This window comes from Tamandua tetradactyla, chromosome 12 (genome assembly GCF_023851605.1).
Source record: "Tamandua tetradactyla isolate mTamTet1 chromosome 12, mTamTet1.pri, whole genome shotgun sequence".
Taxonomy (NCBI): domain Eukaryota; kingdom Metazoa; phylum Chordata; class Mammalia; order Pilosa; family Myrmecophagidae; genus Tamandua; species Tamandua tetradactyla.
The window spans coordinates 69591756-69652703 of NC_135338.1; the positions used below are offsets into that span (position 1 = coordinate 69591756).

The following is a 60948-nucleotide window of genomic DNA, read 5'->3' on the forward strand; positions in this document are numbered from 1 at the left end:
GGCATTGGCAGAAACAAGCTCATTTGAGGGCTTGTCTGGAGCCTGTGCCTTCCCCAGGAGAGGGGTGAAGCCCAACTCAGGTGGAATCCCTCCCTCAAGGAATTCAGACACCAGGCCTTGGAAATTTGAAGCTATTAAAACCAGCCTACAACCTCTCCTCTGTCTCCACCATGTATCCAGCAGGGAGAGCCAGCCAAAGTTAAAGGTACCACATCATCTTATGCTGGTGGGACCTGCAGGCAGACAAGCACCACATACTGGGCAGGATAAGAAAGACGGAGTCCAGACACTTCACAGGAAAGTCTTTCTTTCTTTTTTTTTTTAATATATATTTTTAAATTTATTTATTAATTAAAAAATAAGAAACAAAATAAAACATACATAATCAGTAATTCACAATATCATCACCTAGTTGCATATTCATCATTTCTTAGAACATTTGCATTAATTCAGAGAAAGAAACAAAAAGACAATAGAAAAAGAAATGAAACGAACACAGGAAAGAAAAAAAAAAGATTATACCTATCATACCCCTTACCCCTTGCCTTCATTTATCACTAGCATTTCAAACTAAATTTATTTTAACATTTCTTCCCCCTATTATTTATTTTTATTCCATATGTTCTACTCGTCTGTTGACAAGGTAGATAAAAGGAGCATCAGACACAAGGTTTTCACAATCACACAGTCACATTGTTACAGCTGTATCAGTATTCAATCATCCTCAAGAAACATGGCTACTGGAACACAGCTCTACATTTTCAGGCAGTTCCCTTCAGCCCCTCTATTACATCTTGAATAACAAGATGATATCTACTTGATGCATAAGAATAACCTCCAGGATAACCTCTCGACTCTGTTTGGAATCTCTCAGCCATGGACACTTTGTCTCATTTCCCTCTTCCCTCTTTTGGTCGAGAAGGTTTTCTCACTCCCTTGATGCTAAGTCTCAGCTCATTCTAGGGTTTTTCTCAATCCCTTGATGCTGAGTCTCCGCTCATTCCAAGATCTCTGTCCCACGTTGCCAGGAAGGTCCACATCCCTGGGAGTCATGTCCCATGTAGAGAGGGGTAGGGTGGTGAGACTAATTTTAAGTAGGCTTGACCTATCCTTTGTGGGGTTAAGTTTCATATGAACAAACCCCAAGACTGGGGGCTCTGCCTATAGCTTTGGTTGTCCACACTGTTTGTGAGAATATCAAGAATTCAACTTGGGGAAGTTGAATTTCTCCCCATTCTCACCACTCCCCAAAGGGGGCTTTGCAGATACTTTTCCACTCACTGATCGAATCACTCTGGGATTCATCGGGGCATCACTCTGGACAAACCAACAAAATCTCATGTCCTACCTGAGATTCCAAGTACTTATGGCATTCAATCAAACTATCTACATAAGTTATATTAGGAAATGCACTGGTCAAAATATGAATTTTGTACCAAATAAACATTTTTTGCTTTAGTCTCACACAGAAGGTGACATTTTAAAATATTAATTACCATCTATTTTCAGTACCCTGCAATAATGACATTCCTTTGTTCTTCCTCATGCAAAAACATTTTTAAAATTGTACCTTGTACACTTCACTATTATTATATACTCTAGGCATTCCTAGATTATACCATCTCAATCTTTAACATCTATCTTTCTTTCCAATTTCAATATGTCCCCAGCCCTCCTCCCTCTATCATTCTCACGTGCAGCTTCATTCAGTGTTTTAACATAATTATATTACAATTAGGTACTACTGTGCTGTCCATTTCTGAGTTTTTGTATCCAGTCCTGTTGCACAGTCTGTATCTCTTCAGCTCCAGTTACCCAATATCTTACCCTATCTCTATCTCCTGATGGTCTCTGCTATGAACAAAATATTCCAAGTTTATTCACTAATGTCAGTTCATATCAATGAAACCATACAGTATTTGTCCTTTAGTTTTTGGCTAGTCTCACTCAGTATAATGTTCTCAAGGGCCATCCATGTTGTTACATACTTCATAAGTTTATTCCGTCTTAAAGCTGCATAATATTCCATCGTATGTATATACCATAGTTTGTTTAGCCACTCGTCTGTTGATGGACATTTTGGCTGTTTCCATCTCCTTGCAATTGTAAATAATGCTGCTATAAACATTGGTGTGCAAATGTCCATTTCTGTCTTTGCCCTTATGTCCTCTGAGTAGATACCTAGCAATGGTATTGCTGGGTCATATGGCAATTCTATATTCAGCTTTTTGAGGAACTGCCAAACTGCCTTCCACAGTGGTTGCACAATTTGACATTCCCACCAACAGTGGATAAGTGTACCGTTTTCTCCACATCCTCTCCAGCACTTGTCATTTTCTGTTTTGTTGATAATGGCCATTCTGGTGGGTGTGAGATGATATCTCATTGTAGTTTTGAGTTGCATTTCTCTAATGGCCAGGGACATTGAGCATCTCTTCATGTGCCTTTTGGCCATTTGTATTTCCTCTTCTGAGAAGTGTCTGTTCAAGTCTTTTTCCCATTTTGTAATTGGATTGGCTATCTTTTTGTTGTTGAGTTGAACAATCTCTTCATAAATTCTGGATACTAGACCTTTATCTGATGTCGTTTCCAAATATTGTGTCCCATTGTGTAGGCTGTCTTTTTACTTTCTTGATGAAGTTCTTTGATGCACAAAAGTGTTTAATTTTGAGAAGTTCCCATTTATTTATTTATTTATTCAGTGCTCTTGCTTTAGGTGTAAGGTCTATAAAACCGCCTCCAATTATAAGATTTATAAGATATTTCCCTACATTTTCCTCTAACTGTTTTATGGTCTTAGACCTGATGTTTAGATCTTTGATCCATTTTGAGTTAAGTTTCGTGTAGGGTGTGAGATACGGGTTCTCTTTCATTCTTTTGCATATGGATATCCAGTTCTCTAGTCACCATTTATTGAAGAGACTGTTCTGTCCCAGGTGAGTTGGCTTGACTGCCTTACCAAAGATCAAATGTCCATAGATGAGAGAGTCTATATCTGAACACTCTATTAGATTCCATTGGTCAATATATCTCTCTTTATGCCAGTACCATGCTGTTTTAACCACTGTGGCTTCATAATATGCAATAAAGCCAGCTCATGAGACCAGCATGAGACCTCCAGCTTTGTTTTATTTCCTCGAGATACTTTTAGCAATTCGGGGCACACTGCCCTTCATATAAATTTGCTTATTGGTTTTTCTATTTCTGAAAAGTAAGTTGTTGGGATTTTGATTGGTATTGCGTTGAATCTGTAAATCAATTTAGGTAAAGTTGACATCTTAACTATATTTAGTCTTCCAATCCATGAACACAGTATGCCCTTCCATCTATTTAGGTCTTCTGTGATTTCTTTTAACAGTTTCTGGTAGTTTTCTTTGCATAGGTCTTTTGTCTCTTTAGCTAAATTTATTCCTAAGTATTTTATTCTTTTAGTTGCAATTGTAAATGGAATTCGTTTCTTGATTTCCCCCTCAGATTGTTCATTACTAGTGTATAGAAATGCTACAGATTTTTGAATGTTGATCTTGTAACCTGTCACTTTGCTGTACTCATTTATTAGCTCTAGTAGTTTTGCTGTGGATTTTTGGGGGTTTTCGACATATAGTATCATATCATCTGCAAACAGTGATAGTTTTACTTCCTCCTTTCCAATTTTGATGCCTTGTATTTCTTTTTCTTGTCTAATTGCTCTGGCTAGAACTTCCAACACAATGTTGAATAACAGTGGTGATAGTGGACATCCTTGTCTTGTTCCTGATCTTAGGGGGAATGTTTTCAGTTTTTCCCCATTGAGGATGATATTAGCTGTGAGTTTTTCATATATTCCCTTTATAATTTTAAGGCAATTCCCTTGTATTCCTATCCTTTGAAGTGTTTTCAACAGGAAAGGATGTTGAATCTTGTCAAATGCCTTCTCTGCATCAATTGAGATGATCATGTGATTTTTCTGCTTTGATTTGTTGATATTGTGTATTACACTAATTGATTTTCTTATGTTGAACCATCCTTGCATACCTGGGATGAATCCTACTTGGTCATGATGTATAATTCTTTTAATGTGTTGCTGGATTCAATTTGCTAGAATTTTGTTGAGGATTTTTGCATCTATATTCATTAGAGAGATTGGTCTGTAGTTTTCTTTTTTTGTAATATCTTTGCCTGGTTTTGGTATGAGGGTGATGTTGGCTTCATAGAATGAATTAGGTAGCTTTCCCTCCACTTCAATTTTTTTTTTTTGAAGAGTTTGAGCAGGATTGGTACTAATTCTTTCTGGAATGTTTGGTAGAATTCACATGTGAAGCCGTCTGGTCCTGGACTTTTCTTTTGGGGAAGCTTTTTAATGACTGATTCAATTTCTTTACTTGTGATTGGTTTGTTGAGGTCGTCTATTTCTTTTGAGTCAAAGTTGGTTGTTCATGCCTTTCTAGGAACTTGTCCATTTCATCTACATTGTTGTATTTATTTGCATAAAGTTGTTCATAGTATCCTGTTATTACCTCCTTTATTTCTATGGGGTCAGTGGTTATGTCTCCTCTTCCATTTCTGATCTTATTTATTTGCATCCTCTCTCTTCTTCTTTTTGTCAATCTTGCTAAGGGCCCAATAATCTTATTGATTTCTCATAGAACCAACTTCTGGTCTTATTGATTTTCTCAATTGTTTTCATGTTCTCAATTTCATTTATTTCTGCTCTAATCTTTATTATTTCTTTCCTTTTGCTTGCTTTGGGGTTAGTTTGCTGTTCTTACTCCAGTTCTTCCAAGTGGCCAGTTAATTCCTGTATTTTTGCCCTTTCTTCTTTTTTGATATAGGCATTTAGGGCAATAAATTTCCCTCTTAGCACTGCCTTTGCTGCATCCCTTAAGTTTTGACATGTTGTGTTTTCATTTTCATTTGCCTCGAGATATTTACTGATTTCTCTTGTAATTTCTCCCTGGACCCACTGGTTATTTAAGAGTGTGTTGTTGAGCCTCCACGTATTTGTGAATTTTCTGGCACTCTGCCTATTATTGATTTCCAACTTCATTCCCTTATGATCTGAGAAAGTGTTTTGTATGATTTCAATCTTTTTTAATTTGTTGAGACTTGCTTTGTGACCCAGCATATTGTCTATCTTTGAGAATGATCCATGAGCACTTGAGAAAAAGGTGTATCCTGCTGTTGTGGGGTGTAATGTCCTATAAATGTCTGTTAAGTCTAGCTCATTTATTGTAATATTCAAATTCTCTGATTCTTTATTGATCCTCTGTCTAGATGTTCTGTCCATTGATGAGAGTGGGGAATTGAAGTCTCCAACTATTATGGTAGATGTGTCTATTTCCCTTTTCAGTGTTTGCCTCATGTATTTTGGGGCATTCTGGTTCAGTCCATAAATATTTATGATTGTTATGTCTTCGTGTTGAATTGTTCCTTTTATTAGTACATAGTATCCTTCTTTGTCTCTTTTAACTGTTTTACATTTGAAGTCTAATTTGTTGGATATTAGTATAGCTACTCCTGCTGTTTTCTGGTTGTTATTTGCATGAAACATCTTTTTCCAAGCTTTCACTTTCAACCTATGTTTATCTTTGGGTCTAATATGTGTTTCTTGTAGACAGCATATAGAAGGATTCTGTTTTTTAATCCATTCTGCAAGTCTATGTCTTTTGATTGGGGAGTTCAATCCATTAACATTTAGTGTTATTACTGTTTGGGGTAGTACTTTCCTCTACCATTTTGCCTTTTGTATTTTATATGTCATATCTAATTTTCCTTCTTTCTACACTCTTCTCCACACCTCTCTCTTCTGTCTTTTCATATCAGTCTCTAGTGCTCCCTTTAGTATTTCTTGCAGAGCTGGTCTCTTGGTCACAAATTCTGTCAGTGATATTTTTGTCTGAAAATGTTTTAATTTCCCCTTCATTTTTGAAGGACAATTCTGCTGCATATAGAATTCCTGGTTGGCAGTTTTTCTCTTTTAATAATTTAAATATATCATCCCACTGTCTTGCCTCCATTGTTTCTGCTGAGAAATCTACAAATAGTCTTATTGGGCTTCCCTTGTATGTGATGGATTGCTTTTCTCTTGCTGCTTTAAAGATCCTGTCTTTCTCTTTGACCTCTGACATTCTGACTAGTAAGTGTCTTGGAGAATGTCTATTTGGATCTATTCTCTTTGGGGTATGCTGTACTTCTTGGATCTGTAATTTTAGGTCTTTCATAAGAGTTGGGAAATTTTCAGTGATAATTTCTTCCATTAGTTTTTCTCCTCCTTTTCCCTTCTCTTCTCCTTCTGGGTCACCCACAACATGTATATTTGTGTGCTTCATATTATCATTCAGTTCCCTGGGTCCCTGCCCATATTTTTCCATTTTTTCCCCTATAGTTTCTGTATCTTGTCGGATTTCAGATGTTCCCTCCTCCAGTTCACTAATCCTATGCTCTGCCTCTCGAAATCTACTATAGCAGATTTCCATTGTTTTTTTCATGTCTTCTACCATGCCTTTCATTCCCATAAGTTCTGTGATTTGTTTTTTCACTTTCCATTTCTTCTTTTTGTTCACTCCTTGCCTTCTTTATATCCTCCCTCAATTCATTGATTTGGTTTTTGATGAGGTTTTCCATGTCTGTTCATATATTCTGAATTGTTTCAGCTCCTGTATCTCATTTGAATTGTTGGTTTGTTCCTTTGACTGGGCCATGTCTTCAATTTTCCTAGTGTAATTTGTTATTTTTGCTGGTGTCTAGGCATTTAATTACCTTAATTAGTTTATTCTGAAGATTGCTTTCACTTCTTTTACCTAGGGTTTTCTTGCTGGATGAATTTGTTGTCTGTCTGTTCTTTGACATTCAGTTCAGCTTTTTCTGGACTTCTAGCTTAGGTTCTGTTTAACAGAGGAGAATTTTTTGGTTCTTGTTTTCTTGTTCCTTGCCCTCCTTGTATGATGCCTCTTCCCCCCCACCCTTAGGAGGGTCTACTTAGGTATTATAGACCCTAACCAGATTTTCCCAGCCTGAACTGTTCTCCTATCAGGAGGTAAGAGTCACCTGCGTCAGTTTTCTCTGAGGGTGAGACCCAGCAGGTTGAAAAACTTTCCTGTGATGTCTCTGGGCTCTGTTTTTCTTATCCTGCCCAATATGTGGTGCTTGTCTGCCTGCAGGTCCCACCAGCATAAGATGATGTGGTACCTTTAACTTTGGCTAACTCTCCCTGCTGTGGACGTGGTGGAGACAGAGAAGAGGTTGTAGGCTGGTTTTAATGGCTTCAAATTACCAAGTCCTGATGTCTGAATTCCTTGTGGAAGGGATTCCACCTGAGTTGGGCTTCACCCCTCCCCTGGGGAAGGCACAGGTGGAAGACAGCCCTGAAAGCAGCCCATTTCTGCAGTTGCAGCCCGAGAAGTCCCACCGCTGAAATACAGAGGCTGCCAAGTCCCCGTAGAAACAGCCACTAAAACCTCCGTTTCCTCCCCCTTTCCTCTTTTTCTATGAGCCCAATGAGCAAACTCTGCCTTGATCAGGTTTAGAGTCTCTTTCCTTTCCCTCTGTGAAGCTGCCTGTGGGGGAGGGGCACTGGGCACCAGCCGTTGTGGCTTGGGGAACTCATGGTTTTGGGGAGGCTCGCAGCCAGTCCAGCTGGTCCAGACTAGGGTACGCTGTGTGTTCGGTCACTGACGTGGCTCCGGGAGCTGTTCTGTACTGTTTGTGGTTATTTAGTAGTTGTTCTGGAGGACGAACTAAAACACGCACATTGCTAAGCTGCCATCTTGGCCCCTCCTCAGGGCATGAGATTTTGTAGGTTTGTTCAGGTTAGTGTGATGCCCCAATAAATCCCAGAGTGATGTGAATAGTGAATAAATAAGTATTTTCAAAGTCTCCTTGGGGAATGTGGAGAAGGGGAAAAAATTCAATTTCCCCATTTGGGGAATTTCTGATATTCTCACAAGCAGTGGGGACAACCAAATCAATAGGCTGAGCCCTCAATCTAGGGGGTTGTCCCTAGGAAACTTATTCCCACAGAGGATAGCCTAAGGCTACCTAAAATTATGCCTAAGAGTCACCCCAGAGAACCTGTTTTGTTGCTCATTTGTGGCCTATCTCTCTCTGCCAACATGGCAAGCAAACTCACTGCCCCCCCCCCACCTGCCCCATGGGACATGACTCCCAGGGGTGTTAACCTCCCTGGCAATGTGGGACAGAAATCCTAAAATGAGTGCGACTCAGCATAAGGGATTGAAAAAACCTTCTCAACTGAAAGGAGGAAGAGAGAAATGAGAAAAAATAAAGTGTCAGTGGCTGAGAGATTTCAAAAGAGTGGAGAGGCTATCCTGGAGGTTATTCTTACACATTATATAAAAAGTGAGGAACCTTTTTAGTTTATGGTGTATTAGAGTGGCTAGAGGGAAGTACCTGAAACTGTAGAGCTGTGTTCCAGTAGCCATGTTTCTTGAAGATGATCGTATAATGATATAGCTTTCACAATGTGACTGCGTGATTGTGAAAACCTTGTGTTAGATGCTCCTTTATGTACGATATGGACAGATGACTATAACCTATGGATTAAAAATAAATAATAGGGGGAACAAATGTTAAAATAAATTGAGTAGATTGAAATCCTAGTGATAAACAAAAGGGAGTGGTAAGGGGTATAGGAAAAAAATAGGAGGAAATGTTAAAATATATTGGGTAAATGGAAATACTAGCTGTCAATGAGAGGGAGGGGCAAGGGGTATGGTATGTATGAGTTTTTTCTTTTTTCTTTTTATTTCTTTTTCTGGAGTGATACAAATGTTCTAAGAAATGATCATGGTGATGAATATACAACTAAGTGATGATATCATGAGTCATTGATTATATACCAAGAATGGAATGTTCATATGTTAAGAATGTTTGTGTTTGTATGTTGCTATGTTTTGTCAATAAAAATATTTTTAAAAATACACTGTTATAAGTAAAAAAAAAAAAAAAAAAAAAGGAAAAAGAACCACTAGTGGTTATTGAAAGGGAGCGGTAAAGGGTATGCCATGTATGAGTTTTTCTTTGTTTTTTCTTTCTTTTGCTGAAGAGATGCAAATGTTCAAAAGTTCAAAACAATGATCATGGTGATGAATATACAACTATGTGATGATATTGTGCGCCATTGATTGTAACCATGTTAAGAATGTTTGTACATCAAGAATGTTTGTATGTTTGTTCATAATTTTAAAAAACATCCCTGTCAGCTGGGTAGCCATGTGGCTGGCATCTTTGGTCCCTTGCTCAAGGCTCCCTTGCTTTCAGTTTTTGTCCATGTAGGGGTTCCTCACTTTGCTTCTCTGGGGCTGGCTTTCATCTCTGGGCTTGCCTTGGCTCTCTTCAGGTTCTGGCTTGCTTAACATCTCAAGGGAAGGCACATGGCAATGTCTGCTGGGCTCCAAGCATCTCCATTCTTGTCTCTGCTCTTTTTGTCAGCCCTGAAGTTTCTGTTGGCTCACTCTGTCAGTGCTGTCATTTCCAGCTTTCTCTCAAATGTTTCCCCTTTTAAAGGATTCTAGTAAACTAATTAAAACCCACCTGGAACAGGATTTACATCTCCATCTAATACAAAGGTCACACCCACAATTGGGCACATCTTATTTCTGTGGAGATAATAAAATCAAAGTTTCTGCCCTACAATATTGAATTAGGATGAAAAGAGACAACTGCTCCACTGGATTGGACCAGGATTAAAACATGGCTTTTCTGGGGTATATAATACTTTCAAACTGGCAAATTCTACTGTCTAGACCCCCAAAAAGAGACATGTTTTGCCACATACAAAATATATTCACTCAAACACAGTATCACAAAAGCCTTAAACAATTTCAGTAACAAAACAAAGTCAGACACAACCCAAAATCTCATTAAAGTCAGCTACAAGTCTGATCTGACCTAAGGTAAAATTTTTCTTCTGGCTCTGGACCTGTAAAACTCAGAACAAATATACAAAGGAGGGACAGTCATAGGATACATGTTTCCATTGACATAGGAAGAAATTAAAGGGAAAACGGGTCACTGGACCCAAACAGTTCCAAAAACCTGCAGGGCAAACTCCATTAGATTTCAAAGGATGACAGTCATTTATCCTCAGGGCTTTAGAAAGCAGCAGTCCCATCCTTTCCAAGGGCCTATGTAGCCACCTTGCTCTCTCCAAACGCTGGTGTGGAGTTTGCAACCTTGGGGGACAAGGGGGAAACCACCTTTATCTCGGCTCCACCCTCTCCAATTGTTGGGGCTACACCAGGGTTCTCTGCCAACTCCAGGGCACACTCTCAACCCCTCCAGAACAATGGTGTGACGGCCAGGCTCTCCCCAAACCCCAAGGAATGTGCTCCACCCTCTCCGAGGCCTGAAGTGACACAATTCTTCCTGAGCAAGGAATCAGAAGCCCACACTCTGCTTCTGGGGCAAACTCACGCTCAACATGTGTATGGGTTAGTCTGTACTCCTGGCCCGAGGTTTCCAGGCTCCAGACCTTAGCTGCTATGGTTCTGCCTCTGAAGACATTTTTCCTTCACTTTGTCCCTTTTCTGCCTCTTTTAGTCCAGACTAGCAGTGGTTCCTTTATACAAATCCCACAACACTCTTTGGTTTTCTATGTAATATGCTGGGATCATGCCCATCACACAAAAGGACTTTCTAAAAATCCTTTCTGGATAACTCCATCTGCAATCTGGCTTTTTCTGAAATGGCTTATTTCTATGTTTGGTTAAATCTTCACAGGGGCACTATTTTCTGGACTCTCCCTTTCTGGGAGCCCAGAATTTTCCAGACCATCAATTTCTGTTTTCCTTGCATCCAAAAGTTCAGTTCATCTCTTTTCTCTTGATTTTACAAAAAGCTTCTAAGAACAGCCAGAGACTGCATTTTTCACATTTAGTTTGGAAATTTCTTCTGCTAAATATCCATGTTCATCACTCTCAGATTCTGCCTTCCATTTACAAGGAATGCCTTCCTTCCAGTTTGGACAGACACATTCATCATTTCTGTCTAAAGCCTCATTCAGAGTTATCTTTAGAATCCACATTTCCACCAACAGTCTCTTCAAAGCATTCTGTGCCTTCTCTATTAAGTGCCTCACAACTCTTCCAGAATCTTCCCCTTATCCATTTAAAAAGCTGCTCCAATATGTTTAGTATTTGCAAACTTCAGCACCCCCACTTCTCTGGTACCAAAATCTGTGTTAGTTTGCAAGCTGTGATATACCAGGAATGGAATGGTTTTTAAGAAAGGGGAATTTAATAAGTTGCAAGTTTACAGTTATAAGGCAGTGAAAGTATCCAAATTGAGGCACCAGTAAGAGAGTACCTTAATTCAAGGAAGGCTGATGGGTCAGAGACACCTCTGTTAGCTCAGTAGTCATGTGGCTGGCATCTCTGGTCCCTTCCTTCTGGGCACCATTGCTTTCAGTCTCTGTGTGGGGATTCCTCACTTTGCTTCTCTGGGGCTGGCTTTCATCTCTTGGCTTCTGTTGGCTCTCTCCAGGTTCTGGCTTGCTTAACATCTCATGGGAAGGCACACAGCAACATCTGCTAGGCTCCAACCATCTCCAAATGTTTAATCAAAATGTTTGCCCTACAATATTAAATCTGCAAACTTCAGCAGTACCCCCACAAGATTGGATCAGGATTAAAACATGGGTTTTCTGAAATTCATAATACTTTCAAACTGGCACAGGGAGTTTAGTCCATTAGCATTTAATGTTATCACTGTAAAGGCCGTACTTTCTTCTACCATTTTGTCTTTTGGATTTTATAAGCCATATCTAATTTATTTTTCTCTTTTTACCTTTACTGATAGTCTTCATTTTTACACTCTTCTTCAGACCTCTGTCTCCTGCCTTTTACTATCTGCCTGTACTGCTCCCTTTAGTATCTTGTAGACCCGGTCTCTTAGTCATAAATTCTCCGTGATTTGTTTGTCTGAAAATATTTTAATCCACACATAGTCTTACTGAGCTTCCCTTGTATGTGATGGATTGCTTTTCTCTTGCTGCTTCCAAAATTCTCTTTGACATTTGACAATCTAATTGGTAAGTTTCTTGGAGCATGTCTATTTGGATCTATTCTGTTTGAGGTATGCTGCACTTCTTGTGTGCCCTTTTCTTGAGGTCCAGTCCTTTTCCAGTATTTTGTTCTCTCCAACTCAAAAAGCCTCTGGGTCTTTTTGGTTTTTGTCCTGTCATCTTTGCCCCCTCAGCTGCAGAGGCAAAAACTCCTAGTTCCTTTAGTGTTTACTCCAGGTTTATCTCTGCTGGGAGCCTGTTTTCAATAGTCAGAATCTGCTAATCAATTCCGCAATTGGAGCTTGGTTGAGCTAAGCCCTTGTTACTAGTAAAATCTGTTTCCTTCCCTCTCCAGGAGCCAGCCTGCCACACTCAGGGTAGAGGGGTAAGGGGCAGCTTAGGGAACTTATAGTTCTATGTGGGATCTCAGCTGTTTCACCTGGTCCAGACTGGTGCACACTGTAAGTCTGGTCACTGATGTTCCCCAGCAGTTGTTCTGTACTGTTCCTATTTACTAGTTGCTCTGTTGAACTAATTTCCACACCTCACTATGTCACTATCTTTCCCCCTCACCCCAATGTTCTTTTACTTATTCATATTACCCTCCACAGTCATCTAAGCCCAGAAACAGGCACTGTCCTTACATTCTAATCTCATCTGCCATATCCAATCAATTCCCAATTCCTGTTGATTTTAGTTATGTTTCTCATATTTCCCTCTTCCTCTCCATTTCTGTCATAGTTTACTCCCTCATTATATTTCATCCAGACATGTTCAGTAATAGGCAAACCAGCTTCCACACTTATGTGTAAGTGATCTTTGTCAATTTCTCAGAATACAAATCCCAGTTCTGTCACATACTAGCTGCAGGGGTACAGGTATGGCTTCTAATACCTTGCTGTTTATTTCTGACATGAGAACAGAAGAGGATTCTGCTCAGTTAGCTGCTTCTTCAATTGCAATGTGAAAACAGACTCAGTCATATTATAAAGAACTCCAAACAGTTTGGTTTGGCTAACAGGTCAGAGCTCCACCTTCAAGTTAAAATGATTAAAGACCACTGTAAATTCAAAATGGATGCTGTTACTCAGAAAGTAAGTTGCTGCCCTACTTCTATCAGGGCTGCAAAGATAGGGCTGGCACCATGGAGGAAACTGGCCTTCAGGGTTTTTTTTCTTTAAGAGCATCTTACTATGGATAATCAAGTGTACCAAGGAAGGGAGAAAAAGGAGATGCTTGAAAGGGATTTTATTATATTCACAGGTCATAGAGACAAGAGTCACAACATGCCTTGCAGGGCCATACTGGGAAAAGGAGCGTGAGGCTTACCTAAACCAGTGGGAGCCAAAGAAGAACATGTATGTGGGCTGGGGGACTGTATCTTTTATAGCATCAGAGGGGTGGGGCTTTGGCAGTTAGTCAAGCACACAATTGGGGAGCATTTATTTGAATTTAGGGCCCCGTGAAACTATACAGGGCACTAGGCTAGTGGGGAGTGGCGTTGTGAGGTGTATTATCTGACAGGGCAGCTTGGGGATTCATTATGGGGAAGGACTTTAATAGCCCATGGGTGTATATGAAAGAGACCTGGGATGCTGAGGCATCACTAAGTGAAGGTTCTTAGTTTTATTTATTTTATTATAGTTGACTCTGTCATGCCTCATCATCACAGGCCTGGAGATGCATATCATGCTGTCCACCTGTGTGGTGGTTATGGTAAAGGCTTGGGGCATGGTTTGGCTTAAATCAGAGTAAACATTTTGATAAGGGTAATTGTCCAGATGTTGGAATCCCAAAGGGGCTGGCTCTGAATGAGAAAATCTTGTTCCCACTGGCCTGAACCGTACTACAATATCTCCAAATTGGTATATACACAGAAGTTAAGGTGAAGGCTTCCAGTTCTGCCAAGTGTACAGACCCCAAAGAACCATCTCTGGTAAGGGGAATGTTGAAGGACAGGTGGAAGGTCACAGCTCTCCATTTAAGCTCACTGGGGAGTTTATTTGAACTTGATATCTCTGCAAAATCAGACAGGACTCTAGGCTAGTGGGTAGGGGAATCTTGGGGTGCATTATCTGATAGAGACAGCTTGGGGACTCACTATTGGGAAAGGACATTAGTAACCTGGGGCATATTTGAAAAAGACATGTTATGGATGAGGCATCGATGACCCAGCATGGGCTGTTACTTTTTAATTACAAGGTTCCTCCTCTAACTTCAAAAAGGTTTTATTATAATTAATTTTTATATCTGAAGAACTTTTCCCAAAGGGAATAGTAATACATAATCTTTATTCTAAAAAGGGCACATGGGTAATGTATTGGTAGTATCTGGTCAGTAGTTACACTGATTGTATTAGATAAAAATTCCTCAGTTATTTTTCATTGTTTAATTCCCGGTGCTGATACCAGACCAGTCCTTGATTTCTACTTCTAACATATTGATATGATCTGGCTCTAGACTCTGATACCCCTCAAGAACAAAATATAGGGACTTGTTCTGGACTCCCTATAGGAGGCTGGGGTATTCAACAGGCTTGCCTCAATTTACAGGGCTTTTGTTTGATCATCCAGACTCTTAGAGCAGATAATTAATCCAAGATTTGTGTTTGTACTGGGGACCAATATAGCCCCAAAGCCTCACTTCAGCTTAGCCAAGGCTTCATCATCACAGGGCTATTACCAAGCAGAAGTCCATTTCAACCTTTCATGGCACAAAAGGAGATAAAAGTCCTTTTGAAAACAAACAGCTCCATGTACCTTGCTGGCTCTTAGAATGGCATATAGAGAGCCACAAGCCTTGCTCGCAATTCTTTAAGGATCTGCCTGAGCTATCTTCTCTCTATTCCTTGGCAGAGAGCACCAGTGAGCAGCTGCCATAGGCTTAGGTTCCTCAGTAAGCTACTCTTGATCATCACAACACACCCTGTGTTTTGATTCTGTGGTGTCAGAGAATTGTGCTGGCCTCTACTCTGCCTCTGCTATATGACTTTTCCTAATCCAGTATATCCTCAACAAAGAAACCCTTAATCTGGAGTCATCCTACTCCTATTATTCTCTTATTTGTTCTGATGCTTCAGGTGAAAAAACAGTTCCAGCTGGGTTTTCTCCCACTGTGGGCTCTGGCTCCAGAGGAAGAGATGGTGGCTTTGTGAGCTGGGATGGTCCTCCTGCACCTAGTAACAAAACAAATAGCATGAATTCTGTTACACAATTCCAGAAGAAATAATTATTTTTACTGTTAAATTTCAAGAAGAAGCCCAGTATTTTCTGGGACTAGTGGGACTGTGGTATATTTTCATATCCATGAGGAAAGACCAACACAGAAGAAACAAAGCAACAGTCAGGTTTGCCCTCAATGAATCAGTGAAAAGAAATCTTTAATTACCTATACCTTACCTATTTATAATGAGGCAATAAAAATAAAATTCTGACTGAATTAGAGAATGTACTATGACAACTTATTTCTAAACTTGAAAATTTTAATAAACCAGTATACTGATCACCCAAGTAAATAAACTTAACAGTACTTGTTACCTACTTCCCAGCTTGCCTTAAAGAATCAAGTGTCAATTAGGCCACCCCCTGGCTTTTTTTTTTCATCTGGGCAACATTGCATTGGAGATTTTCTGAGTCTTAAAGCTATAAGCTGCATGCAAAGCTAGATCCTCATGGGGCTTTGTGTAGCCTCCTACCTGAGGGGAGTTTCTTGTATGCAGCTGCTGAAGACATTGCCTGACCTAGAGCTTGATTAGAACCCAGAGGCTGCTGGAAACTGGCAGGCTTGCTGGTTGAAGTGTTCCGGTGTTTGGATTTGGGATCTTTAACTGGCTTAGTCCAGACCAGTGCCTCCCCAACCTGGAGAGCAGCTCCCAATTTCTGGGCCATCTCCACCATCTTGTGCCCATATGTGAAGGGAAAAAAAGAAAGAAAGAAAAAAAAAAGAGTCACAGGCATGATTGCCAGAGGCAAACCTACCTAACTGTTCTTAGGTCGTCCATCAGAGAATTTTAGCTGAAATAGTGCCTGCTGGTATTGGCACTTAAGGAAAGAAATGCTTTTTGCAAGGAAATCATTCTCAACAGCCAAGAACATAGATTACCCTTGATAGGTGGCTAGGGAGTTCATACAGGATCTCAAAACCGAATAATTCACGTTTGTTGTATTACTGGACCAAAACTCCTGCCTGTCCTTCATGAGGAAAAGTGAGAGGAAACTACAAGGAGAAGCTGAGCTCAAGTCAGATAAGTTGTATTAACAACAACAGATAATTCAGTAAGCCTCAATTTCCTTTTATCATTTTTTTCTAGGAAAATTTTTTCAGGCTCTTACTCATTAAAGAACTCATGTTTCCAGAAACATCAAAGCCAAAACAGCCATGAGCCTATAATACTTAGATGTGGATTATTTGGAAGTGATTCAAGACTCCTATCAGCCTGATTATGACTCTTCAGGGCTAATAAAAGACATACCTCAGAGTCAAAATCCAGAGAGCTACGGTCCTTGAGTAGGGTGACTTTCTTCTCCATCTCCTGATACTGGGCCAGGGCACCTCTCTTGTCTCCCTGGTTGTACAGCAGCACAGCATAGTTGAGGTTTACTAACGGGTTACACCTGTGGCAGACAAACATTTCTATGGAGCTGGGGCTCTGCAACAAATGGTCATTTACAAATTCTTCTCAGTACACTAAAACAAAACACAACTGATTAAGTAAAAATGTCTCTATTATGCAGCAAAGTGGGGACACACATGCTGTGTGGACCTGTGGAGAAGAATCAAGAAGTAGTGGCCCAACCAAACATGTTTGGAGCAGGTACTGGGGCCAAGTCTGACATATCAGCCCTCAACAGAGGCCACTCAGAGTAAGGTTGAAAAAGTGATTCCCACCCTGCTGTCTAGCAGATATTAGTGAAATATATCCTGGAAAAGTTAAGCCTGAAGTCACCTGATATCCAGCTAGCCCAGCTAACCCAAGCCCACTGCCAGCCCTGTCTCTCTGGCCTCCTGAGTACTAAACTTGGGGCTGGAAACATTTTCTCAGAGACAGCCAGTGTCCATTCCTGCTGAGTCACTGCATGCTCAGGAACCATAGCCTTCAATACTCAGGCCTGCTGTGTACAAAGGCCAGAGTGGCAGCTGGGATCACTTAGCCAGCGGTGGTGCTATGGCGCCACCTTGTGGCGTTAGAAGGTCTAACCCTTCCCAATACCATTCCCACCAGAGCAGCTTACTTATCCAGGCGGACTGCTTCTGCGTAGGCTCTCTTGGCATTCTCCATATCGTCAAGATTAGTCAGGGCCACTGCAACAAAGAAAGTGAACACTGTGGCTGGAAAACCCAGCTTAGAAAACAAAAGGAATATTTCAAGATCATAGCTGATACAGCTCCCAAATGGAACTAACTCCTACACCCTCTTAGCTCACAGCACCACTCAGTGATTCACCTAAGATACCTGGTGTCATCTTCAAAAATCCCCTCTCCACAGTTCATCAGCTGTCAAGTTCCATGTATCTTTTCTTTGCCATTTCTTTTCTCCATTGTCGTTCTTCAGGCTCAAGTTGTTCCAGGCTTTCCACCTCTTCTCCCTGGTTGACAGTGTCCCCACCTGACTCTATTCCACCTTCCAAAGTGCTATCAGGTATCTCACTGATAAACAAATCTAACCATGTCACTCTCCTATTTAATGATCCTCATTGGTCCTCATCATCTAGAACCATAAGTTTTAAACTTTTATTTAGCAACAGAACCCTTTTTTTTTAAAAGTCAGTATTTCCAGTCCTGATATATAAAACAAAAGCAGAGCTGCTCTGGAAGCCCTGCTCCCCCCAACTTCCACCGACCATGCACTCATTTCCATTTGAAAAACACAGCCTCTAAGATGACATCTAAAGAAAGCCCTTGCACTATACTCAGGGCCCTCCATAATCTGAGTCCAAACTATTTTGGGGGACTTATCTCCCATCACAATCTTTTACACTAAGGCCCACTAACTGCAAGGTACACCATGCAATTTCATGGCCACATACATGCCTCTGTTTACAGCGGCCCCTCAGCCTGGAATATCCCTCACTGCATTCAGCTTATCCTTCAAAATTCAGTTGAAAGTCCTTGCTACTTTGTAAAGTTAGAATTGCTGTCCATGCCTTACAATATGTTGATTTGTTTACATTTCTTTATCTCCAAATAACCACCACTCAGTTTGCTTTTGCAATCTTTCTCTTACAAGTAAAACAAACAAAAGCAAAGCTGCTCTTGACGCCCTGAGCAGTTAATGACCAAACAAAGAAACAAACAAAAATACCTGAAACTTTAACCAATGGGGACATGGAAGCTGCTTTGGGGTTTATAAGCCGAGTAAATTCAGTATATGAGAAATACCCCTTACGCATTTTTAAAGTATGTGTTTGATTAATTTTATTTTTCTGATCAGTTTTTGTATTATATGGCATCAAATGGATCTTCAAGAAATGAACCACATCCTGTAACATTAAGCCCAAAGAAAATAGTTTTCAATAGAAGATAGTCTGACTTGGAACTACTAGCCAGGGACCAATTATATAAGAACAACAACAATTATAACAATATCAATAATAATGGACCAATTATATATCCACAACAAAAACAACAGTTAATATTCATTGACTGCTTAATCTTGTAATCCTCACATCAACCGAGGTATATATAATAAGCGGTTGATGCAGGACTCCCACCAAAGCCCAAGTTCTTAACACTCTATATCTGGGACTTAGTTAGGCTCAACATACATAAATATGAATTGTCAAGCCAAGAGAAAAAATTGGTAAAAAGAGGTGGATGGGGATTATCTTGATTTTACCCTGTCAGTCTCTGAGTGAAATTCCCCCACATTAGAAGAAACCAGATGCTTTGCCATGACTGCCCTTTTTCTTCTATCTTTCTTTAAGCTCTATGACAGTGATCCAGATCCTATGGGATCTGCAAGGGAACTGCTTCTCTCGGACAGTAAGCAACTGACCTCCTGCGATTCTAATTCCTTTTTCCCTCTTTAGAGACTGGGGAGTGGGTTCTCCCAATCAGTGTCTCCTACCAGCCAAGAGCATGTAGAGCTCCCCCATCTTTGGCTGGAAGTTGATGGCCGCACTGAGGAAATGGAAAGCTGACGCATACTGCTGCATGGTCAAGTGGACAAGCCCCAGATTATAGAGAATCTTCCAATTGAAGGGTGCCAAGTAGTTGGCTCGTTTCAGGCAGCTGATAGCCTGGAGGAGAGAGGGGACACTCAATGAGAGGGTGGGCAAACCTGGCAAACCCAAAAACTACATGCATGAACACAACAAGGAACATGAGGACTCACTGCCACATATTTTTTCTTGCCGAAGAAACACATTCCAATGTTATTCCAGAGTGGTGGACTTTCTGGCACAGCACAGGCTACGACTCTGTATTTGGTCAGGGCAACATCAAAGTCCCCGTGGGTCTGCATCATGCTGCCTGCTGCCAAGATGGCCTGAAAACATGGCATATGTGAAAGTTAGTAATTCTGTCATTCTCAAAAGGCTGTAGCAGTGAAGTTGCCTTCCTTAGCATAGATACTCAGCAGGCCCATCAACATAGATGGAACTGAAAAGCTTCTGGGAACATACATAATGCTATTGGGACAAGTGCTGATGAAAAAGCCCCCATCATAGACACTGTAGCTCTCTTTGGGGCAGTAAAGAAAAACATAAACTGTCACTGACTTTACCCAGCTCATTTGTTTCCTACATCTAGCCAGGGTAGTCCTTCTGGGATATTTCAGATTATGAGGGTACAACTGAACAAAAATTACCTTAAATCTATTCTCTGCAACCCCTGCTTGGTACACCAAGTGCTCTAGACACCTACCAAACTTGTGTTTTGCTACTTAAGCTATAACTCCTTCTGCCACATAAAAAAGGGTGAGTCAGCTTTAGGCATTATCAGTCCAGTCCCTTTCATTTCTCTAAGGAAAGGTATCAAGGTGGGGAGTTTTCCAAACAAGTAACTAGCAGAGTTAAGCTAATACAAAGACTTCCTAGCTCAGAACTGAGTTTGCAACTTGCAAGAACAACCAGATGGTGTCCCTGTGTCTCTATCAATGATACACATCCACCCACTTGATATACTTTCTTGTCCCCAAAGTCTAAAGACAAGATGGACGAGAGATTCTAAAATTCTTTAGAAATCTGGAAGCCATTTCACTATAATTACTTTTGGAAGCAGTTGTGGAGCTTTGCTAATATCCTTAGTAACACGTAAACTTTACCAGCACCACAATTTCACTTTCTGTTCAGATTATAGGCCTGTTATAACAAATGTGCTCGTTTAGAAGCTAAGTAACAGAGCACCAATGCTTTACAAGATCTTTAAATAAGAAGGCCTGCCTTTTATTTTTATTTTTCCAATAATGAAGGTAGTTTTTCAGTTATTGAAAATGAAGAAGATATCTCCTTGCTTTCTGGGAGCAGTGGGAGCATCTATTTCTGGGGTTTGATGGCCTGCAATACCTTGTAGTTGGTTGGGTCATAAGTCAGTGCATTTCCAAGATGTTCAAATGCCTTCTGGTAAATGCCGAGCTTAGAAAAAAAAAGCACACCAGAGAATTTACATCAGAGGGAGAGATGGCAATTAAGGAATCTGGCCAATCATACCCTGAACAAAAGCATCTGACTTTTGTGAACTCTCTTGGGAAAACAAAGAACAACCAACCAAACAAAAAAGCTATAAACACAAAATAAAGAAAGGAAAACCAAAAATCCCCATATTCCTGCTTACCCTTTTTTTTTTTTCCAATCCCCTGGTAGATCAAAATATCTATATGCCAGGAACCATCTATAACTCTGACACATTGATGCTGTTCTACATTAATGTCTTTTGTTGGGAAAAGGTTAGGCGCATCTCCCTCAGTTCAACCTCCCAAACCTCCTCCTAGGCATGATTACTGGGTTAAGGTCTTGCTTCCTCTTAAAGAAAAATGAAATGACATCAAGGCCATCATATAGGCAGTACTTAAAGGCAAGATCAGCTGAGCAGGGAACTTGGCTGCTTAGGGATCTCTGGGCCCTGGGTCCTCAGGTGGCTACAGAGACATGATGGAGTTAAAAGAATCATATTCACACCTAGGAATCAGAGGGGAGAGAAGAAGTTCTTTATTTTGATGTCAGACAAAGTATGCTTTGTCTTCTCTTTCCTGTAGGACCCTGGTTGGGGAGAAGGAGCAACAGAAATGGCCTTTGCTCCAAAGCCCTAGGTAGTGGTGACCTGTATCACAATTTTGCCCCCTCACCATAATAAAAGAACAGCCACACACACGTCAGACAATTATTACTGGTATATTCTCTTTCCCTGGTTGGATAAGGATTATGGTAGCACTGGGCCCAAACAGAATTGCTTCTGACTTGAATGTAGAACATTAAGTTAATTCCTTTAGGAAACAAAGAATATCAAATACAGAGAGCAAGATTCATGTGCTTTATATGACCCTCGTAAATGTGTCAAAATAGTATCAAAATGCAGGGAAACCTCCAGACACAAATCCAAAGGCATTTCTAACTTCAGCGCATGAATGAGTGAAGGGTTTTCATTACCTGTAGGTAGAGTAATCCTAAAGTTGTAAGAAGTTCTGTATTTTCTGGTGAGAATCTGCAACAGAGAAAGCAATTCTGCTTGGAGGGAAACAAGATGTTTATGGGAGACATTGAGACACGTACATAGTAATCTTACAGCATTTGAGAGACTCTTTCAAGCCTCCCACTTCCCAAGGAATTTAAGACAATTTGGGAATTTCCTTCAAAATAGGTCATCTCAACAATAGCTAGACTTCTTTTTTGGGGCCGTTACTCAACGCCAAAAGCCCTAAAAGAGGAAAGAACCTAAGGAATTTTTTGTGTGTCTATCTTGATTACATGTATGGAATTAAGGAACAATGCTCATAAACCAAGTTAGTCTCAAATACACACAGTTTTAGCCAGGTTTTTTCTTGTGGAATTCTTTTCTGTGCTCACAATGTCAGCCAGCCAATTTTCTATGTAATTTAGGGTCCCAAAGCCCTAATATTCTGCTCTCCAAATTAAACAAAAAGCTATATCAAATAGCCAAAAGAAACAAAAGAAAAGAGATGCAGTAACCAGCCCTACGAAAGAATTAGCTATTGACCTTTGGGAGTAAACACTGGTTGAAGTAAAATGTTATCTGACTTCCCAGTCCCTCACTGATATTTATCTTTGTCACAAAACCAAAGCAACACACACCTGAGATATCTGACTACAGGATCTCAGGCAGTTTCAACAGTGAAAAAAACAAAGGGCAAAGAACAATGAATCCTGCTTCTAAGAATGTGGGAGGGAGCTGACTACATGTGGGAAGACCAGACCAGAAGAGAAAAGCTCTAGCCAGGGGAAGCCTGAGCTGGTCAAACAAAGCTCACTGTTTAAGTATCTGCCTTACAAATTCTGCATAATAAATATCCATTTGATCACCTCCCTCCTAACAATCAAGTATGTAGCTTTTATAATTCTGGTGGCATTCATCTGCCCACAAAACATGACTACCTCTCCAAAGCTGTGGGTCATGAGCAAAGGTCTTTACATTCTTGGTGAGGCGCCACATGTTCCATGTTCCTTGTTTACTCTTGAGAATTACTATAAATTAAGTCCTTGACCAGTTCACTACAACAATATCTACCTTGGGACTTATGTGCACTAATCTCAAAAAGCCAATTTCTAAAAGGCAGGGATCAGGGATCAGAGCTACCACCCTGCACCACAGGCCGAGAGGCACTTACATATGCTACGGCTTCTTCCTACTTATCCACATGAACTTAATTAAGCCTCTTGATGATGAAAGTTACTATTTTGTAATTTAACATACCAAGGTATTTTTTTAGATCCAAACTGTGATCAAAAAAATATTCAGAAAGTTGTAATGTGACTGGTATAACAAGAACATTTACTATCATGGAAGAAAGCAAAAGTAATGAACAAATTAACAGACGCTGAAGTGTAATCAGAGACAAATTACCAGGAATTAGAAGCCTTGAACCCTTCTGTTAAGTGATCTAACAAATGAGACACTAAAGCATTTTGCTATAGCTATCCTACTTAAAACAAACAAAATAAGACCCTCTGCAAAAAAAGATATGCTTCTTTTAAGCCTGTAGCCCTGGAGAGGAAACATGGAACACCATTACGGTAAAGTCAGTTGGTTCCATTATCAACAGGAATTTGGTGAAATTAACAACAAACAAAACTAAAGGATCAGTTTCATTTCAACAAGGTCAGATATTATTGTTGAATCAGGAGAATTATCCCCAAATCTGTTCTTCCCTTCCTCATGGGCACATGTCTACCCATTTCTCTTGCATCTAACTGTAATCATCTGACAAACTACAAGTCATATATGCGAGCAAGAAAGATGTATGCAACTTCAGGGTTATTTAAATCTTACTACAAGTTGCTTATTCTGTACTTAATGTCCTGCACATTCCTGTTCCCACGATAGCCTAGAATATTATAGTAACCCAACTTCAACCATGCAGATAAAGACAACTTCAGGAATGGTGGGTCAATAAGGAAGGAACTAGGAACCCTGATTGCCCACGTGGAACAGAGCTGCTTGTGCTAGCCTAGAACAGCTATATTGATATGTGAGAAACTGTTACCTAAGAAACAGAACTCTGTGTTATTAAGCCATTGGGACCTCTTAACATTAACCTTAGCTAACCCTTTACTCTACACACAACTAGTAGTAATATATATTCTCTCTTAGGCTTGAAGTTGGTATGTCTGTGCCCATTGTTTTTTAGTTTCTCATTGCTGTAAAGGACAAAAACACACTTACTCTACTGCTTTCTTGTAGATTTCGATGGCCTTGTCCACATCTCCCTCCAGTAAGTGGATCTTCCCCAGCATTATGTAAGTCAGATCATGCCTATTAAGCTGTAGGGCATTGTTCAGCTGGTCTTGTGCCTAACAAGGTTAATGGAGTAAAGAGAACCAAATCGTTACCACTGAAAGGTAAAAGAGCAATGGCTTTACATGGCTAATGTAAAGAAAAAACTCTTGCTGTACTAATTAGTAAGTAACATCACATTTTAGTAAATAACCCCCATACAGAAAAACCAAAACATAACAATATGGTGCCTGTTGACAGGACAGGTGACAACACGGGGGATATGCCTCTGGAGCCACCTGGAGGAGTTTATATGAGATGATTAATTTTTCTTAGCATTTTCTGCTTCTTGACATTCATACCTATGACTCTGACTTCATAAGTAAAAAGAGACATCATGGTACAGGATAGACTATACTGCACCCAACTCAATCCCAGTTGCCCACTGACCAACTGTGCAATCTTCCCCAGGATTGGCCTCATTTTCCCCACCAAGATGATGATGATGAATGAATGAATGAATGAATGAATTCACATTTATTTACTCAATATTTATTGAGTAATTGCTGTTCTAGATTCTAAGGATACTAGAATTAACAAGACAGACTCCTTGCTCTGGAGGAATGTATACTGTAGTAGATGATCAAAAGAGCTTCATTTAGTCATTCACTCAATCAACAATATTTATATAAATCCAAGTATTGTATTTTACTTATCCTGTTAGTTTTTACAGTAAAATCTAATTAAGTATAATGTTCCTCTTCAGTATAAGTCCAACTAAAGGCCAATCCCTAGGCTCAGAATAATCCTGTGAATACAAATTTGCCTGGAATATTCATTCTCTAAAGAAAAAAAACCTCCCAACATAGCATATAAAACTGTAGATCAGTCCAGAAAACTTAAGGAACCCACTAAAAAGATATTATATATCGTGCATATATAATATATATAAATGTATTATAAGTATACATATGCATATATAATTTATACATATTTATCTCACAAGAGAAAAAGTTACACTTATACCTCAATTGCTGATATGTCCATTTTTTTTCATATCCCTGAGGAATAGATTAAGTTGTACCAGGTTGCAAATGGACACAAATTAAACACTGTCTAATGGTATTAACTTATTCAGATTCTCAGTCCTGTCAGCAATGAGGAAAGAAGAATGAAACTTCATAATCACTAGATGGGAGCTTTATGTAGGGATTATCCCCAGCCCCACCATCATTAACTTTCAGAGCTATCCCTCAATTAAGGTACGTTTTTCAGCTCAAATTGTTTTCTCTGATAAAGGAACTTGGAGCCCACAGCTTAAATAGAATGAAATATAAATTCTCATCATGGAAAATAAGCTTAAAATCTGAAAACACTCAAAAATCAGGTCCACTTAACATTTAAAATTCATTTCCAATTCCTTAAAATTAAAATCAGTTGCTGTCAGAGCATAAGATAATTTACATGGTCATTATTATACCTTTAAGCCTTAAGAGTCCACTTCTGACATCTAAGTTTTATTAAATGTTTGTTTCTATTCTGGGAAATAAACTGGGGAAGGAGAAAATGTTGAGTAGAGAAAAGCAATGAGATTGCATTTCCAGGACTGCTCAATTTCTTATTAAAAGCAGAAAAACAGATGGATGATAAATGAAGGGGAAAAAAAACTTGGGGATAAATGTATAAGGCACGTCGAATTTTTACATCCATAAAACTGCAACTTCATTGTATGACACTATTAAATGCTCAAGGAGCATGATGTATACAACCTTCACACTCAAGTGTTCAGAAAGTAGACTAATAAATAGACAGACGGAGCGATAGGTAGATAAATAGAATGATATGGCAGATGTGGCACAATGCTGAAATTGGTAGATATGAGTACCTGGGGATGAAAAGGGGGGGAAGGTATGTTGGAGTTCTCTGTATGGGTCTTGTATTATTTTTGTAATGGTCCTGGAAGTTTGAAAGTATTTAAAAATAAAAAGTTTCTAAAAAAAGAGGAAGGAGAAGAACCTCTGTAAGCACTAGAAAAAGAACAATGGCCCCTCTGTACTAAGTTACCCTCAGTGAAATCCCTAGCCAACTGGTCAACTGTCACCACCATTTCTATAAATTACCTTGTTGAACTGCTTCAGATAAATGTAGCAAACTCCCAGGTTATGACAAATCTCCTACATACAAAAGAAAGGGAAACAGCTTAATAGTAATTCTATAATAGGTGTTAGGGTGAAATAATAGGCATCTAGAGATTGTTGTTACATAGAAATGTCTAAACTGTAAAACATATACTCAATTTTTTGACTAGGGTTCACACTTAATTCAGATATATTTAATTCTACAAACTGGGCTCATATAAAATACAGATGGTAAGAGATAAAGAATAAACAAGTGAACTTTCTGGATCTATGTGGTACCTCGGGGTACCTACCCAGCCCAACCCCAAACTCTCTTTCTCTAAGATCTGCTTACTACCTCGACACCCTCTGTGCCCTCTTCTCAGAAGAGACTACCTGCAGCCCCTGCAGAAAGAGTAGCTGACCATAAAACTCTACCCTTAAAGCAATATATACCCAGACATCTGAATAAGATTCCTTTTCCTAAGAAATCTAGAACTGAACAGAGTCTCCTAGCTGCAAACACTAGATTTAATAGGTCATGTGGATTATGGCCTGGCAGTTCCAGCTGGAGGTCATTATGATGGGATATGTGTTATGGGACCTGGTCTAAAGAAGTCACAGCAAAGGTCAGCAAACTATGGGCCGTGGACAAAATCTTCCCCTGACTCTATAAATAAAGTTTTACTGGAAACAGTTACACCCTTACATTACTGTCTATGGCTCCTATGCAGTACAAATGCAAAATAGTTATGACAGACTATATAGAGACACAAAGTTTAAAATATTTACTATTTTGCCCTTCAGAGCAAAAATTTGCCAAACCCTGTGTAGATACTACACATCAAGCTCTATGTTAGATGTTTTTCATATATAGTACTTTAATCTTCCCACCAAATATGCAACATAGGTTATTTCTATTTTATAGATAAGGGAATTGAAGTTCAGAGCAGGGAAATGGCTTGCCAAAGTTAGTAGAGTTAGAAAGTATCAGTACTAGGATTTTTTTCAGTTTTTATTAAAGAGAATTTCAAATATATACAAATGTACAGAGAATGACCATGCACTTATCATCATGTCCCAGTAACCAAGGACAAATAGACAATAACCAGGAAATTCTGGCCCAGAACTTGCAACAGTCACTCTAGGAAGTTGGCCATTATCTCCAGCAAACCACAATCCCTGTAGAGTTGACCCCATATAGCCAAAACTTGATTGATAACTGATAGCTTTCCTAATTTTTGCTCCCGCTTCCAATTTAGGACCAACTGGAGAAAGCCAAATATGCTTCCCTAACCAATCACTTAAGATGTTCCACTTCTAGTTAGCATGTCTCCAGCCTCCTCGTGCCAATAGCCTCCAACTGGCATACCTGAAGTCTTCTCTTTTTTCCACTAAAATGTTTTCCCACTCCTCTGCTTGAGTTTCTGCCAGATGCAAATGATGGTAGTTGGGTACCTAACAAGCTCTGAATAAATAGCCTTTGTTCTCATTTGAGTGTTCTTTGTTTTTGACACTGACAACATGGAAGTATTATCAATCCATGTCCCATCTATTACCACTAATTTTGTACTATTTTGATATAAATAAGATTACACAGATTTCACTCAAGTATGTCAGTACAAGTTTCTAAAAGAGAAGGTCTTTTTCTTAACCTATCCACAACAGCTTTATACACATGAAAAAAATCCAACAAATTCTTAATAGCAGATCTTGAGTCATGTTCAAATTTCCAAATGTCTCATCAACGTCTCACATTAAAAAAAAAATTTTTTTGTCTTAAATCAGGATCCAAATAAGGGCCATACATTGCAAAGCACTGGGTCTTTAACCCAGGCTTGCCTCTAAGACTTCTGTAGTTTCTAACAGAAAATAATAGGTAAAAAAATAATCAAAGAACTACTCAAAGAAAATCTCCCTAACCCAAAGAATGGCAAGGGTCTTCAGCTAACTAAGAGCTAACTAAATATCAAACAGGGGTGTGAAAAAAAAATAAAAGAAACCCATGAGACATCTATTGCTCACATTTAGGAACTCCAATGATAAAAAGAAAATCCTCAAAGCTTCTAGAGAGAAAACTGGGGTTATCACCAAGAATTAGGTTGGTAATAAACTATACCTGAGCAACAATAACTGCTAGTAAAATCATGGAGCAACGTCTGTAAAGATACGAGGAAACATGACTTTTTACCCTTTTCCTAGCCAAATCACAGTCAAGTATGAGGATAAAATAAAGATATTTGGCACGTGATGCAATGGTAGTTCAGTGGTAGAATTCTTGCCTGCCATGCCAGAGACCTGGGTTTGATTCCCAGAGCCTGCCCATGCCAAAAAAAAAAAAGATATTTGGCATGTAAGAATTCAATAATAATAATGTAAGACAACTATATGATAAATGGAACCATTAGCATGATTACTAAGAAGAAAAAAATGAAACTTCCCTGCTTACCCAATCTTTCTGGTTAAGTTTAGCTGCTTCATTATATACTTCGATGGCAGCTTTATGTTTCCCCAAAAGAAATCTGTGGAATAAATACATTTTCCATAATTATTACTTCAAAGTTCTTGTAAGTCTAAACCCCAAACCACATTGACTCATATTCTATCCAGCAGGGAATCTTGGAAGCCTCTTTTCTTAAGACCTGGTTGTACTGGTTTGGCCAGTAAAGCTCCTATATACCAACAGCAGAAGCTCTCTTAGTAGGAATTGCAGTGGCAGCTGTTACATGACCTTGATCCTTTTTATCTATTTTAGTGAAAGCCCTCTGTAATGTTTCCCACACACACAATGTACTACAAATGTAGACCAAAAAAGAAGCCAGTTACATAGCATGTTAAGTAATAACTGCCAACATCATCCATCCTACCCTCTCAAGCCTGAACTTTTTTTCTTGATACTGGATCAAGAGTTTTAGAAAGAAAACAGGGGCTCTCTGCCCAAGACAAAGAGGTATGACAATGCAGTTAAGCAAGTAGAGATGATTTCCACTTTACTATTCTGGAAAGGGATTGTACTTAATAGCTTATAAGGACTCTGGAGGTTGTCTGCATCTAAGAGGTTGAGGGCACTCATTCAACAAACACTTAATAAAAACCTATTGTGGGCAGGCCACAGTGGCTCAGCAGGCAAAGTTCTTACCTGCCATGCCAGAGACCTGGGTTTCACTCCCGGTGCCTGCCCATGTGAAAAAAAACCCTATTGTGGCTTTTTCACAACAGGTTTGCCGCCAGAACACAGATGTTGTAAAAAACATCACTATATCTTAAGCCAAAATGGGAAAGGAAAAGACTCATATCAACACTGGGTGTGAAACAACTAATAGCTGGTGTTAACAAAAGGAATTCCACTGAACCACATTACAGTCAGAAGAGATACACGGAAATCGTTAAGGAAGTCAGCATCTAGGTAAGAAAATTGGCTACAACCCTGACACATGCCAATTTCTGGTTGGAGTGGTGACAACATGCTGAAGCCAAGTGCTAATATGCCTTGGTTCGAGGGATAGAAAGTCACTCATAAGGATGGTAATGCCAGTGGAACCACGCTCTTTAAGCTCTGGATTGCATACTGCCAGCTACTCATCCAACTGACAAGCCCTTGCATCTGCCTCTTCAGGATGTCTACAAAATTGGTGGTATTGGTACTGCGCCTGTGGAATGAGTGGAGACTGGTGTTCTCAAACCGGGCATAGTGGTCACCTTTGCTCCAGTAAATGTTACAAGTGAAGTCAAGTCTGTTAAAATGCACCATGAAACTTTGAGTGAAGCTCTTCCTGGGGACAATGTGGGCTTCAATGTCAAGAGCAGGTCTGTAAAGGATGTTCACTGTGGTAATGTGGCAGTTGACAGCAAAAATGACCCACCAATGGAAGCAGCTGGCTTCACTGCTCAGGTGATTATCCTGAACCATCCAGGTCAAATCAGCGCTGGCTACGTACCTGTGCTGGACTGTCCACAGCTCACAGTGCTTACAAGTTTGCTGAACTGAAGGACTGATCGCCATTCTAGCAAGAAGTTGGAAGATGGCCCCAAATGACTGAAATCTGGTGATGTTGCCAACGTTGATACGGTTCCTGGCAAGCCCATGTGTGTTGAGAGTTTCTCTGACTATCCTCCTCTGGGTTTTTGCTGTTCATGATATGAGACAGTTGCTGTGGGTGCCATCAAGGCAGTGGGCAAGAAGGTTGCTGGAGCTGGCAAGGTCACTAAGTTTGCTCAGAAAGCTAAATGATATTACCCATAACACCTGCCACCCCAGTCTTAATCAGTGGTGGAAGAATGGTCTCAGAACTGTTTGTCTCAATTGGCCACTTAAGTTTAATAGTAAAAGACTGGTTTAATGATAACAGTGCATCATAAACTCTTCAGAAGGAAAGGAATGTTTTGTGGACCATCCGTTTTTGTGTGGCAGTTTTAAGTTATTAGTTTTTAAAATCAGTACTTTTAAATGGAAACAATGACCAAAAATCTGTTACAGAATTTTGAGACCCATTAAAACAAATTTTAATAAGAAAAAAAAAAACCTATTGTGTCAAGTATTATGCTAAGCATTAGAACAGTAGATGAGAAAAATTTCATAGGTTACCAATGTTTTTAGAGGACTCAGAACACAAAATGCCATTATTTATATCTTAAGTAGTATTAGTGTTTCCCTATCACTAGAATATACAACATTTGAAATACTCAGTTCCTTAATACTAGCTATCTCATTGGCTCAAATTTCAGAATTAATCACTCTCTTAAAAGTAAATCCCAAAATATCTATTAAGCCACATTGGCTTCTAAATCAACTAATCAGGCTGCCAGGAGCGGCTTAGACCTGAGAGTGCATTTCCTATTATTCTCAGTGAGGACCCTAGGGCCAAGGGTACCAATACTTACAAAGATCTGGCCACCTGCTTGAGATTGTCAGCACACTGAGGGCTGAGAACAGCACATGTCTGAAAGAGTTCTAGAGATTCTTGGATATTTCCTTCCAGGCGAAATATCAATGCTGCCAAGAAATAGAAAACACAGAAAATAAAACCATGTCCTGGGAAGAATGGAGCCCTGACATCAGAAAAATCAGAGAAGAGAGAAGTGAGAAATCGTATCAAAGAAATCTTGTGAATAAAAATTTTTTAAAAAGATGCCAAAGATCCGGGTTCGATTCCTAGTGCCTGCCCATGTGAAAAAAAAAAAAAAAAAAGATAAAGAAATCCTGTGGATAACCATCTTTAATACAATCAGCTACGACTTCAGCTAGGTTATTTATGCAAAGTGCCACTTGAAACAAGCTGTAAAGTTGTTGACAAGCTAAAACCTCTTTTAAAGTAAGGTAACTCAAACCTACCTAACTCCTCCACTCCCTGAATCTACCACACATATAATTAGGTACCTTACAAATCATCATGTAAATTGTGATGTGGGAGTTTGCAGCTACATGGACTAGGCTTCTCTGTGCTTCCCCATCAGATGTGCTATTCATCCTGATAATTCAGAATTAATTCCACTGTTAGTTTTCAGAGAACCCCCAAATGGGTAAGTAGAACCAATATTACAAGTCCCTAAGGACATTAGTTTAGACTATTGAATAGTCTAAGACTCCGAATAGCCAAAGAATAGTTTAGACTTTGGTTTTCAGTATACAATTTTTCCAGTCAGAAAGAAGAATTCTTTCCTAGGCCTAAGTTTTCAGAAGGATATACATGCTTAAATGTTATTATCAAGCACTGAAAGTCTAGAACTTGTAATTGGAATTAAAAGAGCTTTTTTTATTTCCCATGATGTCCTAGATGTATCCATTTATTATCTATTATGTCAAAAAGTTATATATTAGTTTGGTGACTACAAATGCAATGAACAATAAACAAAGATCATCTGTTTACACCAAAGAGTCAAAAAGAAAGTTCTTGGAAAAAGTAAGGATGCTACTTTTAACATAAAAGAGTGAAATGTGGCAGAGCAAAGTGGAAAGCGCAAGATGGCCAGGTCACGAATGCAGACTGGCGTGAGGTCCTGGAGGGAAAAAAATGGGTGGATTGGGGTGGCAAGGCCAGAAGCCCAAGGGTGGCACTCGGCAGCCCCAATAAGAGTAAGCATGTGGTCCCCAGCAGGTAGCACGGCCTTGGTCAAGTAGGCCCAAAAAGAAGAAATTGTCTAAATGAGTAACATAAAGTCAAATAGAAATCCACTTATTATTATTGTAGGTCAAAAAAGTAAAAGTTAACAATTACTCTCTTTCTCCTGAAATAATCTGTTTTATTACTCAAAGCATCCAGTTTTTCTGAAACTCACGATGTCAAAAGGGAGATCATCTGACAAGAAAAGACCTTGTAGAAGTTTATCAGTCAGCAAAACTAACATAAATGAATCTAATTCTATTATTTCCTATTTTAATAATGTTTCACCTGCTAAACTTGCCTGCCCCATTTGTAGTAAAATGGTCCCAAGATATAACTTAAACCAGCACCTTGATGAAGTGTGTGTTAATGATAATGACCATCCAGGTAGATCCAGTACCTGTTGGCTTAATGAACTCAACTATGTCCACAGTGGATTTAACCAATATTACCGTAGATGTAACTCCAAAGATATCATCATCATCATGAAAGACAACTTTAACACCTGGCCAAAGTAACAAAGCAAAAGGCATAAAGCAGCAGACCAGTCCTTACTTTAAAAGTAATGTTGATTTGGTGTGCAAAAATCAAGATGAGCTGAGAAATCATAATGTGAAAGTCATTCCTTTGGGAAGCCTGTCATCTAAATTGTCCAGACAATATATAAAGGCTAAAAGGTCAATAGGTAAGAACCAGGAATTTGCAAGTTGCAGAATTACAAATCCACAGAATTCCATATCCAAAGTGGCTAAGAGCTTGGTTGACAGCTGTTCAGAACTGAAAACAAGGATCAGGTTTTGGAGAACGGTTCTCAAAAGGAAAATGTTTTTGTGTGTGATTCTCCTACAGAAGAGAGTACTTCTGAACATACTATAGAGGTGATAAAATAACAGACACTGAAAGCCAAAAGGCTACCCCAAAATGGGGACAATCAGCCCGCATCCCTGGCTTCTCAAATAATGGCCCAGAGTTTTCATCAGATTTAACTATTGGGAATAAATTAAAGTCTACTTTGGAGGACAGTCTTGAAAAGCAGAGGAGTATCAAAGGAGTTATTGGTAAAGGGAGTGAGAAACATGAGGCAGGTAGTGGTGAAGAAGTAAAAATGACAGTTGTTGCAGAAGCAGAGTTGTCAATTTGGAGGCAGAATCTCATAGTTTTACAAATGATGCTTCTAAATGGATTAACATTCAAAAACTTTCTCTGGAAAGTGACAGTGGCTTAAAGAATGAATTCATTCACAGCATTCCTTTGGAACAGGGACCAATCTGTGATGTTCCCGGTAAAACAACTCAAGCACCACCAAGACATGCTTACTACCTTCAGAGTTTCCTTGTGGTGCTGAAAGCCATACTTGAGAATGAAGATGATATGACGCTCTTTGATGAACACAAGAAGGGAATTATAACTAAATTTTATCAATTATCAGCTCATGGTCAGAAATTATATGGAACGTTTAATTTACATTTAATTATAACGTAAATTAAACTGGATTAAAATGAATAAATTGGAATATGAGGAGACTGCTAGAGAGTAAACACCTGCAATTGAAGAACTAAAGCAAGCAGGCTTTCTACAGACAGAATCTGAATTGCAAGAACTCTCTGAAGTGCTTGAACTACTTTCTGCTCCCGAACTAAAAACCCTGGCAAAGACCTTCCACTTGGTGAACCCCAAAGCAGCAGTTGGTGAACACCTTTCTCAAATTGGCCAGACAGCGTTCAGTCTTCACCTGGGGCAAGAATCAGCCTGGAATCAATCAGTGATCTTTTTTTTTTTTATTCAAAGTCTATTCACTAATGTCAGTTCATATCAATGAACTGTCTTTAAGACAGAATAAACTTATGAAGTATGTAACAACATGGATGGACCTTGAGAACATTATGCTGAGTGAGACTAGCCAAAAACTAAAGGACAAATACTGTATGGTCTCATCTATCAGTGATTTTGAAAAGGTTGTATTGGCTGTTGTCACAGAAAGATGTTTAAAATCTTGATAGCACATATTATTGTAATAGGTTGTACACTTTTTCAAATTATAAGTGCTTATTTCATTGCCTGTTAGATCGAGAAGGCTGGAAAAGCCTTGAATACAAGAGCCTGCATTCTTTCTTGGCTTATTATTCATAATTCTTGTTTTAGTATTATCCTTATTTTTAGGATCAAGAAAAATTAATAGGCACTCCCAGGGATGTGGAACTTCCTGGCTACATGGGACAGAAATCCTAGATTGAGCTGAGACTCAGCATCAAGGGATTGACAAAAACCCTAGATGAGCTGAGACTCAGCATCAAGGGATTGAGAAAACCGTCTCAACCAAAAGGGGGAAGAGGGAAATGAGACAAAGTGTCAATGGCTGAGAGATTCCAAACAGAGTTGAGAGGTTATCCTGGAGGGTATTCTTATGCATTAAGTAGATATCACCTTATTATTCAAGATGTAATGGAGAGGCTGGAGAGAACTGCCTGAAAATGTAGAGCTGTGTTCTAGTAGCCATGTTTCTTGAGGATGACTGAATAATGATACAGCTTTCACAATGTGACTGTGTGATTGTGAAAAACTTGTGTCTGATGCTCCTTTTATCTACCTTGTCAACAAACGAGTAGAACATATGGAATAAAAATAAATAATAGGGGAAACAAATGTTAAAATAAATTTAGTTTGAAATGCTAGTGATCAATGAAAGCAAGGGATAAGGGGCATGGTAGGTATGATCTTTTTTTTCTGTTTTCATTTTATTTCTTTTTCTATTATCTTTTTATTTCTTTTTCTGAATTGATGTAAATGTTCTAAGAAATGATGAATATGCAACTAAGTGATGATATTGTGAATTACTGATTATATATGTTAGTGTTTTATTCCATTTGTTAAATTTTTTTAATTAATAAATAAATTAAAAGAGCAAAATCAGTAGGCCTTTGGTAAAGTCTACTTTTTTATTATTATTTTTAAAAATACAGTTTTAACTACTATTCTTACAGGATTTTAGTGTATGCAAAGTTTTACTTTTTCTATAAAATAGATCTATATCAACTTTAGTGTGGCAATCTACTATGCTGCTCCAGAATGGCTGATATTGACATCAGATCATGTTTTTGAAAATACTTTTAAAATGATATCGGTGTTATTATCTCTATCTCTATCTATGTCCATGTAACTTTTGGTTATCATTGTGCATCCAGAGTCGGACTGAATTCACTCTTGTTGAGAAAATAACTATGAATACTGATCTTTAATAGAACTTAGATATAATAAGGTTTACATTATTAAGATAAATGTCAATTTATATTATATATGTGTTTTAATACATTTCATATTTATCGACAAGTTAATTGACTTTAGAAATATAAAATCTCATCCCCATGGTGAATTTAAATGTCTTCTAAATCCTTAAAAGAAAAATAGTGAAATGTAAGTAAAAACAGTGAAATGTAAAACCAAACTATATTTGGTTTCTGATGAATTTAGTTCATTCTCTACTTTATCCTGTACCTCTAGGCTTCTTGCCTCCATCTGATTCACCTCACAGAATTACTCAAGCCTTTTCTCATCTCTTTTAGCTTGACTATAACGAGTCTTTCAAAAAATACCTTTTGGCCCTGAAATCACTGCATGAGGCAGAGATCCTAAGCATCCATTCTGAAAAACACTAGTCAGAAACTAAAAAAAGGGGTGAAGGATGGTAGCAAACTTTTTCAACAGTACTAGTAATTCCTACAATCAAACCCAACACAACAATTATGCTGACATTTCCAAAAAAAAGAATGCTGAGTAAGACCTTTATGGAATATGTACTTCAACTTTATTTCATAAGTCGTTTGCTGTCCTTCAAGAAACTAGGCAAAGTGTTTATTTCATTAGTAAAAAGAGAAGAAAGATATGTCTTACCTTGGACATAGATAGCATATTCACATAGCCCCTGAGTTTCCTGAAGCTGTTCTTTGATAACAGCCTGAAAGAGGAAGAAAAATATTTCCGATTAGTGCTTAAGAGTCTTTAAGAAAAGGTAGACATGAACAAGAGACACATATAAGAAACTTAGGATACTAATAATGACTAATAAAGTAATTGATTAAGAATTTTTTTTTTTTATTCTCAACTTCTCCTTAGGATTAGTTATTCTAGAACAGGGGTCAGCAAACTATAGCCTGTGGGCCATATCTGATACATGGCCTGTTTTTGTACAGTTCCCATGCTAAGAAAGCTTTTAATATTTGAAAAGAGTTATAGGAAAAAAAGAAAAATATGCAGCAGAGATCATATGTGGCATGCAAAGCCTAAAATGTTTACTGTCTGGCAACTTATAGAGAAAGTTTGCTAGCGCCTACCTGGAATCTAACTAGGCAAATTCAGAAAATATGAAAAGATATTCAAACAACATTGCAGATGTTAGGAACTCTTTGATGAGCAAAACCTGAGCTCAGCCTTATTACTATGATGGGCTAAGGCCAGGGTGCTAAAGGAGCCCAGACGGCAGGCATCTGATTCTAACTTGGTGTGCTGGTTTGAAGGGATGTATGTCCCCTAGAAAAGCCATGTTTTAATCTAAATCCCATTTCACAAAGGCAGAATAGTCCCTGTTCAGTACTCTATGCTTAAAACTTTGATCGGATCATCTCCCTGGAGATGTGATTTAATCAAGAGTGGTTGTTGAAGTGTTAAAATAAATTTAGTTTGAAATGCTAATGATCAATGAAAGGGAGGGGTAAGGGGCATGGTATGTATAATCTTTTTTTCCTGCTTTCATTTTATTTCTTTTTCTGTTGTCTTTTTATTTCTTTTTCTGAATTAATGCAAATCTTCCCAGAAATGATCATAATGATGAATATGCAACTATGTGATGATATTGTGAATTACTGATTATATATGTAGAATGGAATGATCATATGTTAAGAATGTTTTTGTTCGTTTGTTGTTTAATTTTTTTTTAATTAATAAATAAAAAAAGAAAAAAAAAGAGTGGTTGTTGAGCTGGATTGGGTGGCGACATGTCTCTACCCATCTGGGTGGTCTTGATAAGTTTCTGGAGTCTTACAAAAGAGGAAACATTTTGGAGAATGACATAGCCGCGAGAAGCAGAGTCCACCAGCCAGCGACCTTTGGAGATGAAGGAAAATGCCTCCTGGGGAGCTTCATGAAACAGGAAGCCAGGAGAAGAAGCTAGCAGATGATACAGTGTTTGTGCCCTTCCAGATGAGAGAGGAACCCTGACCGTGTTCACCATGTGCCTTTCCAGATGAGAGAGAAACGCTGACTGTATTTGCCACATGCCTTCTCACTTGAGAGAGAAACCCTGAACTTCATTGGCCTTCTTGAACCACGATATCTTTCCCTGGATGCCTTTGATTGGACATTTCTATAGACTTGTTTTAATTGGGACATTCTCTTGGCCTTAGAACTGTAAATTAGCAATTTATTAAATTCCCCTCTTTAAAAGCCATTCCATTTCTGGTATACTGCATTCTAGCAGCTAGCAAACTAGAACACTTGGAAAATCAGGGAAGGCTTTATAGAGTAAACAGTTTCAAACCCTCTGTTGTCAGGGAGTGGAAGAGAAGCTGAGGTGTCCAAGACAGTCAGATAAAGAAGAGCTTCAAATGCCAGGCTACAAACTTTGAAACCAATGGTGGGTTTTAAACAGGAAGTAATCTAATCCTGTTGGCTCTATAGAAAAATAATTTTTGGAGCACTGTTGAAAGTAGATTAAAATGATAAGATCCAAGGCAAGTAAGACAGTAAAAGAATTCTTATGGTAATTTAAATAAAAATAACAGGGATTGAGTAAAGCATGGGAAGAGGGAAAAAGAAGAAAATTTCAAGAGATAGTAAGAGGAAAAAATCTACTTGATAATTACCTATACTTAGGAGAAAGGCATTAGGGGATTCTAACATGGACAACCAGGGTGAATGATGTACTCCATCCCTGAATGAGGAACAGAGAAGGAATAGGTTTGGAAAAACAGCACATAAATTCAGCTACAGAAAAGTGGAATTTGAAATGTTTGTGAGGCATTCAGTAGGCATCAAACTTGTCTGGAAATCAGGAGGTATGTAGAATGAGCAGAGAAAGCGGTCACAGATAGGATCCTGGGACCATCCCCAACTCTTTAGAAATGAAAGAGGAAGAAAAGCCAAAAAAGAAACTGAAAAGTGGTCAAAAAGCAGAAGTAAAACCAGGAAAAGGTAATATAAAAGGAAAAGGAAGAGCTGCCTTCAAAACTCACACTGGTACTAAACATTGCCAGTTCTGTACATTTGTGTAGGTATAAATGCCACAGGTACAAATAAAAATTACAACCTTAGCAGTATTACAAAGCTCTGAATGCCAAAAAAGTCTATTCCAAAGGCTTTTGCCTGTTCATATTTTGCCTGTTCATACTACTGACTGCCAGTAAGTATGTAATATATATAGCATATATCAAAGATACAGTTTTTAATCTTTAAATATAAATGGATTTTAAATACTAAATGATGATCAACCTCACCTATAAAAGAAATATAAAGTAAAACATCATTTTTTGCCTATTCAAAGATCAAAAAGTTAGATAATATTCTGTGTTGAACATTTGTTCTCTACCATGAATGAGGCCAACAAGTCCCAGAAGATTGGCTGCTCCTTCAGCCTGGTCTTGAAATGAGAAAACACACTGAGCACACCTGAACTTGACCCACAACTGGGAGTCAAACCCAGCCAACCCATAGCCAATCTGGAGACCCAGGAGCAATAAATCATGTCTACTGTTGGGCGTCACTGAAAATTTGAAGTTGTCTGTTAAACAGCATTATCATAGCAAAAGCTAACTAATACAGAAAGTGTAGGGAAACAGGAAATCATACATTATTAGTGGGATATAAACTGTGATAAACTCTGTGCAGCAGACACCTTTAGTTGTCTACCCAACAGCCTGCATTTTATTTTCTTTATCATTATAATCTCTCACCTTGCATGCTTCATAATCCTTCCGGATATAGTGAAGATGTATCAACCAGTTCTGCTTCTCTAAAATAGGAAACTCTGGAGCTTGGTAGGATATTTTGACAAAACAAGCAACACAGTCATTATTAGACATGTATGTGTGTATATATATATATATATTTTTTTTTTTTTTACTTAAGAATGGTTCTCAAGTCTAAACTAACAACAATCATATTGCAATATCACATTAAATTCTTCATGCTGCTGTCCAAAAGAGTATATTATGGAGCATTAAAAATGTATAGACTGTTAAAGTAAGAGATACTTGTGCTATTACACATTGAACATATGCTTCCCTTGAGATTTTACAGCTGTCAGTTTCTCAAAGTGATAACTTGAGAACTAAAATCATTCTTTATCTTTTCCTCCTCTCTTTGTCCTGTTCCCTGGCTACAGAAGGTGAATAAGCAGACTTTCTAAAGGAGATTGCAGGAATATCACTAACAAAATATATGTAACATAATTAATATCACATCTGGATAGGTAAGAATACCAAACAGTATTTTAAATGGTTAACTACAACTTTTAGAAATAGCTCAAATATGAAACATTCTAGTGTTGTCCAGAAATGAGAAGACAACAATGAAAAAAATCTGAGCTGAAAATGACTCATGATATAGAGACCATAAAATGAGCTACTTTCCTATTGCAATTCCAAAGTTTAAAATACCAGTAAAAGTTAATTAAGAGAAATTAATTTTCTATGCTAAAGAGTTGGAGGAGCCACACAACCTCAGAACAACAGTGGCCTTAAAAGGAAGAAAGAGGAACAGGACTAGGAAAAGATTAAAAGGAGATTTCAACTCTTTCTCTAATGTTGGTTTCTTAAAAACTAAAAAATCTTGGGTGCACAGGTGGTTCAGTGACGGAATGCTCATGTTCCATGCAGGAGACACAGGTTCGATTCAGGACCAAGCACCCCCCACCCCCCACTTTCCCACCCAAAAAAATCCAAAGCTCTAAAGTAAATATGATTAAATGTTTTTATTTATTAAATCTGGGCAGTAAGTACATAGTGTTTATGTTCTTATTTATGTTTTGAGGGGTACCTGATTTTTAAAAATGTTAATGAAAGGGTAGAGCAGGAGGAGAGAGGGAAATGATTTTTAATTCATTTCCTGATGTTCCAGAACCTTAGAAGAAGCAACCAACAAAAAACTAAGATATATCTGCCCATTAGATAGGAAAAAATAAAGCTTACTATGACCCAGAGACTTAATGTTGCCAGAACACAAAGATTAAAAAATAATGCTCCAATTACTGGGGGCCAAGATGTGGCATAGTGAGGTGTGGAATTTGGTTCATTCTCCACAGCAATTAGTAAATAGCCAGGATAGTACAGAACAACTGTTGGGGCCACGTCAGTGACTGGACACACAGGGTACCCCACTCTGGACAAGCTGGACCGGCTATGAGCCCACCCAGAACTGTGAGTTCCCCAAAACACAGCAGCCAGTACCCTTCCCCCACTAGCTGCTTCCCAGAATAGATAGGAAAGAGACTTTACTAGCTAGCAGCAGGGGCTGAGCACAACCAAGCTCCAATTTATGGAATTAAACAACAAATTCTGACTACTAAAAATAGGCCCCCAGTGCAGCAGAAACTAGAGTAAAAGCTGAGGTTGCCGGTTTTTGCCCCAGTGCAGAGGGGGCAGGGCTGACAGAAAAAGAAAACTGGAAAAAAAAAAAACCCAGAGGTTTTTTGGATTAATAGCACACAATACTTGAAAGGGTCTGGGCCCTGAAGGAAAGGAGGGGGCCCACAGGACCTGGAGATACATAAAGTAGCATACTACTTAAGGTCTTGATTGGCAAACCTGAGGAATGGGGTCCTGCTCTGAAAAGGATTCTTCTTTTTCTTTTTTGTGGCTGCATTTCCATGCCTTAAGTACTCCTTGAATACAGCTGCAGGGCTTCTCAGGCTCCAAATGCCCCAGGCATAGGCAAAATTAAGCTTGTTTGAGTGTTTGTCTGGAGCCTGTGCCTCTCCTAGCAGAGGGGTGGGGTCCAGCTCAGGTGGAATCCCTCCCTCAAGAAATTCAGACCCCAGGGTCTGGGAAACTGATATGATTAAAGCCAGTTTACAACCTCTCCTCTGTCTCAACCACACCCCCAGCAGGGAGAGTTTGCTGAAGTTAAAGGTATTGCATCACCTTATGCTGGTGGGACCCGTAGGCAGTAAAGCGCTACATACTGGCAGGATAGGAAAAACACAGAGTCCAGTGTCTTCATAGGAAAGCCTTTCAACCTGCTGGGTGTCACGCTCAGGAAAAACTGATGAACATGACTTTTTCCTCCTGAGACAAGGCCAGTTCAGTCTGGGAAACTATGGCTGGGGTCTATAATACCTAAATAGACCCTCCTAAGGGGGAAAAAGGCACCATACAGGCAGAGCAAGAAACAAGAAAACAAGAACTGAAAAATTCTCCTCTGTTAAACAAAACCTAAGCTAGAGGTCCAGATAAAGCTGAACTGAATGTCAGAGAACAGATAGACAAGACATTCATCCAGCAAGAAAACACTAGGTAAAAGAAGTTAAAGCAATCTCCAGAATAAACTAATTAAAGTAATGAAATGCCTAGACGCCGGCAAAAAATAACAAATCACACCAGAAAAATTGAAGATATGGCCCAGTCAAAGGAACAAACCAATAATGCAAATGAGATACAGGAGTTGAAACAATTAATTCAGAATATACGAACAGACATGGAAAACCTCATCAACAACCAAATCAGTAAATTGAGGGAGTATATAAAGAAGGCAAGGAATGAACAAAAAGAAGAAATCAAGTCTGAAAACACAAATCACAGAACTTATGGAAAAGAAGGGCACAGTAGAAGAGATGAAAAAAACAATGGAAACCTACAATATTATATTTCAAGAGGCAGAAGACAGGACTAGTAACCTGGAGGATGGGACATCTGAAATCGGACAAGCAAAAGAAAATATAGGGAAAAGAATGGAAAACTATGAGCAGGGACTCAGGGAATTGAATGACAACATGAAGCACATGAATATACGTGTTGTGGGTGTCCCGGAAAATGAGGAGAAAAACTAATGAAGGAAATGATCACTGGAAATTTCCCAACTCTCATGAGACTTAAGATTACAGATCCAAGAAGTGCAGCATACCCTAAACAGAAAAGATCCAAAAAGACGTAGTCCAAGACACTTACTAATCAGAATGTCAGATGTCAAAGAGAAAGAGAGAATCTTGGAAGCAGCAAGAGAGAAACAATCCATCATGTACAAGGGAAGCCCAGTAAGACTGTATGTAGATTGTTCAGCAGAAACCATGGAGGCAAGGAGACAGTGGGATGATATATTTAAGTTACTAAAAGAGAAAAACTGCCAACCAAAAATTCTATATCCAGCAAAACTGTCCTTCAAAAATGAGGGGGAAATTAAAACATTTTCAGGCAAAAAAATCACTGAGAGAATTTGTGACCAAGAGACCAGCTCTGCAAGAAATACTAAAGGGAGCACTCAGACAGACAGGAAAAGACAGGAGAGAGAGGTGTGGAGAAGAGTGTAGAAATGAAGATTATCAGTAAAGATAAAAAGAAGAAAAATTAGATATGAAATATAAAATCTAAAAGGCAAAATGATAGAAGTACTGCCCTTACAGTAAAAACACTATGTGTTAATGGATTAAACTCCCCAATCAAAAGACGTAAACTGGCAGAATGGATTAAAAAACAGGACCCATCCATATGCTGTCTCCAGGAAACACATCTTAGACCCAAAGATAAACACAGGTTGAAAGTGAAAGGCTGGGAAAAGATATTTCATGCAAATAACAATCAGAAAAGAGCAGGAGTAGCTATACTAATATCCAACAAATTAGACTTCAATGTAAAACAGTTAAAAGAGACAGAGAAGGATACTATGTTTTAATAAAAGGAACAATTCAACATGAAGACATAACAATCATAAATATTTATGCACCAACCAGAAGGCTCCAAAATACCTGTGGCAAACACTGAAAACACTGAAAAGAGACAGACACATCTACCACAATAGTTGGAGACTTCAGTTCACCACGCTTATCAATGGACAGAACATCTAGACAAGAGATAATAAAGAAACAGAGACTCTGAATAATACAATAAATGATCTAGACTTAACAGGTATCTATAGAACATTACACACCACAACAGCAGGATACACCTTTTTCTCAAGTGCTCATGGATCATTCTCAAAGATTGACAATATGCTGGGTCACGAAGCAAGTCTCAATAAATTTAAAAAGACTGAAATCATACAAAACACTTTCTTAGATCATAAAGGAATGAAGTTGGAAATTAATAACAGTAGAGTGCCAGAAAATTCACAAATAGGTGGAGGCTCAACAACACACTCAAACAACTAGTGGGTCAAGGAAGAAATAACAAGAGAAATCAGTAAATATCTTGAGGAAAAGGAAAATGAAAACTTACGGGATGCAGCAAAGTTAGTGCTAAGAGGGAAATTTATTACCCTAAATGCCTATATCAAAAAAGAAGGGCAAAAATCAAGAAATTAACTGAATACTTGGAATAACAAGAGAAAGAGCAGCAAACTAACCCCAAAACAGGCAAAAGAAAAGAAATAATAAAGATAAGAGCAGAAAAAAAATAAAACTGAGAACATGAAAACAATCAAGAAAATCAACAAAACCAGAAGTTGGTTTTATGAGAAAATCAGTAAGATTGATGGACCCTTAGCAAAACTGACAAAAAGAAGGAGAGAGGATGCAAATAAATAAGATCAGAAATGGAAGAGGAGACATAACCACTGACCCCACAGAAATAAAGGAAGTAATGACAGGATACTATGAACAACTTTATGCAAATAAATACAACAATGTAGATGAAATGGACAACTTTATAGAAAGGCATGAACAACCAACTTTGACTCAAGAAGAAATAGACGACCTCAACAAACCAATCACAAGTAAAGAAACTGAATCAGTCATTAAGAAGCTCCCCAAAACAAAAGTTCAGGACCAGATGGTTTCACATGTGAATTCTACCAAACATTCCAGAAAAAATTACTACCAATCCTGCTCAAGCTCTTCAAAAAAAAATTGAAGAGGAGGGAAAGCTACCTAACTCATTCTACGAAGCCAACCTCACCCTCATACCAAAGCCAGACAAAGATATTACAAAAAAACAAAACTACAGACCAATCTCTAATGAATATAGATGCAAAAATCCTCAACAAAATTCTAGCAAATAAAATCCAGCAACACATTAAAAGAATTATACATCATGACCAAGTAGGATTCATCCCAGGTATGCAAGGATGGTTCAACATAAGAAAATCAATTAATGTAATACACCGTATCAACAAATCAAAGCAGAAAAACCACATGATCATCTCGATTGATGCAGAAAAGGCATCTGACAAAATTCAACATCCTTTCCTGTTGAAAACACTTCAAAGGACAGGAACAGAAGGGAACTTTCTTAAAATGATAAAGGGAATATATGAAAAACCCACAGCTAACATCATCCTCAATGGGGAAAAACTGAAAACTTTTCCCCTAAGATCAAGAACAAGACAAGGATGTCCATTATTACCACTATTATTCAACATTGTGTTAGAAGTTCTAGCCAGAGCAATTAGACAAGAAAAAGAAATACAAGGCATCAGAATTGGAAAGGAAGATATCACTGTTTGCAGATGATATGATACTATATGTCAAAGCCCCGAAAAATCCACAGCAAAACTACTAGAGCTAATAAATGAGTACAGCAAAGTGGCAGGCTACAATATCAACACTAAAAAATCTGTAGTGTTTCTATACACTAGTAATGAACAATCTGAGGGGGAAATCAAGAAACGAATTCCATTTACAATTGCAACCAAAAGAATAAAATATTTAGGAATAAATTTAACTAAAGAGACAAAAGACCTATACAAAGAAAACTACATGAAAATGTTAAAAGAAATCACAGAAGACCTAAATAGATGGACGAGCATACCATGTTCATGGATTGGAACACTAAATATGGTTAAGATGTCAATTCTACCTAAATTGATTTACAGATTCAACACAATACCAATCAAAATCCCAACAGCTTACTTTTCAGAAATAGAAAAACCAATAAGCAAATTTATCTGGAAGGGCAGGGTGCCCCAAATAGCTAAAAGTATCCTGAGAAAGAAAAATGAAGTCGGAGGTCACACACTACGTGACTTCAAGGCATATTATGAAGTCACAGTGGTCAAAACAGCATGGTACTGGCATAAAGATAGATATATTGACCAATGGAATCGAATAGAGTGTTCAGATATAGACCCTCTCATCTACTGACAATTGATCTTTGATAAGGCAGTCAAGCCAACTCACCTGGGACAGAACAGACTCTTCAATAAATGGTGCCTAGAGAACTGGATACCCATATGCAAAAGAATGAAAGAGGACCCATATCTCACACACTATACAAAAGTTAACTCAAAACTTAGATCTAAACATTAGATCTAAGACCATAAAACTGTTAGAAGAAAATATAGGGAAATATCTTATAAATCTCATACTTGGAGGCAGTTTTATAGACCTTATACCCAACAAGAGCACTGAAGAAAGAAATAAATAAATGGGAACTCCTCAAAATTAAACACTTTTGTGCATCAAAGAACTTCATCAAGAAAGTAAAAAGACAGCCTACACAATGGGAGATAATATTTGTAAACGACATATCAGATAAAGGTCTAGTATCCAGAATTTATAAAGAGATTGTTCAACTCAACAACAAAAAGATAGCCAATCCAATTACAAAATGGGAAAAAGACTTGAACAGACACTTCTCAGAAGAGGAAATACAAATGGCCAAAAGGCACATGAAGAGATGCTCAACGTCCCTGGCCATTAGAGAAATGCAACTCAAAACCACAATGAGATATCATCTCACACCCACCAGAATGGCCATTATCAACAAAACAGAAAATGACAAGTGCTGGAGAGGATGTGGAGAAAGAGGCACACTTATCCATTGTTGGTGGGAATGTCAAATGGTGCAACCACTGTGGAAGGCAGTTTGGCGGTTCCTCAAAAAGCTAAATATAGAATTGCCATATGACCTGGCAATACCATTGCTAGGTATCTGCTCAAAGGACATAAGGGCAAGGACACAAACGGACATATGCACACCAATGTTTTTAGCAGCATTATTTACAATTGCAAAGAGATGGAAACAGCCACAATGTCCATCAACAGATGGTTGGCTAAACAAACTGTGGTATGTACGTATGATGGAATATTATGCAGCTGTAAGACAGAACAAAGTTATGAACTATGTAGCAACATGGATGGACCTTGAGGACATTATGTTGAGTGAGATTAGCCAAAAACAAAAGCACAAATACTGTATGGTCTCACTGATATGAACTGACATTAGTGAATAAACTTGGAGAACTTCATGGGTAACAGAGTCCATCAGGAGATAGAAATAGGGTAAGATATTGGGTAATAGGAGCTGAAGGGATACAGATTGTGCAACAGGACTGAATATAAAAACTCAGAAATGGACAGCACAATACTAACTAACTGTAATAGAATTATGTTAAAACTTGAATGAAGCTGAATGTGAGAATGATAGAGGGAGGAGGGCTGGGATCATAAATGAAATCAGAAAGAAAGCTAGGCGATAAAGATTGAGATTGTATAATCTAGGAATGCCTAGAGTGTACAATGATAGTGACTAAATACACACATTTTAAAAATATTTTTGCATGAGGAAGAACAAAGGAATGTCATTATTGCAGGGTGCTGAAAATAGATGGTAATTAATATTTTAAAATTTCAACTTATATGTGAGACTAAAGCAAAAAATGTTTATTTGATACAAAATCTATATTTTGACTAGTGCATCTCCTAATATAACTTATGTAGATAGGTGGCTGAACACCATAAGTACATGGAACCTTGGGTAGGACATGAGATTTTGTAGGTTAGTCCAGAGTGATGCCTTGATAAATCCCAGAAGGATTTGAACAGTGAATAAAAAAGTATTTACAGAGTCCCCTTGGAGGAATGGTGAAAAGGGGAAAATTCAACTTCCCCAAGTGGAGAATTCTTGATAGTCACACAAGCAGTGGAGACAACCAAAGCAATAGGCTGAGCCCCCAATCTTGGGGTTTGTTCATATGAACTTAACCCCACAAAGGTTAGGCTAAGCCTACTTAAAATTAGGCTTAAAGAGTCACCCCAAAGAGAACCTCTTTTGTTGCTCAGATATGGCCTTTCTCTCTTAGCCAACGCGACAAGCAAAATTACTGCCCTCCCTCTCTCTACATGGGACATGACTCCCAGGAGTGTGGACCTTCCTGGCAACATGGGACCGAAATCCTAGAATGAGCTGGGACTCAGCACCAAGGGATTGAGAAAATCTTCTCGACCAAAAGGGCGAAGAGAGAAATGAGACAAAATAATGTGTCAATGGCTGAGAGATTCCAAACAGAGTCGAGAGGTTATCCTGGAGGTTATTCTTACGCATTAAATAGATATCACCTTTGTAGTTAAAGCATAACAGAGAGGCTGGAGGGAACTGCCTGAAAACGTAGAGCTGTGTTCCAATAGCCATGTTTCTTTGAAGATGATCGTATAATGATAAAGCTTTCGCAATGTGACTGTGTGATTGTGAAAACCTTGTGTCTGATGCTTCTTTTATCTACCTTATGGACAGATGAGTACAACATATGGATTAAAAATAAGTAAATCATAGGGGGAACAAATGTTAAAATAAATACAGTAGATTGAAATGCTAGTGATCAATGAAAGGGGAGTAGGTATGAATATGGTAGGTATGAATTTTTTTCTAATCTTTTTATTTCTTTTTCTGAATTGATGCAAATGTTCTAAGAAATGATCATGATGAATATACAACTATGTGATAAAAAAGTGTTCATATTTTATGTTTACTAGTTTTACTAATAAAAAAATTTTTTTTTAATTATTTTAGGCTTGAGGGGAACTTCACAGAGTGCTTTTTCTACCAGTAGAAAACTACAGAACACACATATAATTTAATAAAACCCCTGTTCTAGTTTGCTAGCTGCTGGAATGCAACACACCAGAGACAGACTGGCTTTCAATAAAAGGGGATTTATTTCGTTAGTTCTTCAAAGGAAAGGCAGCTAACTTTCAACTGAGGTTCCTTCTTACGTGGGAAGGCACAGGGTGATCTCTGCTGGCCTTCTGTCCAGGTCTCTGGGTTCCAACAACTTTCCCTGGGGTGATTTCTTTCTGCATCTCCAAAGGCCTGGGCTGACCTGCGAATGCTGAGATGAGGTATGCTGAGCTGCTTGGGCTATGCTATGTTGTGCTCTCTAATTTAAGCACCAACCAATTAAATCAAACATCATTCGTTATAGCAGGCACGCCTCTTAGCCAACTGCAGATGTAACGAGCAACAGATGAGGTTCACATACCATTGGCTCATGTCCACAGCAACAGAAGTAGGCACTCTGACCTGGCCAAGTTGACAACTGAATCTAACTACCACAACCCCATTTAAAGACATTTACAGTTGAAACCAATTCCCTAATATCTAACAACTCCATGAAACCAATTCCCTAATATCTAACAACTCCATGAAATACATGCTACTCTGGCAGTAGTCTATTACTGCTGTCCCCGAACATTAACATTTTAAAAAGCTTTAATACATATAGAATAGAAAAAAAGATAGACATAATATGAAATTGCATACAGACCTTTTTTCAGCCGGGGTTTTTGAGATTCAACAGATGCAGGAAACTGAGTTCTCTGAAATGACAGAAGTCTACAGTTAAGATATCATATTCCTTGCTAATTTAAAGAAGATACATATTCAAATAACAAGAATAACTAGGAGCTCAACAAAGATGCAATTAAGACATTTATTGCATACAGGTACAAAGACCTGAACTATTTTGAATATGGTTTAAAAAATAAATGTCAAGTTGCACTTTTGCTATCCAAACTATTAATAATATATAATTCATATTTATAATATGCATTTAGTGTGAAATATATAGTTATACCTTATAAATAACTATAAAATATAATTTAAAAAGCACAAAGTTCTGGGTGCATGGGTGGTTCAGTGGTAGAATGCTGGCCTTTCATGTGGGAGACGGGGTTCAATTCCCAGACCATGAACCCCAAAAGGAACCCACAAAGTTCTTAGACACTTCACTTTAGTATTTTATTTAAAGCTACATTTCTTAGCAGCCAAACCAAAAGTAATCACTGTTTCATAAGAGAAAGCAAAGCTTAAGGTTATCTACACAGATATTGTCTAGCTTTTTTTTAGAGTTGGTTTTAAAGGGATAATAGTTAACAAAATAGATAATATCTTAAACTATAAAAACTTTGTAGAAAATCTTCAAATGTATTTTTCTTATTATCAACCTCCTTTAAATGAAAAAGTAACGGTTGAAAATTTTCCAGAAGTAATGAGAGAAATCAATCCTTAAATTGTGGAAGCTCAACAAATAATGAACAGATAAAATGAAAATAAATCCACAATTAGATACAACATAGGCAACTGCAGCAAAGAAAACAAGAATTTCTTAAAAGTAGCTAAACATGTTACCAGTTTACCTACAAAGAAAAGACAATTAGATGACTGTTAACCTTTCAACAATTAGAAATGAAAGACAGTGGGATAATATACTTCAAGTGTCAAAGGCTAAATAAAAACAAACGTTAATCTAGACCAGTAATCAACAAATTTTGGCCCACAGGCAAAATCCAGCTTGTTTTTATATGGCCCATGGGCTATGAATGGTTTTTACATTTTTTAATGGGTGAAAAGAAAATCTAAAGAATATTTTGTAACACATGAAAATTATAGATAATTCAAATTCAGTGTCAACAAATAAAATTGTATTGGGACACAACCAAGCTTATCTGGCTATGGTATTATCTAAGGTTGCTTTCCCACAACTTGGCATTGTTGAAAAGTTTGTGACAGAGATTATATGGACTACAAAGTCCCAAGAATTTATCTCAGTCTTTACATAAAAAGTTTGCCTAGGCTCTTACACCCACAAAAACTAAATTTAAAAAACAAAGGCCAAAAAAAAAAAAAAAAAGGCAAATTAAAAATACTTTTAGAAAAATAAAAATTGAAAGATTTTATACCTTCACTAAATAAGGTTTTAAAGGATATACATCAATGAGAAGGAAAATAATCTAGAATGAAGAAACAAAAGGAACTGGTAAAATATGGAATTATTTTAAACATCTATTGACTGAAAAAGTAAAAATAACAACATATAACTTGTGGTGCTGAATTGAAAAACACACGAACGGCATAAACTGGCAAGGGGCAACTGGTAACAAGTATTTAATAGATCCTATATTACTGAAAAGAACAGAAAATGTAAGTTTGGACTTTAAGTTAAATATGTATTTTAAAATATCTTTGGTAATCACTAAAGGAAGTCCGAGTATATAGCTTCTAAGCTAGAAGATGAAGTATGAAATGAAAGGAACAAAAGGGGGACAAATAAAGCTGTCTCCCTCCCCCCTACACACACAAAAAAAGGAGGGAAAAAAGATTCTCAAGTTAAAAGACTGAGTACCCAGATGGATTAAAACGTGTAAATGTATGCTAAAATAAAAAAGCAAAGAAAAACAAGTAAAAGGATGGAAAATAACACACCAGGAAAACAGAAATAAAATGAAAACCAAACTAGTAATATTAGTATCAGACAAAACAGACTTCAAGGTGAGCCTTATTAACAAAAGCAAATATGATTAACATAAAGAAAGAGATTCAACTTCAAGTTGACCAAAATGGCTATGTGAAGTGCTCCAGTGTTCCATTCCTCCATGCTGCAGCATATTACAATCAAATTGGTCAAATGCCAAAGATAAAGCAAGAATTCTGAAAGCTGCAAGAAAGTAGTAATATGTCACGCACAAGGGAGCATCAATAAGATCAAGTGTTGGTTTCTCAATTGTTGGGGACAATTAAAGTAGTATGTATAAAATCCACCCTCAGCGATGCTGGAAACATGCAACATGGCCGCCAGGGCTGAAACAAAGAACAGCCTAAACTATAATCAGCCTTCTTCACGGAAGTAATAGTAGTTCGCGCCTAAAGTTCGCGTCAAAAGTACTAACTGTACATCTGCCCTCTGCCCTAGCAACAGCAGCCACCAATCCCAGATCACCACCATCCCTACTAGCCACCCCCTCTCCTTCTAGAGTATATATACCCAGCCTCCTCAATAAACTTTTGCAGCTTGATCAGAATATTTGTCTTGCTGCCATTCTTCCCTCACAGGAGTTCGAGCTTCAGTTGATCGTCCTGCAGGCTGGGACACTCAATGGAAAGCCTGGAGGCAAGAAGGCAATGGGAGGACATATTCAAAGTGCTGAAAGCAAAAATTTGCCAGCCAGGAATTCTATATTCAGCAAAACTCCTTTCAAAAATGAAAGAGACGTTAAGACATTCCCTGATAAACAAAATGAGAGGGAGTTTGTCACCACCAGACTGGCACTACAAGAGATGCTAAAGAGAGTTCTGTATGTTGAAAAGACAACAGATGATAGATTGAAACCACATGAAGAAATAAAGATATCTGGTGAGAGTAATAACATGGGTAAATATAAAGGCCAATATAATTGTATTTTTGGTTTGTACCGTTACTAACAGTAAGTGGCAAGCACACCACAACATTTTGAATGTGATTTATCCCACTGAATGGTATTGTTGGGATTGGTTGAGATTAGAAAGTTAATGTTGTATATATGTTTCCACAATTTAAAAATAAAGGGAAAAGCAACTAAACACACAATGACAATTAAATAGAACATATGACCCTGAATGGGCACTAACAAGGTAGGGGAAAAGGCTGAAAGGGACATCACTGACAAATGAAATTGGAAAATACACTTTCATGCGATAGCAATGTTAAATATCTTGAATTTGATAAGTATAGTTAAAGCAGCTACATAAGTGAATATCCTTGTTCTGAGGAAATACACATAGTAATAAGTATTTAAGAAGCATGATCCATACAACTAAACCCAAGTGTTCAGAAAATGGATTGATGGGGAGGAAGTGAGGAAGCAAGGGCAAATGTGGCAAAATATTAAACTGGTGGATCTGGGTATGGACAGGGGGCAGGGGCGGGAAGAGGTAAGAGTATGTTGGAGTTCTCTGTATGGGGTTTGTAATTGCCCTGTATATTTGAAAGTATTTCAAATAAAAAGTTAATTTAAAAAAATTAGCTATTAAGATACAGCGCACACCCAATTTAGGTTTTTGTCTATCCAATTCTTCAGTGGTAATCTGAATTTCTGATTTCTGTTTTCAGAGCTGTTTGGTAACCTTCCAGCTTTTTTAAAAAAACCTTTGCTCTTCCTCTTGTGGAAAAGCAAAATGGAAAAGAAACTGAAGTAGCATAATTTTACCAACAGTATGACTCCCTTATAAAAGATTACTTCAGCAAGTACACACACATTCATAATAAATAATCTTGTGACTTAGAAGTTTATTAATGTCCTTGAGATTTAGTTTTTACTTACCACAAGGGGAAACAGGGAACATTATGCTAAGTAAAAGCAAGACACGTAAAATTACACACTATGTGACTCTTACAGATATACCTCCTTTTATTGTGCTTCACTTTATGGTGTTTCGCAGTGTTGTAGTTTGCTAGCTGCCAGAATGCTACACACCAGAGACAGACTGGCTTTTGATAAAAGGGGATTTATTTAGTTAATGTATAGTTCTTCAGAGGAAACGCAGCAAACTTTTGACTTAGGTTCTTTCTTACGTGGGAAGGCACAGGGTGATCTCTGCTGGCCTTCTCTCCAGGCTTCTGGGTTCCAATAACTTTTCCTGAGGTGATTTTTTCTGCATCTCCAAAGGCCTGGGCTGAGCTGCGAATGCTGAGATGAGGTATGCTGAGCTGCTTGGGCCGTGCTACGTTGAGCTCTCTAATTTAAGCACCAGCCAATTAAATCAAACATCATTCATTACAGCAGGCACACCTCTTAGCCGACTGCAGATGTAATGAGCAACAGATGAGGTTCAGGTACCATTGGCCCATGTCCACAACAACAGAACTAGGCACCTTTACCTGGCCAAGTTAACAACTGAATCTAACTACCACATGTCCACCCCTTGTCAACTTGGCAATGCATCACCTTAAACAATATTAAGGTGCAAAAAACTCTCTTCTGGCTGTGACCTATGAATCTCAAAGCAAGTTATCTGGTGCCAATATGCAAAGGAGGGACAGTCACAGGATTCATAGGGAGAAACTGCAAGAAAAACCTGCAGGGCAAACACCATTGGATTTCAAAGTCTAAAAGTCATTTATCCTTCAGCTTTAGAAAGTAGCAGTCCCACCCTTTCCAAGGGCCTATGCAGTGGCCTGCCTCTTTCCAAATCAACCTCGGGGGAACACTGAGGAGACCACCTTTTTCTCGGCTCCACTCTCTCCAAGCATCAGGGCCACACCTGGGCTCTCTGCCATTTCTGAGGCACACACTCAACCCCTCCATGTGGTGGCAGCCAGGCTCTCCCCAGTCCCCAAGAAGCCTGCTATACCTTCTCCAAGGCCTGAGGCAGCACAACTCTTCCACTGTAACGATGTGGGATACTCATCCTCTGCCCTCAAGGCAAACTCACCCTCTCCATGTATATGGGTGGGTCCACTCTCCTGGCTGAGGTTTCTTGGCTTCAGACCTGAGCTTCCATGGTTCTCACTCTGCAAACTCCAATTTGCCCCTTTTGTGTCCCCCTTTGTCCAGATTGGTAGTGGTTCCTTTTACACCAACAGTCGCTTCAAGCACTCCAGGACTTCTCCATCATTCTCTTCACAGTTCCTCCAAAATCTTCCCCTTAGCCATCCAAAAAACCATTTCGACGTATCCGGTATTTGCAAACTGCGGCAGCACCTCACGCTCCGGTACCAAATCTGTTGTAGTTTGCTAGCTGCTGGAATGCAACACACCAGAGACGGATTGGCTTTCAATAAAAGGGGATTTATTTAGTTAATGTATAGTTCTTCAGAGGAAAGGCAGCTAGCTAACTTTCAACTGAGGTTCTTTCTTACGTGGAAAGGCACAAAGCAATCTCTGCTGGCCTTCTCTCCAGGCTTCTGGGTTCCAACATCTTTCCCCAGGATGATTACTTTCTGTATCTCCAAAGGCCTGGACTGAGCTGCAAGCGCCGAGATGAGGTATGCTGAGCTGCTTGGGCTGTTGAGCTCTCTCATTTAAGCATCAGCCAACTAAATCAAACATCATTCATTACAGCAGGTATGCCTCTCAGCCAAATGCAGATGTAATGAGCAAATGCATCTGCAGATGAGGTTCATGTACCATTGGCTCATCTCCACAGTAACAGAACTAGGCAAGTTCACCTGGCCAAGATGACAACTGAATTTAACTACCGCATGCAAATACTGCATTTTTAACAAATTGAAGGTCTGTGGAAACCCTGCATCAAGCAAGCCTATCAGTGCCACTTTTTCAACAGCATGTGCTCACATCATATCATTACACATATTGGTAATTCTCACAATATTTCAAATTTTTCATTATTTTTATATCTGTTACGGTGATCTGTGATCAATGATCTCTGATGCTACTATTATACTTGTTTCACGGCACCACTAACCACGCCCATATAAGACTGCAAACTTAATCACTGCATGGGTTCTGACTGCTCTACCAACCAACCATTCTCTCATCTCCCTCCCTCTCCTTGGGCTACCCCATTCCCTGAAACACAACAATAATGAAATGAGGTCAATTAAAAACCCAACAATGGCCTTTAAGTGTTCAAGTGAAAGGAAGAGGTGCACACCTAACTTTAAATCAAAAGCTAGAAATCATTAAACTTAGTAAGGAAGGCATATTGAAAGCCAAAATAAGCCAAAAGCGAGGCCTCTTGTGCCAGTTGGCCAAGGTGTGAATACAAAGGAAAAGTTCTTGAAGAAAATGTAAAGTGCTACTCCAGTGAAAACGCAAATGATAAGAAAGCAAAAAACAGTCTTATTGCTGATATGGACAAAGTGTTAGTGGTGTGGATAGAAAATCAAACCAACCACAACATTCCCTTAAGCTAATCCAGAGCCTGGTCCTAAATCGCTTCACTTCCAGAAAGTCTGACAGGTGAGGAAGCTGCAGAAGAAAAGTTTGAAGCAAAAGAGGATGGTTCATAAAGTTTAAGGAAAGAAGCCATCGCTATAACATAAAAGTACTAAGGGCAACAGCAAGTACTGATGTAGAAGCTACAGCAATTATCCAGAAGATTTAGCTAAGATAACTGATGAAGGCAGAGATACTAAACAACAGATTTTCAATGTAGACAAAACAGCATTATATTGGAAGATGCCATCTAGGACTTTCATAGCTAGAGAGGAGAAGTCAATACCTGGATTCAACACTTCAAAGGACAGGTTAACTCTCTTTTTAGGGGCTAATTTAGTGACTTCAATTTTGAGTCAATGCTCATTTACCATTCTGAAAATCCTAGGGCCCTTAAGAGTTATGCTAAATCTACTCTGTCTGTGCTCTAAAAACAGAATAACTAAGCTTGGATGACAGCACATCTGTTTACAATACAGTTTGCCGAATATTATAAACACACTGTCGAGACCTAATGCTCAAAAAAAGAGAGATTCCTCTCAAAATATTACCAATCATTGACAATGCACCTCAGAGCTCTTATGGAGATGTACATGATGAATGTAATTTTCCTGCCTCCTAACACAACATCCATTCTGCAATCAATGGATCAAGGAGTCTTTTGGACTTTCAGGTCTTATTACATAAGAAATACATTTCATAAGGCTATAGTTGCCATACAGAATGACTCCTCTGGTGGCTCTGAAAACCTTCTTGGAAAGGATTCACCATTCTAGATGCCATTAAGAACAGTTAGCAACTAGGTGATGATATTGTGAGCCACTGCCTGTATACTTTGGATGGACTGTATGTGTGTGAAGATATCTCAACAAAAATATTAAAAAAAAAAAAAAAGAACATTTGGGATTTATGGGAGGAGGGCAAAATATCAACATTAACCAATGTTTGGGAGAAGTTGATTCCAACTCTCAGAGACCACTTTGAGGGGTTCAAGATTTCAGTGGAGGAAGTAACTGCAGATGTGGCTGAAATAGCAAGAGAACTGAAATTAGAAGTGGAGTCCAAAGATGTGACTGAATTGCTGCAATCTCATGACAACATTTGAATGGATGAAGAGTTGCTTCTGATGGATAAGCAAAGAAAGTGGTTTCTCGAGATGGAATCTACCCGTGGTGAAGAGGCTGTGAATACTGTTCAAATGACAACAAAGATTTTTAAATATTACAAAAACTTAGTTGATAAAGAGTGGTAGGATCTGAAAGGATTGACTCCCAATTTTGAAAGAAATTCTACTGTGCTATAAAACATAACATACTACAGAGAAGTCTTTCATAAAAGGAGGAGTCAATCAATGTGGTAAACTTCATTGTTGTCTTAACCTTCAGTAACTAACACCCTAATCAGTTAGCGGCCAACAACTTCTAGGCAAGACCCTCCATCAGCCAACAGATGACAACTTGCTGAAGGATCAGATGATGGTTGGCATTTTTTCATAAATATTTTAAATTAAGATATGTACAATTGTTTTTCAGACATAATGCTATTGCACACTTAATAGACTACAGGATAGTGTAACCATAACTTTAATATGCACTACAAAACCAAAAAATTTGTAACTAGTGTGATATTTACTTTATTGCAGTGCTCTGGAACCGAACCCACAATATCTCTAAGGTATGTTTGTACACCAAATTTCTCAGAAAGGCAAAACTATAAAGACAGAAAGTAGATCAGTGGTGGCCTGAATTCAGAAGTAGCAACTGGCTGCAAACGTTGTATAAGGGAATTTTTTATAGTAATGGACATGTTCTAATTGCACATGGATTGTGGAAATATACAAATTTACTAAAACTACACACAGTATACACTTAAAATGGAAGAATTTTATGATATATAAATTGTCCCTCAATAAGGCTGTTTTAAAAATGCTAAAGGATTTAACTTTTCTTAAAATCTAATTGGAAATTTGGGGGAAGGGGGAAGGAGATTCTTAGAGGATCAAAAGGCATCTTCTCTACCTTTATGAGTCAACAACCCTACTTCTTCTGCACAAAGTGGAATTAAAATAAATCATAATTGAGTCTTCTTTCCAAAAGATTTTTTCCAGAACATTCTGAGAAATGGAAAGGATTCTAAAAGCCCACTTATTCTCATTCATAGGTGTAATGTATGTATGAGTAAATCCATCATGTTTTTCGGCTCTTTCTTCATTTTTATGTAATTGTTATTTACTTATCTCACAAATATTCAGGGAGCACCTGATATGTACTAAGCACTACCTGACACAGATCAACAAGTGCAGAGAGGATATTTCTCTCAGTTCTGTAAAGTTTTCCTCCTTTCATTCATAGGAGAACAGATGGATATTTATACAAGTATATCACATAATGAGAATTAGGGAGTTATAAAAATTTTGTAAGTACAAATCATGGTTTTCCAAGATCTTTCTTCAACTTAAACCCAAGCTATTTGCTAGCTTTCTTTCCTTTTTTCATTATAAGAACTCTAAACCATTTATCATACATATTTACACTATATAGATGTGTATATCAGTTTCCAGTTTTCTTCCTAAGGAACTGGTAATAATCCATAATAGTTCTAGTGGTGTATTAGAATTTGTGTGTTCCACACTGGGCCACTTTCACTCAGTTATGCTGGGATATTTCACAGCTTCAAGGCATTTACTGCAGCATTTTTACTTTTATCATGTGTTCACAGTTTCATCTAGAGTTTTAAGTCTTTTAACCTTTTCTCCTCTGTGTGTATGTCCATATTTATAGATCTATGTGTTTTTTCCTTTAAGTCACAAAATTTAGATTGCACAGTATTCCTCCAAATCCTGTATTAACAAATGTATACCATGAAAATCTTCCCCTATCAACACGCATACTTCTAACATTCTTTGTAATGGTTGCATAATATTCCACAGTATGTTAATACCACAAGTTATTAATCCATTACTTTCCTAATAGGTATTCACTTTGTTTCCAGCTTTCTGTCACCACAAATAGTACTGCAATGAATGCCCTTGTACTATACGCTTGTTTCACTTTTATGTCTACCCTACACAGATGTACAAGTGGAATTTCTGGGTCAAAGAGTAACAGGTCCTTTTAATTTTATTAGATAATTTATAATTATCACTTTCCAAAAAGGACAGAAATCAAATTTCAATGTGGTGTTAACTTGAAAAAATAAAATTACTATCAATACTAGATTGTTAGCAACAAATCTAACAACACCGAAAATAATAAATTAACTTCAGGCTTAAGTGCTAAAGTCCCACTGAACCCAGAAACGTAGTTCTCCTTAAAAGTACAGGATAATTCTGAGAGCTTTGAGAGTACAGAACCATTCTACCATCACAGAAATCAAGTTCATATTCTGTCACACGAACACCTCTCTATACCTGTAGTGAACAATTACATCTCACACTTAAAATCTCTGCTTTGAGCCTCCTTCCCTGTTTTCCTTTCTTCTGATTAAAACTGAAATAATTTGATAACTCTGCAGATGAGAAGGTATAGAATAGAAAAGCCCCGCCTCAGAAGATAAATTTGACCTAGCTCCTAAACACCTAAAACTACATGATCAAATGGTCAGCCAAACGCTGCTATTTTTTGTCTTCTATGTTTTCCAGGGTTTTTCAGAGAGCAATAAATTCTGAACTAAAATCAGTCTAACAAATCGGCGGAATTGTTTTGAAACCCTAAGGCAAGAATACAAGTTTGACACTTGGTGCTTTCACAAATTATGATTATATACCTCAAAACCAACTACTGTTGGCTCATGCTGTATTTATCTGGGTTACTCTGTAACAACAATTCCAGGGAGTTTAATCAAATCCTAACTCAATCTCCAACTGAATCTCGTAACAGTAATTTCCTAAACGCTAATTACAGCAGTGACACTGAAGACTTTCAAGCTTCATCAAACTAAATTCCTAATCCACGGGATTAGCAAAAACTGTCTCTACACATGTGATAATGCTTCCTTTCCAAATCCCGTGATGCTAAAAAGACGAAGCAAAGAAAACAGCTGTATCTGGTGGATGTCTCCCTTTTCCGCTAAACGCAGCTCACGGGGTACCACAGCCCTAGAACAGACCCCCACTGCAAAGAATTCACACCCGCCCTACGCCGACCTGTTTCCGGGGAAGCAGAAGACCGACTGTATCACGCCCGCCCATCCCAAACTGCTCTGGACCTGGCTCCGCATCTCCCCAAGGGCGGCTGTGTGGAACTGGGGCCAAGAGCCAAGACCCAGTGCCCACCAATTTACCTCGCCACCCTCCCAACCCGGCCCTCCCTGGCCGCCCAGACGCTACGGAGAATCTTGGCGCTCACCACCGTGAGTCCGTCCTCAGCCATTTTGGTTCAGCCAGCCTCACGGAGGCCGGAAGTCGGTGGATTCCCAGACTACCAGGCAAACGGAAGTTGGTTGGACTGTAAACAGGAGGGCGGGGCCTGAGAAGGGAAGTAGGAGGATTGCTGGGGCTTGGGCTGAGGCTCTGAGTGGGAGATTCAGGGTCCTCAGGGAATGGAGCTGTAGGGTCAGAGTCCGCTTCGTAGCCGGCTTCCCTCTGACCATGCCGGTGAGGAAATGTGTAGTCTCTAAACCCCCACCCGAAGACTCTGCTGGAGAAATACCAGGCCTCCAGCTGAGCGTGGCCAACTTAACCTAGAGATGCTGCGCAGTCTTCAAATCTCTTTCTTGCCCTGGCTCCAGTCTGCGTTTATTTCAGTCTTCCTGGGAGTTCCACCACACACACCCCGCCCCTCCCCAGGTCCAAAACCTTAGGGCAGAATCTCATTTTCACGCCTTACGTTACAACCCTGTTTCTTGACTGTTAATATCCAGCTAATGAGTGGAGAATTAATTGGGAGGGAAATAAGAATTGATAATCTAAGTAGATTAAAAGAATACAGCAAGAAAAGATACAATGAAACAGTTCACATGGACTAGAGTAATGGCAAAATCAAGAAAAAATGGATTCTTAAGAAATTTAAGAGGTAGAACATAAAGTAGATGGTACAGAATTGAATGTGGGAGAATGAGGAAAAGGGAAATCCCAAAGGAAAATTGCCAGGTCCCTAATTTAAGCAACTGGGTGAATGGTACAACCAAGTACTCAGAAGAGGGGCCTTAGGAAAGGAGCAGTTGTTGGTTCAGGAAGCTCATGAGCCTTGTTCCCAATAAAGAAAATCTCCCTGAAAGGGGTCCTGTGAAAAGTCAGACATTCTTTTTGTTCATGTTATTCAATAAATAGAAATCATTATTACTATATGTCTTAATATCTCTCCTTTGAATCCAGATCATAGGAAGAAGAGAGGGCATTTCTTGTGCAAAGGATTACAATAAGGTTGCACATTGATTTCTCAAATTTCAGTCGCCAATTTAAGATACTTTAGATAACTAATAAGAAAAATGTCATGCAACATAATCTCTTCATAGGAAAATCCCAGAAATCACATAAAGAACGGTTCTAATGTAACACATGAGTCTTAATCTTCCTTAGAAAACCTTGAAAGTGGCCATGTGCTCCTACTTATCAGGATCACTCAAGTCATATAGCTGGGCAATGTGTTCCAAGCAAAATGACATTTATTGTTTCTTCTCCATGGTAGGGGCTGAGGAGGTAGGGAAAGGATCAAACATTAGAAACTTTTAAACTTCACCAACACATGTATAACAAAGGAATTGTAAACATTTTAATTTCACACTTTGCTAGGGTCTACCTCTAGCTTTGTTTTGATGTCACCTGCAGGGTAACTCTCT

At 38.5% G+C, this 60948-nt stretch overlaps 1 protein-coding gene and 1 pseudogene across 6 annotated transcripts; one reads left to right on the plus strand and one right to left on the minus strand.

Moving 5' to 3' along the window:
- Positions 1–13232: 13232 nt before the first annotated feature.
- BBS4 (Bardet-Biedl syndrome 4) lies at positions 13233–59595 on the minus strand. Of its 6 annotated transcripts, XM_077123862.1 has the most exons (17): positions 59517–59566; positions 51279–51398; positions 48783–48834; positions 35994–36057; positions 30886–30997; positions 29943–30132; positions 28454–28526; positions 26008–26061; positions 23837–23964; positions 21586–21640; positions 20506–20574; positions 19335–19487; positions 19068–19239; positions 17233–17302; positions 16473–16614; positions 15696–15897; positions 13233–15176 (listed from the first exon to the last, which is right to left on the minus strand). In XM_077123862.1, exons 6-17 carry the CDS (start codon positions 30005–30007, stop codon positions 15052–15054), a joined length of 1308 nt encoding a protein of 435 aa, XP_076979977.1. In that variant the 5' UTR covers positions 30008–30132; positions 30886–30997; positions 35994–36057; positions 48783–48834; positions 51279–51398; positions 59517–59566; the 3' UTR covers positions 13233–15051. The 6 variants fall into 6 exon arrangements, with proteins under 6 accessions (XP_076979977.1, XP_076979974.1, XP_076979973.1 ...); XM_077123859.1 differs by lacking the exons at positions 29943–30132; positions 51279–51398 and adding an exon at positions 39047–39120 and having other exon boundaries at positions 59517–59595; XM_077123858.1 differs by lacking the exons at positions 29943–30132; positions 51279–51398 and adding an exon at positions 39047–39126 and having other exon boundaries at positions 59517–59595.
- On the plus strand, positions 32142–33941 carry LOC143652329 (fanconi-associated nuclease 1 pseudogene; annotated as a pseudogene).
- Positions 59596–60948: the final 1353 nt, after the last annotated feature.

Bases quoted from the DNA above. Each gene is read 5' to 3' on its own strand.
- BBS4 (XM_077123858.1), bottom strand. From the start codon at position 59,540: ATGGCTGAGGACGGACTCACGGTG. The intron at 23,965-26,007 runs GTAATTTATAGA...TAACCTTGTTAG, and splicing joins ATCTGAAGCAGTTCAACAAG to GCACAAGACCAGCTGAACAA. The intron at 21,641-23,836 runs GTAAGTGTGTTT...TCTCTGTTGCAG, and splicing joins ATCTACAAGAAAGCAGTAGA to ATTCTCACCAGAAAATACAG.